This window comes from Pinus tabuliformis, chromosome 2_1 (genome assembly GCF_031772625.1).
Source record: "Pinus tabuliformis cultivar Carrire ecotype Pingquan chromosome 2_1, CPIR1, whole genome shotgun sequence".
Classification (NCBI taxonomy): domain Eukaryota; kingdom Viridiplantae; phylum Streptophyta; class Pinopsida; order Pinales; family Pinaceae; genus Pinus; species Pinus tabuliformis.
The window spans coordinates 475,912,755-475,984,843 of NC_142299.1; the positions used below are offsets into that span (position 1 = coordinate 475,912,755).

The 72,089-nt window shown below is 39.7% G+C and overlaps 1 protein-coding gene across 1 annotated transcript; it reads left to right on the forward strand.

Annotated features, from left to right (window-relative positions):
- Positions 1–16,047: 16,047 nt before the first annotated feature.
- Positions 16,048–21,221, forward strand: LOC149200979 (uncharacterized). Its single transcript, XM_089402836.1, has 4 exons — positions 16,048–16,692; positions 16,797–17,898; positions 18,000–18,311; positions 18,505–21,221. Exons 1-4 carry the CDS (start codon positions 16,202–16,204, stop codon positions 21,055–21,057), a joined length of 4,458 nt encoding a protein of 1,485 aa, XP_089258962.1. The 5' UTR covers positions 16,048–16,201; the 3' UTR covers positions 21,058–21,221.
- The last annotated feature ends 50,868 nt before the right edge of the window (positions 21,222–72,089 follow it).

Here is a 72,089-nt window from a genome sequence, read left to right on the forward strand (position 1 = left end):
TTCTCTGAATGGTGTTCTTGATGAAACGTGCAATATTATTATGTGCCCAACTTCTCAATGTCCCACACAACATTGGAGCTTTGCGCAGACTTTGAAAGATGGTTGTTGCTACTACTAGAAGTTGTAGTCCTTCTAAACAAGTTGAATTTGGGAGGCTTGCTGCTCACAGTGGTCTCACTTGTCCTCTGGTTTAACTCTATCATTTCATTAGAAAGAGACTTGAAAAGATGAGTCAAGCTTTCAAGATCAGATGGTTCTTTCTCTTTAGCCCTGCTCACAGGGGCCTAAGACATCTTACCTGTGTCCTTGGATTCTTTTGTTGGTTCATCATTTGAGATGACTCCGATTGCGTGCAAGTTATTCTCGACAATGATAGCCTCTTCATAATTTTTTATCAATGTTTGTTTCACAGTTTTCTTCACAGACTTCGCAATGCTTGGTGGCAAGGAAGAGGTGTAGTAATCTATGGTGATGGAGTCATGAGGTTTAGTGTTTTCTAGAGATTTGTTCAAGATGCAATTGAACCCCTGGTTAAAATATTTCACCTTTTCATTTTTCTCCATCTTAAGATTATCTAGCCTTTTTAATAACATGGCGGGGGTCTTATCATCAGCAAATTTTTCAAGGAAGACCTTCTTAAATCCCCTCCAATTCTGGATGGAGTTTGGAGGAAGGTTGTGATACCATACAAATACTCTACCATCCAAGGTACATGGGAAAAGTCTACATGCAACATCGTCGTAACGTACCTCAAGTGTTTGCAGATGCAGGTAAAAGTTGTCCAGATGGTCTTCAACCTTCATTGTCTTATCAGGGTCATACTTTGTTAAGAGCTTCTCTGAATGCCTTGGCATCTTGTGTAGAACACCTAGAATTGCGAGTGGGCCCTGAGTCATCCAGTCCAGATTTTGGTCTGCCATGTCTCCTTCTTCATTGTCCTCCTCTTCTTTATCATATTCTGATGGTTCTTCTTCCTCTTCTTCTTATCCGCTTGTCCTGCCAAAAGTTGTGTCTGAGAGTGGAATGTTGTCTCTGTCACCACTGTGAAAGAGTAGGGGTTCTTCTTATTTTTCCATAGAGTCTGATAATTCTTTAAGAGTGGCAAGAACCAAGTCTTCAAGAGTCGAAAATACTATCCGTGTGGAGGTGCTCTTGTTTTTCTTTGAAGAATATGGAAGATTGATTACTCCTGGGATCAATCCAACAAAATTTTCAAATTGATGGGTTATAGGGCGGATGGCCTGAATCTGATCATACAAAATTTCATGTCCAGGCCTAGGCTAAGAAGATTCACCAACTTCAGAAGCACGAGTAGGGGGGTGTAATGAATGTTGCTACCTTGACCAGGAGATGGAATGATGGAGTCAGTGCATTTATCATCCATAAAATACTGACTGCCCTCATTCTAGTGCCAGAAATGTTGACGGTGATGGACCCACCAATATTCAGGGGATCTCCCCAATATGAAGTCCCAATTAGACCTCACACTATTTGGTGTAGGATTTCCATCTGGTATAAAGGCCTAGTTGCCAAATCCTTAAAGATTTTCCTTGAATCTAGCTGTCAACATGAGAGAGGGATGTAGTGGTGTCTTCGAAAGGCAAGGGGGTGTGGATGGTGAGTGTTTAGTTGCAACTGTGTCAAGGTTCTTCTACTGCAGAGCGGGGAGAAAAGTGAGCCTCTAAGTGAGAGGTAATAGTACCACCCAAGAAGAGACACACATGAACCAAATGGATTCATTTAACATCCAATGGAATAGTCCACAACAGATGTGACAGTCGTTACAAGCAATAAGTGAGGAAGGATATGTCTAGTATCCCGCGGAATATTCCACAAGGATGGGACAACAATAACAACCATTAAAACACATTCTCAATAAGATAAATACTAAAATAACTGAAATAGTTCAATTATCTTAGCACATGTGAATGCAAACATGAAATACAAATGTCCACAGAATAGTCTTACAAACATTCATAGTCCATGCATAAAGAATGTGCTGGCCTTAAAGGCTTCTATTATAAAGTAAAATTTCCAAGACACATGTTTACAATGTACATCACTAAGCCCCAATAGTGGGACATTGGAGCCACTCCTTGCTCCTCAAAGAACTAGCTGATCTCTCTAATGCCTTGTGGGAGGAGCCAAGGTGAAAAGTCTTTTTCTCATATAATGAGGGAGTATATAACCAAGGGTGACTCTTTGACTACCCTCATGACCGTTTAAATTCCTATGACTTTTCAACTTACATGACTCTTTACATTACATGTGTGTCCTTTGGACTTCCACTTTACAATACATTTGAATACAATATACATGGTACACAATAGTCATGTGGCATATGACCACTCATGACATGACATGACATGACACTGTTGACATGGACTGCTTGATGATGTGGCAATGTCAAGCCACTATTGCTGCTAAGTGTTGGATGTCTTATTGGATATGCTTTCTCTTCACCTTCGCATGGCTTGGTGATGCAAAATCTTCAATGATATTTAGTCTTGGAAGGTGGTTGCAAACTTGTGTGTCCCTTCTCTTTCTCTCGATTGATATTCTTGTGAGTTTAGTTACAAGAGAGTCTTTAGGCATGCTTCCCTCCTACTTCTCCTTCTCCATCATCTCGCCATGACATGATAGTGTACCTGTTCTTGCAATTCACTCATGACGAGACGACATCAATCCGAAAATCCCCTAGTCTAAGATGATATATTCTGATCCATCAACTGAGCCCAGGGCATGGTGACAGACTTGGAAGAGGGGCTCAGTGACTGTGAATTGCATAGTTCCAGTAGTCAAGGGGAGAGCTTGGGCTCTGAGATTGCACAATGTGCAGCTGAGGGAGGCTTGAAGGACAGGATTGCAAATTTTCTGGAGGTAGTGGGGTCCAGCTAAGGGAAAGGAAACTTGGAAAGCAAACTGTGCAGTTTTGGATGTCAAGGGAGGCTGGATTTTGTTAAAAATAAAAACAAGAAATGCTAAAAATAGAAATGTTAAAAATAGCATTGCTATAAATAGCATTTCAGGATATACTCCAACTCTATTGGAAATAGCAAAAAATAGAAATGATAAAATTAACATTGCTATAAATAGTATTTTGGGATAGATTCCAATTTTAATTAGTCCCTGCATTAAAATTGAGAATTAAAATTCGAATTTAGTCTCGCTAGCTGTTTGAAAAATAATTAATTAATTCATCTTGAGTTAATTAGTTGGAGAAAATCAAACATGAAGTCTATGTGAAGACATGCAACAGTTATCCCTTTGATTGAGGAAGTTATCCCTTAATTAAGGAGATCAGGATGAGTTTTACTTTGAGTTGTAATTAGTTAGCTCAATTAATTGAGTTAAGTCCAGTTAAATTAGTTCCAAACAGTTGGAGGAACTAATTGTGAGTTCAGTTAGTCAATGCATGCATGCATGCAACTAGTGTACTTTAGATAACTAAATATTCTCTCATAAATAACTCATGCATGTCAGTTCAAACAGAGACCCAGTTGAGATTAAAGACAGGGACATTGTATTATCAGTTGGAGTATTTTTCTCATCCATGCAGAAGGAATTATCTCCTTTAGGATTACGCAGTTATTTCAGAGGTTGGTGAGTTGTGTGAGAGGTGAATTCACACAGGTGGTAGCCAGAGGACCCAGGAGAAACTGCGCAAGGAAATAGGAGGCTTGGAGGGCAGAGGAGAAGGTTTGTGAGAAGCCTTTGACTATCTATGAGCAGCAGTGAGGGATTGTACTGAGAGCTGTATAGCTTGAGAGCTAAAGCTTTATGTAATCTTGAGATATTTCCACTTGTATGATAATACAGATAGCGGGGTTTTTAGCTGAGGCTTTCTCTAGAGTATTCTTCTGTGTTCATGTGTGATTGCTTTCTCATTCTCTGTTATATGTGTTCTATTTGATCTTGCTCATATTCGATTAAGATTCCGCAAGTTTGTTGTAGAAGTAGAGCTTGTATTTTGCTTTAGTATATTGCATTATTTGTTGATCTACAGTGGGAATTTCTACATGGTATCAGAAACAGTGAACAATATATGAAGAAGAAAATTTGAATTTAAAAAAAATAAAAATAAATAAATAAATAAATAAAAAATAAATAAATAAATAAAAATAAAATAAAATAAATAAATAAATTGGGCCGCGAGTTTTCAGAGCAGATTTGAAATTTTTTGTGAAAAATTTTCAGAAACAAATAGCAGATCTGGATTCCTTGGGGAAAAAGACCCAAATTAAAAAAAAAAAAAACGGTTGAATCAGAGTTCGGATGAGGGAGATATCGTTGATTTAAAATCAACTCTTTTTCCAAAAAATTTCGTGACGGCGGGAAAGATGAAACAGATTGGTGTGCTAGTCAAGAACCTATATGCACTTGAGGTACAAGATGCATTCAAAGCCTTGAGGAGCAAGGCAAATGTTGGAGACTTGGTGGTTGAGAGGGAGAGTACATTACCTCTCAACATGCAGCGCCGGAAGAAGTCTCAGACAATTGTGGAGGAGCCATAATTGGTGAAGCAGCTTCAGGAGGTTGTGGAGCAGCCACAACTGGAGAAGCCGAGAGGAGACTGAGTGGAGGCATCCACTCATGCAGAGACCTCCAGTGGGGGAAATTTCAAGCCAAGTGGGTAGAGGGATCACATGCAGCCATACCTCCAGGTGTGAGGTGGGGCGATGTGAAGTGATAATCCCATGAAGGCTGAAATAGAGGCAGGATCTTTGAGGTACCCAACCTCTTTGATTAGACCTTGCTGCGGGAGCCCCGACAAGGAGTATCAGGACTGATTAAGTGGGTAGAGACAGATGCGGATGGAGCAGCAGAGAGAGCTACAATGCAGGAGTCCCAAGACAACGCAGAGCTAGCAGGTTACAACAATGTGAGAGGCACAGGAGTGTTGCGCCAGTGCAGGATGGCACAGAGAGGTGTGCAACAGTGCGAGATGCAAGGAGTTTTTGCAGTAGCACAGAGGTCAGAGAGGGAGCACTTGTCAGTGGCAGAGGGAGCTTCAACATCAGAGGGTGTTTCTAGCCCAACAAGGAGGTCAGATGGAAGATCAGTTACTTACTTCTCAGTAATTGAGTTGTAGTGTAGCATTGGGCAGCACGATGCAACATGATGAGAGGAGGTGCAGTGCGGATGTAGTGCTGGGAGATAGGACCAGCAGCAGCACAGATGCAGCAGGAGGAATCAGTGTGATTGATGCAGTCAGAGATCAAAGTGACAGAGGCTAGAGCAGTCAGATACTGAAGAGCACAGAGGTGCAGAGTTTTCAGTCGACAGAGGCAATAGCAGTCAGAGACTTTGATGACAGAGGCATCATTCTGATTCAGGTTGGATATTTTTTGTGTTCCTAGAGTTGTTGGAGCAACAAAACTTGAGAGAAGTGTTGCATGCAGAACATTCCAAAGGTTCAGGATCGGGTTCGAGTTGAATGCCTTTCTTGTTGAGAGGGAGTGTTGAAAATAGAAACAAGAAATGCTAAAAATAGCATTGCTATAAATAGCATTTCAAGATATACTCCAACTCTATTGGAAATAGCAAAAAATAGAAATGCTAAAAATAACATTGCTATAAATAGCATTTCGAGATAGATTCCAATTTTAATTAGTCCTTGAATTAAAATTCGAATTTAGTCTCACCAATTGTTTGAAAAATAATTAATTAATTAATCTTGAGTTAATTAGTTGGAGAAAATCAAACATGAAGTCTATGTGAAGACATGCAACAGTTATCCCTTTGATTGAGGAAGTTATCCCTTAATTAAGGAGATCAGGATGAGTTGTAATTAGTTAGCTCGGTTAACTGAGATAAGTCCAGTTAAATTAGTTCCAAACAGTTGGAGGAACTAATTGTGAGTTCAGTTAGTTAACGCATGCATGCATGCAACTAGGTGTACTTCAGATAACTGAATATTATCTCATAAATAACTGATGCATGTCAGTTCAGACAAAGACTCAGTTGAGATTATTGACAGGGACATTGTACTATCAGTTGGAGGATTTTTCCTATAAAGGAAACTCATCCATGCAGAAGGAATTATCTCCTTCAGGATTGCGTAGTTATTTCAGAGGTTGGTGAGTTGTGTGAGAGGTGAATTCACACAGGTGGCAACTAGAGGACCCAAGAGAAACTGCGCAAGGAAATAGGAGGCTTGGAGGGCAGAGGAGAAGGTTTGTGAGAAGCCTTTGACTGTGTATGAGCAGTAGTGAGGGATTGTATTGAGAGCCATATAGCTTGAGAGCTAAAGCTTTGTGTAATCTTGAGATATTTCCACTTGTATGATAATACAGATAGTGGGGTTTTTAGATGAGGCTTTCCCCAGAGTATTCTTCTATGTTCATGTGTGATTGCTTTCTCATTCTCTGTTATATGTGTTCTATTTGATCTTGCTCATATTTGATTAAGCTTCCACAAGTTTGTTGTAGAAGTAGATCTTGTATTTTGCTTTAGTATATTGCATAATCTGTTGATCTACAGTGGGAATTTCTACAGATTTTGCACATTGCATATTTCTAGTAGCCAAGGGAAAATTTTGAGGGTTTAAGATGCGAAGTGCGTAGTTCAAGATAGGCTAGGAGACATAATTGCACAATTATGGGGGTCAAGATCGGGAGCTGTGAAAAGGAATTGCTCAGAGAAGCAACCCTCGGGGATGGGGACTGTGCATTGCGCAATTCCAAGTAGAAAGGTCATAGCTTAGAGGGCTGAGACTACGCAATGCACAGTTCAGTTGGGGTCCGGTGAAGCTAAGTTGCTCGATTGGGAAGATTTTTTTGAAAATGGTTGTGTGGGATAAATGATGAACTGAGATGAACCTTGACTGTGATCACACACTTAGCATACTTTGATGACACGACAACATAGATCATCATAACACATGAAAAAACTATTTCCCTCTCTTTGATTGCCTCATGACAAGATACAACAAGTGTGACACTTAAGATAGGCTTTAGGATGACCATGATGACACTTGTGCGACAGTGCTCAAGACTTTGTGTATGGATGCAACAAATGTTTACATGGTTAGGAGAACTAATATACACAAAGACTAACTTTCGAAACCATCAGAATAGGCTTGCAAACATTGCATGACAGCCAAACGTGCCAAAAGATGATAGATAACCCGACATGCACAAGGGACAAAAGCACTGCAATAAAACTCATGAAATGAGCTCTAGTGTTTGCAAAAACAATGTAAAACACTAAGGAAGGCTCTAAAATTGAGTGTAAGCCAAAATTTTGGAGGGTATTGCAGCAACTACAACATATACTAAACAATTTCCCAAGAAGAATGTTGCTCAACTTGTGATTTTCTTATTATTAACACTACTTGCCCAATCTGCATCTATGTATGTTGTTTGAGTGAAATATTTGCTCCTTGAGTACCATAAGCCAAAACCAATAGTTCCTTGGAAATATTTAAAAATACTCTTAACAACCTACATATAAGTTTCCTTTGGGTTTGACTGAAATCTTACCACCAAACCTACTACTTGCATGGTGTTTGGTATTGAAGTTGTGAGACAAAGTAGGTTTCCAATCATAGACTGATACATACTTTGATTTACCTTTGTATATTAATTATCCTTACTGAGTTTATAACTTGTTGCCATGGGTGTACTTATATGTTTACATTCCTCCATAGCACATTTCCTCATTATTTCTTTGAGGTATTTATTTTGAGAGATAAAAATCCCTTTCTCTATTTGCTAGATACACAATCCACGGAAGAATCATAGTTCCACAAGCATGAGCATTTCAAATTCTTTTTTCACATCCAACATTTACAACAAGTATTGGAGATGTTAAACACGCAAAATTTTACAATTAAAGACGGAATAAATGTACCATCATGGAACAAGAGTTGGTGTAATTAGGGTTTATGGTTTGCTAATAATGATTCATGATGGATAGAGGAAATTTAAGAGTAAGAGTTGAATGGGTTGTTTTTAAAATCACTTTTTATGATAGATGTTTCAGACTACAGGAAGTTCATTTGAGATATTAGTGGTATATATGTGCATCATTCACTAAATGTATGAAGAAATGAAGCTTTCAGTGGACACCAATTACAAAAAGTAACTTTGACATCTTGAAGAAGAAATTTACTAAATAACCAATATTAGCATTTATACTTCAACAAAATTTTCTAAGTTGATTGAGATATTAGTGAGTAATTGGAACAAAATTGAGTCAAGAAGGTAAGATTATTGCTTTCTTTATTGAAAAGTTAAATGAAACCCAAATAAAGTGCTATGTTTATGGTCAAGAATTTTATCCATAATTCAAGTAGAAAAGAAGTGTAGACACTATATTTTACCTAAGGAATATGTGTTATATGGTGACCACCACACATTTCAATATTTTAACATTTCGAGAAAGTTGAATTAGAGACATATGAAATGGGTTGAATTATTGCAAACTTCCTGATTGGTTTTGAAGCATAGATTGAGGAATATTAATAAGGTTGGTGATGCATTATGTACAACATTATTGTTACTAAGTACTAAGTTTGTTAAGATTGTGAGTCTAGATAATATGAAAGCCTTATATGAGGATGCTGTAGAGTTTCTAGATATTTGGAAAGCTTGCAAAAAGCCATAGTCCATAGAGCATGGGGAACAATCCATATTTGGTTTTTTTTTGTGTTCAAGAAGGATTTTAATTCAAGAATCAAAAGTTGTGCATACCAAAAATCTCCATGAGAGAAAATCTCTTTGGGGAATTACATAGTGGAGGTTTGGGTGGTCATTTTGGCAATGACAGGAATAAACCTTTGATTGAAGAAAGATAAATCATCTATAGAGATGGGAGGGGATTGGTTGAAGGTTTTAAAATATATTAGCATGCAAAAGGAAGTGGTAAAAATATAAGTTTTTATACACCTTTATACACCTTTACTTTTACTAGAGAAACCTTAGGGAGATCTACACATGGATTTTGTTTTGGTATTACTAAGGAACTCAAAGAGGTAATAATTAAATGTTGATGGTTGTGGAAATATTTTAAAAAATGTCACATTTTATTACATGAGAAGACAAGTGATGCTATAAATATTGTTATCTTTAAAAAACAAGTTCAGTTGGATGGATTACCCAAGAGTATCACTTCAAATAGGGATACTAGATTCTTAAGACATTTTTTGAAGACCTTGAGGAAAAGGTTGGGATCTAGGTTGTAGTTTAGTCTACATATTATCCTTAAATGGATGGAATGATGTAGGTTATAATTCTATGTCTTCGTAATTTGATAAGATATTTGGTAGGAGATAAACTAAGGTAATGGGCTATGATTTTAAAGTAGAAGTTCTTATAAAAATTTAGTAAATAGATCCATATGGAAGACTACCTTTTTAGAGTGTGCATGGGAGATCACCAAAGGAAGTGATAGATTTGGTGATATTTCTAATTGTGGGGCATGCAAATAGTGAATATGTAGTGATGTTTGTAGAGTACATGGGAGATGTACACGAGCAAGTAAATAATAAGTTGCTCCAAAGTAATGGGGAGTACAAAGAGAAAGACGATTAGAAAATGGAAGTGAAGACAATTTTAGAAGGAGACCTAGTAATGTATCATCTAAGGAAGGAAAATTTTCCTAAGGGAACTTATATCAACTAAAGTATAAGAAGATAAGACCATGTGAAATCCTTGAAAAAATTTCTAATAATGCACGTATAAGTTGGATATATTTGATGATTTGGACATTTCACTAGTTTTTAATGTTGTGAATATTATGAGCACGATGAAGACATTAAAGAAAAAAAGGTAGCTGAGAAAGAACTAGTGGTAGATTGTTAAAAACATATTCCATTAAAGAAGCTAGTGCAAGTTGAGGAGGTGTCAGTAGAAAGAATTTGTCCGAAGACAAGGAGTAAGGAGTATAAATAATACCTAATTAAGATAAGTTTTTGAGGTTCAAAAGACTAAGCATCATGTGTTTTTGAAGAAGAAATTGGTTGATTTGGGTGACCACTGCCATTTGGTAAATTTGCAATCCATCCCTCATGAATTGGATGCTCGCGAAAATTTTCAACCACAAGACTCTTAAGTGGGACACTCCCTAGATAAGTAAGTTATATTACATCCATTTTGAAATCATAGGTAGGTACAAAAGTATTAAAAGAATTTCCAATTAAAGTTTAAGGCCCTAGATAAGCCTACTTTTACCTTAACATTCATTCCAGTGCTTTAGGTGGGCATTTCCTAAGTGGTTGGAATTAGGGTAAATTTCTTTCAAATATACTAGGAATTAAGAATGGAATTAGGATAGGAAATGAAATGGTTTTGTAGTGAATTAAATGACGATTACCCTCAACATTTTACAAAACTTGACTTGAGTCATTAGCCTTCCTTTAGTGCAGATTTAAGTGTTGATTACATGCACTTGGCTAACTAAGGAAAATCAAATATCGCAACATTTTTGCAGACTTATATCTATGGAATAGCGATCATTTGGGAAATTTTGTTGGGCCAAAGTTTTGTTAAGAACCTAATTGAGCTTACCTACATTTTGTTTTACAAAATGATTTATGTTGAAAAAGATTAAATACATTTTACTAAAGCTTCATAGGCATTTGGGATAGGTATAGTGTAATGCATTATTAAATAATAATATAAATAAATAAATATTTATAATTATTTGTTAGTTGATCTATTTATTAATGATTTATTCTCACTTTTACTTATCTTCTATTATTACTATTAAAGAAAAATGTCTTTCAAGATGAATAATCTTTTTTGGCGTTGACTTAGAACCTATACTTACATTTTTGTGAAAAGTAAAAATAAAAAAATTGATACAAGAACCCACCTTTAAAGAAGCACCCAATTCAAATTAATGAAAGAAGGGTAAGTTGAAAATTCCAAAATATAGGTTTTGTAGAGGACACGGAGTACTAAAGATCTTAGAATCATGGTACTTGCATACAATTTTTTTTTTAGCACATACTTACAATTTTTTTTAGCACAAAAGAAGTTATGATGAATGAAAGATTTGGAACTTGAACTACATGAGGACATCATCTCCATGAACATTTAACCTTCGAACTAAATATGAACCATTGAAGGAAGTTGGACTAGGTGATGAAACCACCAGTAATTAAAATTCCAAATATATCAAACTTCTTGTCTTTCCACATATAATGTCTATTTTGTAACAAAGAAGATCATATTTGGCTCTTTGAGGATTGAAGTTTTGGCCTTTGTATCTTAATCTTGTTCAAGATGGTTTAATCCAAGTTGATTTCTCATTTTTATATATTGCTTGATATAGTTTTTCATATTAATTGGATAAAAGATCAAATCTGTTAATTTTTTTTGTGTAGTTGAATTTATTTTGCTATATATGTTAATTTGTTTCTATTCAGTATTTTGATTTTTAGTGGTTACCAAATCTCTATGTCACACCATTATTCTATTGTAATCTTTTATACTAGGTCTTGAATCTCTAATAGCTTGTTTAAAATCTTTTTTTCAATTCCTCAATTTTAATCCATTTCATCATGACAATGTATAGACCATTATCTTGAATGACAGTCTTTGCTCTTAGTGTGTCTATATGATTTATATCAAAAATTGGCAAAATGCTTCTTCTTCTAATAATAGAATCTTCCGCTTTAGCTGAGCATGCAGAAAAAACCAATCATCATGTTTGTATTGAGGAGGCTAGTGTCATTGGTAGAGTTTCGCAGTCCCATCATCGGAAATTCAGAGAAACTCTTGAGATTGAAAAGAGATCGAGCAATCTCAATAGAGAGGATGGCTGGAAAATTAGTAGGTGTTGGGTCCAGCTATCTCTTCCTAGTAGCTTTCTTCCCGATCTTTTAGATTTTTAGAATATATTCAATTATTTCCGATTAGTTAAATTATATATATATATATATATATATTTATTTATTTATTTATTTATTTATTTATTTTTCTCTAATATTTTTATTTTTTGTTTTTGATTTTAAGTATTTTCCATTTTAATTATTATTATTATTTCTAATTAATATATATATATATATATATATATATATATATTGGTTGTAAGTATTATTTTCTATGGGAACTTTGTTTTTAATTCTAATATATATATATATATATATATATATATATTAGAATTAAAAATAAAGTTCCCATAGAAAATAATACTTACAACCAAAAGAACTTAATATTTGATAAAAATAAAAAGGACCTCTTTCTAAATGAATTAAAAACTAATTTGCCTCCTTTATCTAGTATAGACAACATAGAAGACCTATATCATAATTTTACTACAACCCTCTTATATTCTATTAAAAAGTTCTCAATTGAAGTCTCAAATAATAAAAGAAATAGCAAAACCAATCCTTGGTATGACAAAGATTGTAAGAATGCGAGGAGAGCAATTAAGGAAGCTGTTGATGATTCTCTTAAAATGGACAAGATAAGAATATACAAAGCCCTAATTAAAAGGAAAAAGAGGCAGTACATTCGTCAAAGACAGGAGAATCTCTTACACCTCTCCAAGGTAGCTCCTAAGAAATTTTGGAGGCAGATTCTGACTAGGAAGACTAAGGATAATAATAAAATTGCTCTTCACGATTGGAATTCTTATCTTAAAAAGCTTTATGAATCTCCTAATGTCATGGATAATTTGGAAACCCTGCTCACAACGAAAGAAGTCTTCTCTTTAGAAGACATTAAGTTTGGGGTTAATCGCCTCGCGAATGGGAAAGCTAAGGACATTGAAGGTTACCAGGCAGAAATCTTAAAAATTGGAGGCCCTGTCCTCATCCCCCACATCCACAAGCTTTTCAATCAAGCTGTTAAGCAAGGGTTCCCTAAACCTTGGACTGAGAGCCTCATTATCCCTATTTTTAAAAGTGGAGATACAAATAACCCCTCTAATTATCGGACAATTATGATCAACCCTCTCTTAGCCAAGTTGTATGGTAGTATTCTGGAAAAAAAGTTAAGCATATGGCTTGAAAGTGAAGGTAAGCGGGCTAAAGGCCAAGCAGGTTTCAGAAGGCATCACTCAACAACAGACCACCTTGTTACGCTTAGGATCATTGCGGAGGAATGTCGTAATGACAAATCCAATTTATTTTGCTGCTTTGTAGAATTTAGAAAGGCTTTCGATACGGTTCCTAGATACAACCTTTGGAATAGGTTAGAAGAGCTAAAGGTTCCTCTTGAGTTGAGAGCTGCTGCTATAAGGCTATACGAGAATGTAATTGCCAAGCTAAAGAACAATGAGGGGTGGTCAAAAGATATTAAGTGTAACATCGGAGTTAAACAAGGTTTCCCCCTCTCCCCTACCCTTTTTGGCATTTACATCGATAAGCTCGAAGGTTATTTAGAAGAAGCAGGATGTGGTGGCACAATCTTAGCTGGGATAGTCGTTATCCTTCTTCTCTATGCTGACGATATTGTTCTTTTGGCAAGGTGCCCTTCTGATCTTGATAAGCAACTCAAGCTTCTTAAGGATTTCTGCTCTACCATGGGTATGACTGTTAACACTGACAAAACAAAAGTTATGATTATCAAACCCAAGAAGGACACTTGCGCTAATTTTATGTATGACAATAATAACTTGGAGGAAGTGTATTCTTACAAGTACCTAGGAATTGATATCCATCACAAGCTCAACTGGAACCATAGCATTGAGAAAAGGATCAATGGGGGATGGAAAGCTTATTTTGGTCTTGAAAATAATTGTAAAACAGCAAACCTCGTAATGTGGGATAAAAAGAAGTTCCTCTTTGAAACTTTAGTCACTCCTGTTATCTTATATGGCTGTTAAGTTTGGGGCTGCAACATCTCCAGAGAATCATGGAGAAAGATTGAGCAAATCCAGAAACGTTTTATAATTTATAACCTGAAAATTAAAAGTAATACACCCTATCCTATTCTCCTTATAGAAGCAGGTCTTTCTCTTATTGAGAGCCTAGCTATGCTCAGGTTTTTGTTGTACAAGCACAAGCTCAATAACATAGACAATCATAGACTTCCTAAGCTAGCTTTAAATTCCATCCAAAACCACCTAAGGCTTAACCGAGGATGGCATAAGGACACAAGGGCCTGGTTAAACTATTGGGAGATCAATGAGAATGATGCTTTGCAAAACATAAATAACATTAAAGATATTGTTACTTCTAAGTTCAAAGAAAAATTGTCGTGTGAGAAAGATTTAGCGTCTAAAAGAAAATTAAGTTATTATAAGAAGGTCATCAACCCCACCCTTGAAGATCAAAAGTATCTCTCTATTTTAACTAGCTCAAAGAAGAAAATTAATATAGCAAAGATTAGAATGAATTCTCATGAGCTCCATAGTGAAACTGGCCGTTGGGCAGTTCCTAAAACGCCATGGATGGAAAGGATCTGCCATATTTGTGAGAATAGGAGCATCGAGGATGAAAACCACTTCCTCTTAGAGTGCCCTGCATACAACCACATTAGATCTCAATTTCACAACCTTTGTTACAATACTGACCTTCTTAGCCTTTTACAATGCCAAAATTATAGTGAACTCGGGAGGCTTCTCTCCAAGCTTTTTGAGCATAGGAATAAAATCTTAAATCAAAATAAATAATTTGTCTTTTTAGGTCCGATAGATCATTATTTGGTCTCAGCGGACGTTAACCATCATCATCATCATCATCATATATATTTATATATTTATTTATTTTTAATATTAATATTAATATTTTTATTTTTATTTTATTTTATTTTTATTTTTATTTTTATTCAACTAACTTAACCTCTCATTTAAAAATTATATATATATATATATATATATATATATATATATATATATATATATATATATATATATATATATATATATATATATATATATATATACATATAATTTATATATAGTTTTAATTAGTTAGTTATTCCTTTATATATTTTTAGTTATACGATCTTTTCTAATATTTATAACTTCCATTTATCTATAAAATAGTTAATACTTTTAATTGTTTATTAACTCATAACCAATTTAATTAAAATTAATTTATACTTATAAATTATATTTAGGTAAAGGTAAGGTCCCTTATTTTTTACTGGTTTGACCTGGGCCTTAGTCACCGTTACCCTTGTTAGCCGTTGGAGGCTCTGCTCATACTATTTAAAAAGCAAAGATGGATCTGATTTTTCAACTTGTCCTCACGATGAACCACACTCGTTGGTTCGAAATGCGTTGACAAATGATATATCTTGTGATTTACTCCGAAAAATTTCTCTTAAACTTGATATAGATCACAAAAGCCTCAATTCAACAATAAATAAATATTTTAATATTAACATAGTTAAACTATAGTATTGATATAATCTTGAAATACGAATTTGAAATTATGTAGTTTTATCCTGACTTGTTAATGTTTTTGATTTTTTAATGATAATTTTTTCCCCGAAATTTAGTAAAGAATTTTTTGAAATGATAACTTTGATTTGTGAACTTTTGGAATGATAATTCTGAGTTCTATAATCTAGAGCTTGAAATTATGTAGTTTTATTCTGAATGGTTAATGTTTTTGATTTTTTAGTGATATTTTTTTTTTCCGAAATTTTCTAAAATGATAATTTTTATTTGTGAACTTTTGGAATGATAATTCTGAGTTCTATAATCTACGGTGTAAATGCTTTCAAAATTTACGGAAACGCTCCATTCATTTGTATATTCAACCTCACATTTTAAAATTCACAATCTTGTCAAAATTTTGGACAGTTAGTTGAGCATCTTTTCTTTTTAAATGTATACGCGTTTAATTAATGCTGTCATGACGTGCAGCACCTTGTGGGGCCTATGTGTTACCTCCAATTGCGTGTGGGGCCTGTTTGCGTATTACTTTTAGTTGAATGCGCGTGGGATTTAAAAAATGCGTTGAAATTTGATGCTCGATGTCGGTTACTATGCTCTGTATTTTATAAAATAACTACGTATAAACCACAGGTGCATAAAATAACCTTGCATAAACCGCAGGTGAAGGTTTAATATCTATAGCCAGTGTTTCCCACGATCTCTCTGCGCTTTACAAACCCTAACTTGGCTACCCCTCTGCAAATAACCTTGCATAAACAGTAGGTGAAGATTTAATATTTACAGCCAGTGTTTCCCTCGATCTCTCTGCGCTTTACAAGCCCTCACTTGTCTACACCTCTGCAAATTGCGTCCATAGTATCGAACCTTACTACCTTTCATTTTTGTTTTCCAGTTCGCAATGGCTACATCCTCATCCTCCACCTCTGCCGTGGCTAATCCCAGCTACAAATCCTACAAATTTTTCATAAACCATCGCGGGGTTGACGTGAAGAAAACCTTCGCCAGATCTCTGTATCTTCGCCTCCGAGAGAAAGGATTGACGGCTTTTCTCGATGAAGAGGAGATGCAAGTGGGATACGAAATTTCTTCTCAATTAGAGCACGTTATTAGAACCGCCTCTGTTCATGTGGCGATCCTTTCTCCTAGATATGCTGAGTCATCTTGGTGCCTGAACGAGCTCGTAATGATGTTACAGTCAAAAGCTCCTATAGTTCCCGTGTTTTATCGTGTCACTCCCGCTAAAGTTCGGTGGATACAGGACTCTTATGGTGAAGCCCTGCAATCACATGAAACGAAGGGGCGATATGATACCAACACTGTTAAAGAATGGAGAAATGCACTTCAGCAAGTGGCAAATAATAGCGGTTTCGAGCTGGAGACGTGCAATGGGTGAGAACTCAACCTTCCGTATTGATATAGTTGTGTTTTATACTGATAAATAGACATAGGCGTTTGTTTCTCACTAGGTCTACTTATTGTTTCTGAATAATTAGTGAGGAGTTGGTGCTGGAGCTGCTAGATAAGTTGGTTAAACGTCTGTCAGAAATGGTGCCAGAGCCAGGCTTGCACGTGGCTGATTATCCAACAGGGTTGGATTTAAAGCTCAAAGATTTCGAAGATAGAGTGCTGTTGCAGAAAGAGGAAAGCGGGAAACCTCAGATCTTGGGGATTGTAGGGTTAGGTGGCGTAGGAAAAACAACGTTAGCAAAATTTTTCTTCAATAGGAAGAGATCAGGTTATAGCAAATCCTGCTTTTTAGCTGACGTCAGAGATCATGCAAGTAAGGGGTCTTTACATTTGTTACAGAGTCAACTCCTTAAGACCTTGAATGGAAGGGATGAGCAGGTAAACAATGTTCATGTAGGTAAAGAGATGCTGGGAGAGCCTCTCAAATGTTTTGACACTTTAATAGTGTTTGATGATGTTGATAATGTTGACCAGGTGAATGCATTTTTGCCTGTCCAAACTGATAATCTCAATTCACGGAGTTTAATATTGATTACATCTAGAGATAGGGGTGTTCTCAGAAACTCAAGAGTTGAAGATTCATCTATTTATAAGCTATCTGGGCTTAATGAAGAGCACTCCCAAGAGCTCTTCTGTTCCTATGCCTTCAGCCAAGCTGATCCGCTTCCAGCGTTTCAGCATCTAGTAGATAAGTTTTTAGGATGTTGCCATGGATTGCCCTTATCTCTGAAAATAGTTGGGGCATTACTCTATAATAAAGAAATATCCCAGTGGGAAGACGAATTGGAGGATCTTAAAGAAATACTTCCCAGTGACATACAGAAGACACTTTTTAGAAGTTATTGCTCACTCGATAAACAGGAAAAAGAGATATTCCTAGATATCGCGTGTTTTTTCATAGGTGAAAACAGGGATTCGGCCATAAGCATATGGAACGGATCAGATTGGAGAGGAAAGCGAGGGTTTCTAAATCTGCGGGACAAGTCTCTTGTAGAAGTGGACGACAGGAATTGTATACGTATGCACGACCACGTAAGAGACCTGGGAAGAGAGGTTGCTGCTACTTCGTCGCCACATCGTCTTTGGCAGACAAAAAGGGTTATTGATTATTTGTCACAACAATCATTTGTAAGTGTTTAGTCATTCTCTTTTTTAAGATTATTCACTAAAAGCGTGGTACGAATTTTTGAACGAACGAGCCATAACATTCGTTTTTCAACTATGGACAGGAAACCACCGTGCGGGGAATTCGGCTGGTTGAAGGCGAATTTGGTGGCGATGATCTATGTGACATTATTGAGACTGAAAATGATGGCTGGAACCGCATTTTGAGGAGGTTGCAAATTCTTCATATTGAAGGTTCTCTGTTGGAACGCATCCTGACGAGGTTGAAGTTACCAAATCTATTGTGGCTCAGCTGGAAAGGATGTCCCTACTCTTCCCTGCCTTCGTTGGTTACAATGAAGAAATTAAGGGTTCTACGAGTCGATAGAAGCCCATTAAAAACATTGTTGGACTGGGACAGTGAATGCGAATCATCAGTAAGTAGAAATTTGTTATGTTGACGTTTGTATGTTTAGAAATTTGTTAGGTTGACGTTTGTATGTTTAGTAGCTATTACTGTCCCACAACATTTTCGTTTGAAAAGAATTCGTAAGGTTATGATAATGTGAATTATGATATTACTTGTGGTGGTAACGAGTGAACATTTTGCTTTTGCACGCACCTCTGCAGTTGCCAGCATCTTTGGAGGAGTTGCATGCAAGCCGATGTTATGGGCTGAAAAGCATACCGGTCCCGGCGCAGGCGACGAAGCTCAGATTCCTAAATGTTTCTAAGTGCTACCAGCTAGAAGAGCTGCCAAGTATGGAAACGTTTTTATGTTTGGAGAAGTTGCTGGCAGAAGGATGTAGGAGGCTGAAGAGCATACGGGGATTGACGCAGGCTACAGAACTTAAATCCCTCGTTGTTTCTCAGTGCTCTGAGTTAGAAGAACTCCCAAGTCTGGAAACAATGGTATCTTTGCAGGAGCTGCGGGCAGAGGGATGTAGGAAGCTGAAGAGCATACACGGGTTGGCTCAGGCTACAAAGCTTATACGCTTAAATGTTTCTCGGTGCTCAGAGTTAGAAGAACTGCCCAGCATGGAAAAGTTGGTATCTTTGGTAGAGTTGCGGGTGGGTGGATGTCTGAAGCTGAAGAGCATACGGGGATTGACGCAGGCTACAGAACTTAAATCCCTCGTTGTTTCTGAGTGCTCTGAGTTAGAAGAACTCCCAAGTCTGGAAACAATGGTATCTTTGCAGGAGCTGTGGGCAGAGGGATGTATGAAGCTGAAGAGCATACACGGGTTGGCTCAGGCTACAAAGCTTATACGCTTAAATGTTTCTCGGTGTTCAGAGTTAGAAGAACTGCCCAGCATGGAAAAGTTGGTATCTTTGGTAGAGTTGTGGGTAGGTGGATGCCTGAAGCTGAAGAGCATACGGGGATTGACACAGGCTACAGAACTTAAATCCTTCGTTGTTTCTGAGTGCTCTGAGTTAGAAGAACTCCCAAGCCTGGAAACAATGGTATCTTTGCAGGCGCTGCGGGCAGAGGGATGTATGAAGCTGAAGAGCATACACGGGTTGGCTCAGGCTACAAAGCTTATACACTTAAATGTTTTTGGGTGCTCAGAGTTAGAAGAACTGACCAGCATGGAAAAGTTGGTATCTTTGGTAGAGTTGAGGGTAGGTGGATGTCTGAAGCTGAAGAGCATACGGGGATTGACACAGGCTACAGAACTTAAATCCCTCGTTGTTTCTCAGTGCTCTGAGTTAGAAGAACTCCCAAGTCTGGAAACAATGGTATCTTTGCAGGAGCTGCGGGCAGAGGGATGTAGGAAGCTGAAGAGCATACACGGGTTGGCTCAGGCTACAAAGCTTATACGCTTAAATGTTTCTCGGTGCTCAGAGTTAGAAGAACTGCCCAGCATGGAAAAGTTGGTATCTTTGGTAGAGTTGCGGGTAGGTGGATGTCTGAAGCTGAAGAGCATACGGGGATTGACGCAGGCTACAGAACTTAAATCCCTCGTTGTTTCTAAGTGCTCTGAGTTAGAAGAACTCCCAAGTCTGGAAGCAATGGTATCTTTGCAGGAGCTGCGGGCAGAGGGATGTAGGAAGCTGAAGAGCATACGGGGATTGACGCAGGCTACAGAACTTAAATCCCTCGTTGTTTCTGAGTGCTCTGAGTTAGAAGAACTCCCAAGTCTGGAAACAATGGTATCTTTGCAGGAGCTGTCGGCAGAGGGATGTATGAAGGTGAAGAGCATACACGGGTTGGCTCAGGCTACAAAGCTTATACGCTTAAATGTTTCTCGGTGCTCAGAGTTAGAAGAACTGCCCAGCATGGAAAAGTTGGTATCTTTGGTAGAGTTGCGGGTAGGCGGATGTCTGAAGCTGAAGAGCATACGGGGATTGACGCAGGCTACAGAACTTAAATCCCTCGTTGTTTCTGAGTGCTCTGAGTTAGAAGAACTCCCAAGTCTGGAAACAATGGTATCTTTGCAGTCGCTGCTGGCAAAGGGATGTATGAAGCTGAAGAGCATACACGGGTTGGCTCAGGCTACAAAGCTTATATTGTTAAATGTTTCCGGATGGTCAGAGTTAGAAGAATTGCCGGGCATCGAAATGTTGGTATCCTTGGTGTGGTTGTGGGCAGACGGATGTAAGAAGCTTAAGAGCATAAGGGGATTGACCCAGACTACAGAACTTAAATCCTTCGTTGTTTCTGAGTGCTCTGAGTTAGAAGAACTCCCAAGTCTGGAAACAATGGTATCTTTGCAGGGGCTGCGGGCAGAGGGATGTATGAAGCTGAAGAGCATACACGGGTTGGCTCAGGCTACAAAGCTTATAAGGTTAAATGTTTCTGGATGCTCAGAGTTAGAAGAATTGCCGGGCATCGAAAGGTTGGTATCCTTGGAGGGGTTGTGGGCAGCCAGATGTAAGAAGCTTAAGACTATACAGGGGTTGGGGCAGACGACAAATCTTAGAATCCTAGATGTTTCTGGGTGCTCAGAGTTAGAAGAACTGCCCAGCATGGAAAAGTTGGTATCCTTGGAGGGGTTTTACGCAGATGGATGTGTGAAGCTGAGGAGGATCCGGGGGTTGGAGCACGCGACAGAGCTTCAGGAAATGAATGTTAGAGGGTGCCTTGAGTTAGAAGAAGTGGAAGGCGTTGAAGATTTTACGTGGTTGGAAAGGCTAGATGTCTCAAAATGTCCTAAATTACAATGCCCTGTGTGGGAGTAGGGGACCCGCTGAGTGGAGGATTGAAGTGATAATAATTAGATCACTGTAACAGACGGTCATAACGCTTAGAAATATGTTTTTATTTATGTTTTGCTTTTTTTAATAATAGACACCCACCGCTGTGCGAGTGTATTCAGTGTTAGACAATTATATTCACATCATGGTCCTCGTGCTTATTATAACAGGCATATTTGTTTTATGCGAGTACATGGTTTTAATAGTAATTTAATTGATACTGTAAAGAAAATTAATTTAATTTAATTAATGTGTGAGTACAGGGTCTTAAAAGTAATTTAATTTGATTGATTATTGTTAAAACTGAAAAGTAATTTAATTTAGATAAAAATTTAAAGAAATTCAATTAATTAGGTTAAAGAGGAGGTAGTTTAAATTTTATTGTTGTGTTTTATGGAAAATAATTTTTAATATGCTCTATTTTTGACTGAACATTCAGATTAGTAAATGATAAAAATAAAATTTTAAAATAATTATATTTTAATTAAAAATATATTTAATATATTATTTAGGTTATGACACTAATTTAAAGAGATAATTAATGGTTAGTTTCCAGGGTGTTACTCTTTTTTATAATGGTTAAATTCAAGCTAGTGTAAATTACTTTTTAACAAAATATAACACTTTTATAATTTCGTTAACAAATTAATTTTGGAAGTAACATTTATTTTGAAAATTGTCAAAAAAAATAAAAAGTTAAATGTAATAAATTCATAAATGTAAAAGTAAATTTTACAAATAAATAAATTATAACAAAATTTAAAACTCATAATGAATCAATTAAATTTATTAAATTTAATATTAAATATTAAATATTAATTAATCATTTTATCATTAATAATATATTATATACTAATTATAATATAATTAAACATCCTCTATTTTGTTTTATAAAACAATTTTATATTTCTATTGTGTCTAAATAAAGGATTCCAATTTGTTTGCTATGATTTCATATAGCTATTTTTTATAATGGTGATAACCTAAAGAAATTTATTATACTTAATATCACCATCAAAGTGATTTAATTTTCAATTATATTTTATAATTATTTTTAAAAAGAACAGGACATGTTCTCAAGAGTGAAGGAATCTAAATAGAAAGAAATATAATTATATTTTATATATTTATTGGCTTGCTTTTTGTTTTTTTGAAGTGTTGAAAGATAAAAGACAAGTTAACGAGAATTAAAACATAAATTATATATTGAGACAACTTATTTCATAAAAGTAAAGAGATTGGACAAAATAATTGAATATAAAGATAGGTTGATTATAGTAAGTGAAGTTTTAAGGACTATAAATATAGTATATTAAGCAAAATTACAAAGCATAAAAGAGGCCAAAATATTTATAAAGAAAATACTTCATTCCAAAAGACCAAATAGAATTAACTAAGTAAATCGAAAAGATTAAAGAAACTAAAAAGGAAGGAAAACAAACAATAATTAAGAACTAAAAAGTAATTATTGGAGATACAAATACTAAAGGTAAAAAATAAATAGGAATTTGGTATACTTCAGATCCTCTTCATGGTCTTCCATGGAACAAATGGCATATATTAATTTATATTTTGAGTGAAATTGGTATTGTATTATTGGTTGAAGCTTGTAAGCATGAAGAATCTAAGGTTCTTAACATTGAAGGATTTGTATTGTGATTGATATGGAATATCAAATCCTTCATAAAGGGATTGGAGGCAAATGCTTGTTACATAAAATGAACATTTCTTCTCACATTTGACTTATAATAAATACATTCTCAATCAATACATTTGGAGGGAGATTTCAGATTTTAATGCCAACAATATTTATATAACAATCTATTACTTCGTGCCCATCAAATTCTACTTCTATAAGAAAAAAAACCTAGATAAAAATTGTCCTTACAAACATAGAACAAGGTATTTACAATATGAGAATTAAAGATACTATCCCATTGCTAAGAGGCTTTAATGTTGTAACTGAGTTAATTAAGTTATTTTTCTAAACAATAATTCCAATCCTAATCCTCTTTAGCTAGATGAGGACCTTGCTTTAGCTAATAGGTGCAAAAAACTATGAAGACCTGATTGAGAATTTATTTGGTACTTAAGTAATTGAGCTTTATAGTTCTCAATATCTAATAATTTGCAATGGTCTAATGAGATGGTAAATTTCTAACTAGATGATTTGTATCCATGAACTAGGTAGTAGTGTCATAGACTATGTGATATCCCCATCCATATACAAATAAATAGTAAATTTTAACCTTTTAAATGAGCATGAGTCTAACTTCAACCATCGACCTTTGGCTTCAACTTTGAATTTGATCCTGTACAAAATCTCCATCGAAGAAAACTATGATAACTAAAGTACTTGCCTTTTAAACAAAAAATAATGTTAAATTTTCTTGAAACACTTAAATAATAAATTAAAACCTCTATCATAATTTTATGACAACCCTCTCTACTTCCATTAACAAATTATCTATTGAGATGTTATGTAAAAAGAAAAATAGAATAGCCAATCATTGGTATGTCAATGAGTGTAAAAGTGCTAGAGAAGCTATTAGGGATGTCTTTAATGGTTCGCTAAAATCGGATGAGATAAAAAGATACAAAGCCTTAATTAAAAAGAAAAAAAAGGCACTACATAAACATAAAACAATAGAAGTTTTTGCACTTATCAAAGTTAGATCTTAAACGATTATAAAGGTAAATTTTGACTTTTAAAATTAAAGAGAATAGTATGATTCCTTTGAATGACTTGAACTCTTACCTAAAAAATCTTTCTAAATCCCATTTGGTTGTGGAAAACATTCTAAATGTTTCTGTTAGGATGAAGTTTTGTCATAAAATATATAAAGTTTGGGGTTAAGCACTTGCAAAAGGAAAGATAAGATTCACATTAAAAGTTACCAAGCCAAGATCTTAAAAATTGGAGGGCCCTGTCCTTATTCGTCACATACAAAATCCATTCAATTTGGTAGTCAAGTAGGGTTTTCCTAAACCTAGAACTCAAAACCTCATTGTTCCTAATTTTAAAAGTGGAGATAAAAGTAATCCCTCTAAATACATGATCATTATGATTAGCCCCAAATTCATTCATATTTAACATTGTTTGGTTTTATCAAGCTCCTCATTCGGTGAATAAGCTCTGGGAAGTACTTTTTGACAATTTTAGTGGCATTCATCAATTCCTTTGGCATCTTAGCCGTATTGGTCTTGTTTTCTTATGCACAAATTATCGTATCAATGTTTAGTTCCTTATTATAGTGGTGGAGTCTTTGCTTAAGCATTTTGAAATTAGGGTCTCATAGAGGGTGTGGAAGGCTTCAATTTTGAAACTCCATTTTTCCACTCAGTTGTCTTAGCCTTTGAAACTTCTTCATAGAAAAGTAATCCATGGTTTGAACTTTCATTATATCTCATCTATCTTGGCATTCCTCTTTGGTGCTTTTGGTTCTCAATTTGGGGCTATACTTGTAGCAAGTTTAAGCTTCTTTGGTCATGTCTTTGTCTTAGTGTTGGGATATCTCTTTTGTGTTATCTAGGATTATCTTTTTCTTTTGTGGATTATAGTCACCCCTGTCTCATATCTTTTCTTTGATTCTTGTGTTACACAGTGACCTCGCCTCCCACATTGTTCTAGATGATTATGAAAGGGTGGGGATATGCTTCAAACTCATCCCTACAAAAGTTTGGTCCTTAGTTTTCTCTCTTTGAGTCTTGGGTTGACATTTGTTTGAAGGTGAGCGGTCTTTGTGCTATCTTGGGTGGACTGGCTAAATGTTCTCTTTCTTATGTTTGTGTTGTCCACTGTTCTTTTTTGTGTAGTATGTCATCCTCCTTTCTTTGAGCCTCGGTCCTATACTCATTCTTGTTGGAGAATTATGCCTTAGTGAGGAGGTTCAAGTGGTAGGAGGGGTTGTAGTAATGCTAGAATTCCATCTACCTCTCAAGCCCATATGATAGTGTATCATGTTATTGATATTTACTACGAAAATACCCCACCAACGATCCAAAGTGAAATTGAGGAAATTGAGAGTAGATCAAGGATTGAATGATGGTTCATAGCAGATGCAGAAGAAGAGAAATATGGTGGCAGATGAGTTTTCAACACGAGCAACACGAGAATGAAGATTACAATATATATGCTACCAATAAACCTTTGTTGGAAACTCAGGAACATTATGGGAAAAGTATTAGTTGAGAAATCAGAAGAGAAATGGGAAATATTGTTAAATATGGATGAAGTGCAAAAACAAATTAGAAGGTTAGTAAACAAAGTCACAATGATGGCAAAGATTCTAACCAACATGGAATTCATGGAATTCACAGAATTTGAAGAGGAGATAGGACCACTGGATAGGATCCAGGTGAACTCTCCTATTACATAGAAGTTATCCATGATATTTGTTGTTATGTATGTTAGTCATATTTTTTTAAAATCAATGATCAAGAAGGTTATCAAGTCTTTAGAGTAGGATGTAGAATGTTTAGAAGATAATATTTGTTAGGATTTATAATAAGTTTTAAACATTTTACGTGGAAAAAAGCAGTAATGCTATGATATTGGTCTAGTTTCCCCTATGCTAGAGTAGTCAACATGACAAGACTATCATTAGGGGAATTTTGAGGTCTAAAATTGGCTTCGTAAGGAAAATAATAAATAATAGTTAAAATAGTGATATAAGAGATGTATTTTTAAAGAAAAAGAAATAAAATTGTTTTTTTATTTGTATTTTCAACTTATCTCCTTACAAGTTTACTCAAATATCGAGTATAGGTACCCATTGGATGTGTAGTTTTAATTCCGCATCCAATAGGTACCTACAGTTGATCTTTGAGTAAACCTATAAAAAAATGAGCCAAAAACACAAATTAAAAAAAAATAATTGCCTTCTTTTCCCTCCCAAATATTTTACAGTAGGGACAACATCATTGTCTTAATTTTTATCGATTTTTTTTAAATTAAATTTTTTTAATCATTTTTTATTCAAATGCTCATTTTTACCTTAAAATTTCACCAATAATTATTTAATATTTTTTTATATGATTTAATATCATCTATCCAATTTATATAAATTAACAATACCATAAATTACAATTTTTACACATTAAGATATTAAAAAATGTAAATACAATTTTTTTTTTACCTACAGTATAAAAATATCAATATTTATATTTTAGGCCTTTTTAATGCCATAAGGTAAGAAGAAAAAAATCAAAATCTTTCATTTCATATCATTGTCATTTGGTAGAAAAATACTTATAATCAAAAGTTAATTAAAGGATATTAAAAAATGTAAATACAATTTTTTTTTTTTTTACCTACAATATCAAAATGTCAATATTTATATTTTAGGCCTTTTTAATGCCGTAAGGTAAGAAGAAAAAAACTTTCATTTCATATCTTTGTAATTTGGTAGAAAAAATACTTATAATCAAAACTTAATTAAAGGTGGATTACAAATAAATTTTTAAAAATTATCACTGACAAACGTAACTTCAAAGATTAACTAAACTATTTTCTAATGTTTCCTCTAACATTGAAAAAGGTTCCAAAAAAAAATTAAGAGAACTTCATTTTTAAAGAAATATCTTGATTTGGGAAGTTTGATAAGTATGTAATTTATATAACATGGATTCAAGCTTTGCATGTTAATAAGTTTTAAGGAAATGATGATGAAATTTTAATATATAGAAATAATTTATTTATTTATTAAAGTATAGATAGAAATAATTTATTTATTTATTAAAGTTTTTATTTGGAAGATAAAAAAAAATCAATAAAATATCTATTATTATTATATAAATTTTCTTTATAATGGGATTTAGATGAATATAATTATTGCAAAGATTTTGGTTGATGATAACATTGTGACATAGTTAGATATTAGAAACCAATAAGGGGTGGGGATATAGTATTTTTCTATGATACCACACAACTTTACTTATTGATAATATTAGGGAGATTATGCTTATTGATGTCTCTAGTCTCCCCGATTTGGAAAAGGTGGAGATTGGAAAATAAAATATTGAATCGACCCAAGGGGCTTCTCCTCGGTCCTCCTTGGAAGTGTCACCCTTGGACCGTGTCAAGTCTTGAGTCAACTTGCCAATGAATTGTCCAACTTCTCTCCACATCTTAACAAGTGTCTTGTACCCCATTTACATCTTGGCAACCATTGTCCAAAAGCTCCACTAGCTCACGAGACCACTCACCTTGTATGTCCTTGGGTCATTCCTAATAATGCTATGATTCTAGGTTTTCCCTAGTATCATCAACCTTTAGGAATCAAGAAATTCAATTTTCCATGGCATGGCCCCTTCATGGTGTGCCATATGGTACCTCCACTCCTCCATGAGTTAATGTATGGAAATTCTTGGCCTGTGCCCGACAATGGGCACACCTTGACGTGACCTATCAGACTGAGTTACGCTTGTACATATTGTACATAGGAGCGTGTGATGATTTATCTCTTTCTTGGTTTGGTGTGTGATGCAAGCTCTTCTTTAGTACATCATATATGCAAAAAAAAAAAAATATGAAAATACTATATATATATATATGGTCATGTTTTTACCTCATCCATGTTTTATCTCTTTCATTATGTGATTTAACCATGGTTCTACACATTCTAGATGGTTTTTATAGGACAGGGTAGCTTTTTATTGTGACATATGTTGGACCTTAGGTGTGTTTTTCTAAACTGGAATATAGGGGTAATTCACATATTGCCATCTCCAATGCATGATTAACCGTGAGTGCCATCATTATGCCTTAGATCTGAACCCGTCAAAATGTGACAGTAGCCACTTTCTCTTCTATGCATGTTGTAGTTTGACAGTAGAGCCTTCTTATACATGGATATCCTAGTTTAGCACCTTCTTTCCCTCTTGGTGTTCACGTAGTGTCATTTTTATTCTCTTTTGGAATCCCTCCTTTTTATTTGCTATGGCTTAGAATCTAGGCCCCATGTCCTCTTCTTTGTCCTATTTCTGGCCTTACCCCGAGAGGATTCCATGCTTTATCCCTCATGATTGCCACATTATATCATCCTATTTATGCATGATGAGGCTTGGTTTCGTAATTCCGTCATCATCATCTGCTTTTCCTATTATTCACTTTCACTTGGTGTTTTACCCTTTCTTGGAGGAACCATTATGATGAGTGGTTTTATTAAGCCAGTCTCTTTGTCTCCTTATGGTTTGCATGGTTCCATCATAGCGACACTAGCTACTAACTTTTATACCACTTGTTCCTCTAGGATGAGCTTCCTTAGTGTCCTTCTTATGATTGTTAAATATTGAATGACACCGAGTTCCTTTTTGCCTTGTTTTTATCCTCATTAATTAATGAAAACACTAAGCTAATTTTGGTCTCTTTTCATTACTCGTTAAACTTATGAAAATCCTGAGCTTATTTTTCCATCATTTCATGCTCGTAAAATATAAAAGAAAATTTCGAGTTCTTTCTATCCTTTCCTATATTTTAAGTAAATTGAAAGTCAACGAGTGATCTCTTTAACATTCTCTTTTTCGACGTTGTTAAAACTTACGAAAAAAGGAACCTACTAAACATACTTATCTTCTCTTTCGTGCTCATTAAACCATGAAGGAGACTAAAAGGAGAAAATGGGAAGGGAACATTCATTTATGTTAGTTATAAAAATGGCAGTGTCAATCACGTCGCCCTCGAACATGCCACCTTTCTACATCATTATATTACAGTTGGGTTTTAGCTTGCCTAAGAGTCATACCATACATATGATTCTGTATACTCCTCTGTCTAGTTACTTTCCAGTAACTATGGAGCGCGCTTCAATGCCTCTTGTGTTGTTTCATGATATTATGTGGTGATCAATAGTCATGCTTCTAAGTCACTCTTTTTTCATGCTGGTACATGTTCAAGGGAAGTCTCAGCCTGTGTCGACCATTTGCAGTTGCTTGTTGACCTTTTTGTGTTATCCATCCTCATTTCAATTGTACTTCATCACTTCATGAATTCATCCATTTACTACATCTCTCAGTGTGTTCCATTTTGATTGATGGGGGATACATCAAGCCCCTCCTTCGACGAATCTTCTCTTGTCGACTTCAACTCATTATCCAAGAGCTTGATATAGTAACTAGTAGTACCTTGGAGCTTGTAGACCTCAATGGTAGGTTCCCTTGAAATTGAAAATGGGTTTACATCATTAACTCTAGATCGTTGAGTTCGTGAGTGTTTGGCGTCAATTAATCTATTCACACTTAGTGGATTGTACTAAGTACCTTGGGGTCCATTTTCATCATTGGTGGGTCTCCTCTTGTCTGTCAACGATACACATCATTGACAAATAATCAAACTATTTCTACCATGCTAGACATCAACACATCTATTTACATGTTGTTGATTCATACCATTAGGGTTATGTAGAAGACCCTTGGTTAGGGACATCTCACTCTTATATGTCATCCTTCCCAGGTTGCGTTGGAGTTATGTATTCATTATGTACTTTGAGGACTACCCTGGGACACCTCTTATCTATTATGTGTCCATAGTCCTACTGATGTATATTGTGACACAGATGTATTTGTTGGTGGCTATGATTTTTCTGATGTTTCACACGAATCCACTATGTATTGTCCATGGCCATGTCTTATCATTTCATGTTAAGTATTTAGTATCTCTTTATGAGTGAGCATGGGTATGCCTACCTTGGGGGTCTTATCAGCATATTTGAGACTTCACCACTTGATTTCCTTCTATCTAACTTCACATTTTTTGCTCATCCAACTTCACATTCTTGGTTCCTTCCTCCCATTTTGAGCTTTAAGTTTTGTTGTAATGCATTTTTGCCATCGATTTCTCTTCCGAACTCATGCATTAGGGGGCATATGTTATAACCCTATTTTCCACTCCATTGTAGTGAGAGAAACCCAATTTCAACTTACCTTGGTTTCTGGCTACAATTCATCCTCTTTCACCTTTTATTTTACTTATGTGAGATTTATTCCATGTTAAAAGAGTGAAATTACATGATTGAGTTATTTATCATAATTATTTTGTCATAATTTTATAATTATGAGATTATAATTATTTCATAATTGAGACAATTGAGAAAAAACTCATAATTGTGAAAAACGTTTCTAGAGTTTTGTGGAGGTGGGCATTTGCATGCCTAAGTCAACAAAGGAGATGTAGCATGTATTGGGGCTCTTTAATAGCCCAAGATGTTTGGGATAGCTACCCTCGACGAGTTTAACGACTCCATTAGCAATGGATCCTTTCTTCCGAAGAAGGATTGAATCCAAAAAAGAAGACTAATACTAATCCTATTCTATAGTAAAATTATCCTACACTAACCTAAATTATATATATCGTAAATTATATTACGATAGTTAAATCAAATTTCAATAAGTGAAATGTAACAACCTTGATTCAATATAAACAAACAACAAGAGATATCACTTCAGTGTAAGTAAATAAGGATAAAGAAATACTAATTTATATATTGTATTTATAAACTAGGATTAGAATAATTAATTCAATCATTAATGTTACAAGGTTAGAATATCATACAATATTTACAACATTATGATACTGTAATAAAACAAGGCTAGAGCGTACTAGAACTAGCTCTAAAAGAAAGAATAATAATATTCTAAACTAGTTGCAAAGTACATTCCAAAATGAAAGCTAAAATATGTTCCTAATTTAAAAATAAAATTCACTTCTTAATGTGACTAATATCAGAACAAGTAACAGTGACAATCCAAGAAACTTATTCTAGAAGATAAACACAATATTACTATGTTTTCTTTCAGGTTTTTTCATTAAGGAAGGATATAAAAACAATTATCTAATCTAATTTTTTCTAATTCTTGATTGTCCAAGACTCAAACAAAATGTCCTTGTATCATTGATGCTTCCAACAAACAGAAAATTACAATATGCAGAGGAAATTGTAGGTTTTAACCCTATACAGAAATTACCTGCATACGAATTCTAAAACACAAAAAATAAACAATGCGAGATCATAACACATAAAACACATATACACAGAGATTTTCCCCTGGATCCCAAAACCAGGACTACCAGCTTGATTTTTCACTATGTTCCTTTCAATGTTACAATACATATTTATACATGCCGAAGCATCCAATACCATGGACTAAAAAACCATCGCGTCTAAAACCATGGACCGAAAACCATCGTGTCCAAAACCATGTGCGAAAAACATGCAAAAAACCATAGGTAGGTCCATCCAACCTAATATAGAGTCCAAAACCAAAATTTTCCGGGGTGCTGCCTCTGACCCCATAGAGTGGGGTTACCTGCACCCCTCAAAACCCCTGTGACTCCCCCCCGCTACGCAATCGGTGCAACGAAGGGGGGCTTCGCCCCCCTTCTAACCCCCCAGTTATCTACGTGGGCTAGTAGTGGAAAGAATATAACACAACCCAACATTCTCCCACTTGTTGTTTTCTTTCCCCAGGGGGCCACAAGAGAGCTTAGTCATTTATCCAGCTCTACAACGCCCATTGTTTCTCTACACCAAGAGAACTTCTCAGAGCTCACAGATTTTGTCAATGCATCTATACTATTCTTCAAAGTGTCCACCCTTACCAGCAACACCTTTTTGTCTTCTATCATATCCCTCACAAAGTGATACTGAACATAAATGTGCTTTGTCTTTGAATGATATGCAGGGTTCTTTGCCAAGAAAATTGCACTTTGGCTCTCATAGTCTATTCTTATAGCTCCTTGTACTAACCCGATACTTGAACACAATATCTGCAACCCAACTGCTTCCTTGCTTGCATGCGTGGCTACCATGTATTTTGCCTCTGTAGTTGATATTGCCACTACATATTGTTTCTTACTCATCCAACTGATTGCACCTAAAATAGGTTAAACACATACCCACTTGTAGATCTTCTCTGATCCAAATCTCCAGCCCAGTCTGCATCAACAAAGCCACGAATATCCAACACTCTATCCAATCCTGGTCTTCCTTGGTAGCACAAACCATAATCACCAGTCCCACGCAAATACCTGAAAACTCGCTTCACTCCTCTCTAGTGCTCCTTCCCTAGTTTTGACATAAACCTGCTCAATACTCCCACTGCATGTGCAATGTTTGGTCTAGTACAGACCATTGCATACATCAGGCTACCGACTACACTTGCATATGGAACACAGGACATGTCCTCTTCCTCTTCTTGTGTCTTGGGATACTGTTTAGCAGATAACTTCACACCTACAGGAATAGGAACCTTCACCGGTTTACTATCCTGCATATTAAACCTCTGTAGTATTGTCTCGACAAACTTCCTTTGGTTTAACCAGAGCTTCCTCTTTGCCCGATCTCATTTAATTTCCATGCTCAAAATATAGTTTGCAGCACCAATATCTTTCATGTCGAATTTGGAGGACAATTGGGTCTTCAAATCCTGGATAATTTCTTTGTCATTTCCAACCAGCAACATATCATCCACATACAAGACTAGATAAATAACATGGTCACCAATTAATTTAAAATACACACAGTGATCTGCTTTGCTTATGGTGAAGCCAAGTCCCCGTATAAATGTATCAAATTTCTGATACCACATGCTTGGTGACTGTTTTAACCCATACAAAGACTTCTTTAACTTGCATACTAGTTCTTTCTTACCCTTCAGCTCAAAGCCTTCAGGTTGCTTCATGTAGATTTCCTCTTCCAGGTCCTCGTGAAGAAATGTTGTCTTCACATCCATCCATTGTACCTCAAAATCAAAAGCAGCAGCAACAGATAAAAGTAATCTAATAGAAGTTACCTTGGCAATAGGAGAAAAAATATCACCAAAATCAATTCCCGGCACCAGGGAATAACCTTTTGCTACCAACCGAGCTTTGTATTTCTTCACCTTTCCTTCTACATTTGTCTTTTTCTTGAACACCCATTTGCTGCCAATGGGTTTCCTTCCAGCTGATCTGAATTTGAAACTACTTGAAATTTGTTTGCAAGGTATTCAATTCAGAATTAAACATGTTTAAAAGATTTCCATGTCTTGCAGAAGAAAACACATGAAATTTTCAGCTGTTCATGACCCATTTAAGCATAACAGAGTTATTTCCTTTTACTGTTTAACACATTAAAACGAATTTGATCTGCAAAATAAATCAACCACAAATGCAAAAGAAGTTGATAAAGCAGTTCACCCCCTCCAGGGCTACGTCTGCTGGGTCCAAAGCTCCCAACCGGGCTTGTCCTTGTTTTTATTAAATGCTCAAATTGAAAATACAGCTGAACAGAAGCATCTACAGGAGAAATAGATGGTAAAAATGGATTCAAAACACTTGAATCCTTCAGGATTGACTATTGGATCACCTCCAATGGATACCTGCAACCCTATACAGTCTTCACAAAACTGGGTCCTGGTGGCTCCTAGAACTTTCACGGCTCCAAAACCTCTACAAATGAGCTCAGATGGATGTAAGACCTGTACCAATGGCTTCAGAAGGTCGAAAATACCCAAAATCAAAAACAAATTCGTCCAAAACCACCTTTCCTAGCCAACGTTATGGCCATTTAAAGTTTCTCCAGTTTTTCCCTAGAAAAACTCCAGCTAACTTTAGTTAACTCCAGATAGCTCCGCCAATTATGGCGGGTCCGCCAAATTTGGCGCTCCTGCCAAAATTAAGCCAACTTAACTGCAGTTACATTTAATGTTTGGGTGGTTGCCTCGGATTTCGTGCAGGCGGAATATTCCTTTTTTTTTTTTTTGAAAAATTACAATTTCTAATGTTATGGACAAATTCTTCTTTTTGCCATAACTTCCTCATACGGCGACCGTTTTTTGAACCGTTTGTGGTGCCAGAATTGGGAAGACGAGCACTTTCTATTCATTCAACTTTGAACCAGTTCTAAGCACTTTAAATTTTGAGCATTTTACGACACTTAGGACATGAGCACCTGATCACGCCTCCCCATTGGGAAGCTTTTGGACCCTAAAAGCCTTCAACTACCTGTTAAAGAGGTGAGGGTACATCTCCCTCACTCTGTCCACCTCCATCCACTTTGCCTTGTTCAGTTTGCTGCCTTTGAAACCAATCCGAACATAATCTACACTGCCCCTCCTTGAAGTGCGTGTCCTTCTGTCAAGGATTGTATCTTCTTTCAGCTCATCTAAGAATTCTGGCGAGAAATATTCTATAGATGGAAGCTGAACAACGTTTTCATTATCAGCAATCAAAGGAGGTTCATACAAACGTAAGTTCTCCACATTGACAACAGAATACATTTGCATGTAGGAAGGCAAATCTAATTGAAAAGCATTATTTCCAATCTTCTTGAGGATTTTGAATGGACCATAACGAATAGGCTTCAACTTTTTACCTTCTCCTTGCATCCTTTCCTTACTAATGTATAGCCATACCTCATCTCCTTCTTGAAACTTGTGATCGACTCTATGCTTGTCGTGTCTTTCCTTGTACTTGCCTTGACTCTTCTCACGCTGTTCTTGAATTTGCTGATGTATTTGTTGAATTCTTTCAATGAATGAACGAGCTTTGTCAATGTCACTATGTCCCTCAATGGAAACATCTTTCTCAAGAATGAAATCAAGAGGTGATTTTGGCAAGTAACCAAAACAAGCTTCAAACGGTGAGGTGTTTGTGGAAGAGTGATTGGCACGATTGTAAGCATGTTGTATGTAGTGCGAATGTTCATCCCAAAGCTTGGGATGCTTGCTGCAATAACCTCTCAAGAGGTGCACAATGCTTCTGTTCACAACTTCGGTTTGTCCATCTGTTTGCGGATGGAAAGCAGTACTTTTCTTCAACTTTGTGTCCATCATCTCCCATAGGCTGGACCAAAAATTCCCCACAAATCTGGAATCCCTGTCACTAATAATGGAAGTAGGCAAACCAAAGTGAATCCATACATGATGAAAAAATAATTCAGCAATTTGTTCAACAGTTATAGTTTTCTTACAAGGCATAAGTATACACATTTTGCTGAAACGATCAACTACTACATATAAATAATCATGCTGCTTTCGAGATTTTGGCAAACCTCCTACAAAATCCATAGAGATGCTCTCCCATGGTCTAGAAGGTACCGGCAAAGGAGTATACAAACCAAGCTTCCTGTTGCTAGGCTTTCTTGTAGCACATAATGAACAACCTCTTATGAACCTTGAAACAGAATCTACCATGCGAGGCCAATAGCAATACCTCTGTAGATGTGCAACTGTTTTGCTCACACCAAAATGGCCAACAATAAGAGAAGAATGAGCTTCTCTTATGACATTTATCCTCTCCCCCTGTGGTATACACAACTTGCCCAAATGAAACAACAAATTGTTATGCATGTGATAGTCATTTTCCTCTACATGATTTCCTTTACTCAAGTTAGCATACACATCTTTAAAGTCATCATCAGATGCATATTGTTCTATGTAACTATCATGTACATTGGAATCATTCTTAAGTAAAGTAACAACACCAATAATAGGCCTTGAAAGCATATCAGCAACCTTATTCAAAGTACCTTTCTTATACCTTATTACCAAATGGAACTGTTGCAAGAAGCCCATCCATCTGAAGTGTCGTGACTGTTGTAACTTGCTTTGTGATTGCAAGTATTGTAAGGGCTGATGGTCGGTATGTATAACAGTTTCTTTGCCCATCAAGTAGTGTTTCCACTTTTTGACGCTTTGTACCAAAGCATATAACTCCTTATCATATGTAGGATAATTTACAACAGCACCATTAAAAGTTTCAGAATGAAAAGCAATAGGCTTACCATGTTGTAGAAGAACTGCACCCATAGCATAATCACTAGCATCAGTTTGTATCTCAAATGGCTGTCTCAAATCCGGTAATGCAAGGACTGGAGCTGAACTAATCTTCTCTTTCAATGATTCGAAAGCCTTTTGCTGCTTGCCTCCCCATTGGAAAACATGCTTCACACTTGTCACTACATGCATAGGAGCTGCTATAGAAGAGAAGTTAGAGATAAACTTCCTCCAATATTGAGCTGCACCCAAAAAACTTCTTACCTCTGTTATGGATTTGGGAGTAGGCCACTTCACAATAGCCTCAATCTTAGCAGGATCAATTCTCAAAGCACCTCCTCCTACTATGTGTCCCAAATAAACCAAAGAAGTCATTCCAAATTCACACTTTGACATTTTAAGAAATAACTGATTCTTCTTCAAAACATCAAGTACTTTTCTAACATGCATGACATGATCTTCTCTAGACTCGCTGAAAATTAAGATGTCATCTAAGTAGACAATAACGAAATCATCAAGAAAAGGACGCAAGACATCATCCATTACCCGCATGAAAGTTGCAGGTGCATTGCACAAACCAAACGGCATCACAAGCCACTCAAAGAGTCCTTGTTTGGTTTTAAAGGTTGTCTTCCAAATGTCACTTTCTTCAATTCTTACTTGATGATATCCACTGCGCAAGTCTAGCTTAGTGAAATATCGAGCATCTTTCAGCTGGTCTAGCAAATCATCTATCCTTGGGAGTGGGTAACGATTCTTTACCGTTATCTTGTTCAAGGCCCTGAAATCAACACACATACGCCAAGTGCCATCTTTCTTTGGAATCAATACAATCGGTGACCCACATGGCGAAGTACTTGGCCTTATGAAACCCTTGTCCAACAAGTCCTTGATTTGCTTCTTTATTTCAACATTCTCCATAATAGACATGCGGTACATGCCTATGTTTGGAAGAGAACAATCTGGATGCAAATGGATTTCATGCTGAATCTCCCTCTTAGGAGGCAAACCTGTAGGCTCCTGAAACATCTCATGATATGCATCAACTACATCATACAGATCTGATTTAAGTTTTGGATCACAATTGTCAAATGACTCATGATTCACATCAACCTTGGGCTTAATCATAAGAAGAACAAAATTCTTACTTGAATTGACCAGCCTTTTTACCTGTCCTGCATTCACCATCGCTATATTTGTCTTCTTGCGATGAGCTCTAACAATGAACTCCTTGCCATCTTTGAATAGATGATATTTGTTTTCATGGCGATGAAAGATAGCTTTCCTGTCAAACAAGTAAGGACTTCCCAAAACAATTCCTACTATATCAAAAGGTACCACATCAAGTTCAACTGTGTCAATAAAATGTGCAGTAATTGCAAAGCGCAATGTGCACTTTCTTGAAACTTGTAAATTTGCATCCTTGCAAATCCATCCAAGTGGATATGGCTTCGGATGTGGAACGGTCTCAAGTTTAAGCTGCTTGACCAAGTCCTCTGATATAAGGTTTGCTTGTGACCCACTATCAAAAAGTGTGTCAATTTTAGTATGTTTTGAAATCACCCTCACATGAAACAGTTCAATTCTTTCTTCCTCATTAGGAGCTTGTACATGGCAGTTTGAGGTACTAGTGCTGGCTTGACTTTCAATTTCTTTTCCCTTCAAGTTTTTCAAACCCATGGCTGCAATTTTGGTTTCATCACCTGAATCTTCCCCTAAATCTTATGGTGTAGATGTAGTAGCAGCAGTTTTCTGTTTCCCTTTGGATTTGTTAAATTGAGGTCTTTTTTCAGGATATAATTTCCAACAGTTTTTCTCCTCATGACCTGGTTTAGAACAGTGTTTATAGATCACTTTCTCACTCTCCTGTTTGACAGATGCATTCTTTTTGCCCTTTCCCTTGGAGGTTTTCTCTTTGTTTTTCCCCTTGGGGGGCTTGTTTCTACCCTCTTCAAATGTGTTTTTTCCCCTTGCCTCTAAATGGGTAGCTTAGACACAAACCTCGTCCAGGCTAGTAGGGTTAAACATCAAGATGGTGTGTCTAAGGTAGCTATGCAAGCCACCAATGTATTTCAGCAAGGTTTCCTGGGTCTGCAAATCTACCCCTAACAAGAGAGCTCTTCTCCTGAATTCTTGGGTGTAGTCTTGGACACTCTGACCCTTAAGTTGTCTGAAATTTTGCCAATTCATAATGGCCTTCTGCATGTGAGCAAGAGGATAAAACTGTTTTTTAATGGCTAACAGAAATTAAGGCCATGTTAAGGTAACCTTACCAAATTTCTTGATCTCCTCTTTAGTCTTGGCCTCCCACCAGACCAATGCTGCTCCATCCATTCTCAAAGAAGCCAACTGAATCTTTGTGGCATCATCATGCATATTGATGAGCCCCAAATTTGGTAACATTTTGGGCTCATTTGGCCTAACTACCCTTGCTCAATCCTTCATTTTTCATAACTTATGCATCATTTTTTAGTATGTTTATGTCATTTGTACGAATAAGGGTAGTCACTATTCCTAGGTGGCTAACACGTGCTCATTTCAAGATTTTTTGACACATGTTGGAGCAAAACCGAGCAGAAAAGGGCTAGGAGACAGCCAAGTTGGGGTTGAGGATTCGTAGGGGGGTTGTCCACGGCATTAAATAGCCTTCCTCGGGATCTTCACCCCCAACTCCGAGCTCCAAAAGCCACCAAAACCGGATCTAGAAGGCAACCAAATAGATTTTGTGGAAGCAGCTGTTCACTCCCAGTTTGGTCAGCCAAGTCCCATAGATTTAGGAGGCCAGCTTGGGCCTCGTGATGTATAAATGATAAGGCTTCAGCCTTCGAAGAGGACTTTTGAAAAACTTTTGCACATTCTGCACTACGAGCTGCCAGCTCTGTTTTGTTCTTTTGTAGCCATTATTGGCATAACTCTTGACTTATGATTATTATTTTTTAATGGGAAGCAGTCAGATTTGATCTCAGCTCTGAGTTTCTAGAGGAGCCATAGCTCTCGGGGTTGGGCCCAACCTGAGAGCCTAGGGCCTCCTTCTTTGTATTGATATCTTTCCTTTCAGCATTATGATTTTCCTTGTATGCATTTGAAACACAGTTTGTTGAGTTAGATTTCGTTGTGTGGTTAAGTAGGTCATTGTTGAAGAATAGGGTTGCTTCAGATGTTTAGAATAGAGTAATGAGATAAGAGTTGATAAAAGCTCCAGAAAAGGGTTGCCTGCACTCTCATTTTCACCTCTTCCTAGGGGCTGGAATTGCCGACAGTGCTGCCCAACAAAAACACTAGTTTGCTTACCCATGCAATCTTTGGTGCAATGTTTTCATTTGTAGGAGTTATTCATGCGTTCAGACCTCTTGGAATGTTTCTTTGCTTCAGTACTATACATGGTTCTCTTTAGAAATAACGCTGCTGTTCAGTGGTTTCATTAACAGTTAGGATAGATTAGTTAATATTTTGATTGTGTGCAGGACGTGGTTGATTTGGTTAAGTATACACTGTGCGGTGCATCTCCATCACTCTCTCGTCCATCTAAGCTTCGTCCAGGCCAACTGCTCCATCTCCAAGTTAGGTCCCTCGTCTCACAACTCCCCTTTTGCCCACGTCACCCTACCTTCTTGCCCTTCCATTGCCTCAGCCCTCTTTAAGACAGGCTAGCTTTCCACATCCTCTCATCACTTCATCCCTCTGTCACTAAGTCATTGCAGACCCCTATCCTACCTCCCTATACATTCATGCATCCTCCTTCACTCACCCATCATCCAAAATCCAATCGTAGAACATCCTGTAGAAATTTCTAAACATCCTATAGAAATTCTGAAACATCCTGTAGAACCCCTACAGACTTCCTGTAGAAGATCATAAACGCGGTTTCTTGGCAGCCAAACTTTGTGAAACTCTCTGGAAGGGTGTTAGGGACCCCTTAGACCCTCTCTGAACCTTCTCAACCTTTCCCAAGCATTTCTCCCCTTGATCTACCCCTGCACAGTGAAAAGCCAGTTAAAAGCACATGCATGATAATTCTAATAACTTAGTCAAAAGTACAAAAAGATGTTTTCTTCAGATAGAGGTAGTCTAGACACATGTATTTTACCTTCATATAAGTAATGGCATCTCTTTCAGTAGTTTGCATGCTCTCCTTTGTGTCAGTAGGACTAGCTGGTAGAATTAGGGTTTGCTAGGGTTTGCATTTCTTTTTTACTTTCAGTTTCCTTTTTGAAATTAGATTAGCTTCCTTCGAGTTAGCTTTCATCCATCAATTAAAAAGCTTCTTCTAAGAGCTCATAGAAGTTGGCTTAAGCTCCTAGCGGACTTGTGCCAGCTGACCAAGTGACAGCTGCGGCAAGAGCTAGTACTTGTGCATACAACACCGTCGCTTCCAAGTTTGTTACGAACTACCGGGTTGATAAAATTAAAGAAGGGAGTTCCAGGAGTTGTAGCATTATTGCTACAATACTGGAGCCCACCATCTTTTTGGCGCCGTTGCCGGGGAAGCATCAGAGTATTGGTGATTGTTGCTTTTCTTCTATTTTCCACTACAACCTTCTGCTAAGTAGTTTATTTCATTTCCATTCTGCAATTTCATTTCCGCAAAAGTAGCGTAGACATTTCCTGCTTTCGTAGATTAGCATTTCAATTCCGCAATTTCATTTCCTGTTTTCATAGATTAGCATTTCAATTCCGCAATTTCATTTCTGCAAGTGTAGATTAGCATTTCAATTCCGCAAGCGTAGCCTAGCATTTCATTCCTGCAATTTCATTTGAGCAAAATAGATTAGTCCTTTCATGCTTTCATTTCAATTCCGCATTTCCATTTCAGCAAGATAGTTAGTTTCAGTTCAATCTATTTTAGTTTTGCAGGTACCAGAGATGAAAAAACAAAAGCAATCAAAAGTCTTCCCATTTCATGCCTCGTAGAAATCGAGATAAAACAGGCAAATTCTTACCCAACACCCCCACCACTTCACTGAGTCACCCTTCTCTCTTCTTTGGTGACAGTGATCCAGAAGAACCTATAGGCGAGCCTCCTGAGATATACGAAGATCCTATAACAGAAGAAGAGTTAGAAAACACTCCATCTGAAGCCATGGCTGACAATAAAAGAGAAGATGAGAGAATAGAAGGTGCCTTTCCCATCCGAGAGACCAATGGAGACATGAAAATGAAAAACATAAGCCCCTCCGCTTTACCTCACTTCCATGGACTGACTACTGAAGACCCTGATACCTTCCTGTTTGAGTTTTCTGTCCTTTGTCGAACCTATGACTATACCGAAGATGAGCAACAACTGAAACTCTTCCCCTCTACCCTTAAGGATGCAGCATTACGCTGGTTCATGGGCTTACCTGGGAACAGTATCACCACTTGGGCTCAGATGCAGCAAGCTTTCAATACCAAATACCGGGACTACTATAGGTCCAAGGAAGCCAAGGGAGAAATCTTTCGGATGACCATGGGAAATGATGAGTCTTTAGAAGATTACGAGGAAAGGTTCCAACTTAGCTATAAACGTGCCAGGTGCACACTTGACCCTGAATCTCTCAAGTTGGTCCTGCTCCGAGGAGTCCCTGAAGACCTTCTAGATACCCTTCACATGCTAGCTGGAGGAGATATTTACCAACTACCTTATGAGGATATAAAGACTGTGTCTAGAAACCACTCTAAGGCAGCCCAGAAAAGAGGTAGAGGAAACTCCCTCTCAGCTAGTATTCCTTTCTCCAAACATGAGTTTGCAAATCAGTTAGAGGACCTCAAGAGTGAGGTGAGACAAACCATTGCCATGCAACTTGATACATTCCGAATCCAGCAGAAGAAAGAGGAAGTTGAGAGGGCTTTGGCTATCTTCTGCCCTAGGTGTACAAGGAAGCACCCTAAGAACGAGTGCCCATTACATTTGGTAGAGGTATTTTTTGTTTGTGAGGAGGACCACCCCACAAACCAATGCCCAACCTTACTTGGGCTTAAAGACATGTACCAAGGAATGGAGGCACCCACTGAACCTCTCTATTTCCTCAACCAAAGGAGGCCACATGGACCTAGACCTTACCAGCATGGGATGCAAGGGACATCCCAAGCTTATTATAGCCCCAACCAATCTGCTCCTATGCCTTCCTGGGGTCCCCCTGCTCATCCTTCCTGGTCTGTACCTCCCCCATGGTCTTACCCACCTCAATACCATACTCAGCCCACTACTCATTCGTTTCACTCACATGCCCAGCCACAGCCTCAGTGGAATGCACCTCAACCGGGGTGGAGGCCCCAGTACAATACTCCTCCCGCCATTTTGCCTCCACCACCAGCTCAACTAGAACCATTACCTCCTGCTCCTCCAAGACAACCCCAAATGCCTGCTCAACCGAACCCGAATCCCAACAACCGACAGGCCCAGCAGGTATATACTGGGGAAACAACATGCCCTACCTATGCTGTGGAGATCCAGGAGATCAACCTGCGATCTGGAAAGACTCTTCCGGATCGCCAACCTCCTCCCCCAGAGGACGAGGAAGATAAACAGGAAAGTGAACCAAAAGCCATTCCACCCTTTCCTGAGAGACTAACAGCAACCACACAACCCAACCCAGAGGAGGATGAGCTTCTGGGAGAACTCAAACAGTTGTGTGTGAAAATACCACTTCTCCAAGCCATCAAAGATGTACCGATATACAACAAACTGGTTAAGGAAAAGTGTTTCAGACACCCAGGCAGGCGAAAAAGAGATGCCTCAACCATCAACGTCATAAGACAACTGTCTGATCTTATGTTGGGGCAAGTAATCTGCCCAAAGTATTTGGATCCTAGGAGTCCTGTAGTTGATGTCCACATTAATGGCACCATCATACCCCACACTTTGATTGATCTAGGGGCTGCCATTAATGTGATGACCAGAGATACCATGCTCAAACTCAACCTTCAGGGTTCCTTAAAAAAGACCTCGACAGTCCTGTAGCTAGCAGATCGCTCCACCGTGACTCCCGAAGGGATTGTGGAGGATGTCTTGGTCTCTGTTGACTCTTGGGAGTACCCTGCGGACTTCTTGGTTCTTCAACCAAAGGAAAAGCTTACTGGATACCCCCTTATTTTGGGAAGGCCTTGGTTAGCCACTGCGGATGCTTACATAAGCTGCCGTGCAGGAAACATGACCATCAAAAATGGTCCTATGTCCAAGCAGCTAGTCCTATATCCTCCTGCCCGACCTCTATTAGAGCATGACTTACCACTTTGGTTGGAAGAAGGAGAAGAGGATGAGGTGTACTCTGCACCCTTGTGCACCTTAGAAACCACCAGGGGAGGTCCTCAAACCGAGGATGATTTGATTGAGACCTTGATTCAGAATCCACCTCCCAGTGCATTGTCCTTAGAGAAATTGGTGGGGGATACCCAAGCCAGCACCTTAGTGGACCTTTGTGTGACCAATCCAATCACTCCCAGAGTAAAAAATGTGGAGTTTGGCCTCGAGAGAACGTTAAAGATCAGCTCCTCCCTATCTCCTTCCCAGGAAAAGGAGCTGTGTAGTCTGTTGGCCAGTCATCTAGATGCTTTTGCTTGGAGCTATAAGGAGATGAAAGGAGTCCATCCTTCGGTCTGTACCCATCACATCTACATCAAAGAAGATTGTAAACTGGTCAGGCAACCCCAAAGGAGAATGAATCCATCCCTTAAGGACATCGTCAATGAAGAATTGCAAAAACTGTTGGATGCAGGATTCATTTACCCCATCTCGGATAGCGAGTGGGTGTCCCCTCTGGTGTTGGTTCCCAAGAAAAACGGGAAGTGGAGAATCTGTGTGGACTACCGAGAACTGAACAAAGCCACCAAGAAAGACCACTTTCCTCTACCCTTCATAGATCAAGTGTTGGATGGACTGGCGGGAAAGAAGTTTTTCTCTTTCCTAGATGGGTTTAGCGGGTATAATTAGATCCAAATCAGCCCGGAAGACCAAGATAAGACCACCTTCACTTGTCCTTGGGGTACCTTTGCTTACCGAGTTCTTCCCTTTGGGCTATGTGTTAACACCCAGGTTGTTCCCTATGACTCCCAAGGGAATACGGCCGGGGTAACCACTAACCAATCTTTGGACGACAGTTTCTAGCCAAACTGTAGTCAGAGAGGGCTCTCTCTTTATAATTTATCTCTGTTTGTAATGATTTTAGCTAGCTATAAGTTCAGGTCTGTTTTAAGTTTTTTGCTTGGATGATAATTTCAGTCAAGGTGCTTCTGTATTTTCCAAAGAGTTCTAGTCCATTGGGCTATGGAGTCAGTGGTCCGTTAGTTTGGTGTGCTGATTTACCAAAGTAATGAAATTGCAGAGCTGGGTAACCGTCTGAGAAACGATGCTATGAATTTGTGGTTTAGTGTGATATGCTCAGAATATGAAAGGCACTTAAGGATCTTTCATTAAACTGAAATACTGAAATAGTGATAAAGAGATAATGTTACCTAGAAGCAGTGAAGGATTTCTAAATAGCATTTACAATAAAGATTTAAACAAAACATGAGCATTTAAGAATTCATGTCCATTTAATTCTGAAGAAAACATTTACAGCAAAACAAGATTGAGCACAGGGTGTGAAGGAAACATATCCTGCACTATTCTTTTTCTTTATTGCTAGATTTGATGAAAACATGAGCATGTAACAATATAGGAAAACAAAACAGAGATTTAAGAAAACATATCATTCCACCAGACGGCACAAGAATTCTGCAACAGCACTTAGATCATCAGCAAAACAACATACTTCCAGAAAATCACTGAGCTGAGCTTGCTCTTTGTATTAAACTCTTCTGAAAATATACAGTATGCATGCCTTAGAGTGAAAATTCTCAACCCTTATGCGTTACCAAGGGGAGTATATATAGAAAGTTTACACAAGAAAATATCTAAAATGAAGAGTACATGCTGCATTAATATCCTGCCAACTGCTGGAGTGTAGTAGTTGAGAAAGTTAATGCTGTAATAACTTCCTGTCTTTTAGCTGTCAAAATTGGTCAGAGCCTGTTGATCCGATGGCAGTTGGAGTCGGCTGAGGGTACGCTGTCCAAATTTGCACAACTCTTTATCTTTTGGCTGGCCGTTGGAGTCTATATGCTGAGTCATCACTCAGCTGCTTTCAATGCTGACTTTATCATGCTGTCTGTCTTTAAAGTGACTTTGAGCTGGCAGTGACCAAACAGCTGGAATTACCGTGGCAAAATCTGAAGCATAAACTGCCACCAATCCTCCTTAGGCATTTGATGCCTGCGTATTTTTATCAATGTTTCCTCTTCCTCTGTATGTTTGTAAAGATTGGGAGGGGTCTCAAACAAGTGATTCACCTCATTCTCAATGAAGAACATGCCTTCAAGTTTTTCATATAAACTCTGTCCTGCAGGAGGCCCTGCTGGTTCAGATGTACTGCCAGATGAAATAATCTGATTTTCAATAATGGTTGCCATTCTGTTGGCCATTTGATCTAGGGAGATCAGCTTTCCTGCACCACTTAGCAAGCTGGGCAGGCCTTTTGCTTGCAGCACTCCCATTTTGGCCTTGTATTCTTCCACATCTGCTTGCATTTCAAAAAATTTCCTCTCTACTGTTTGTATATAGTTTCTTAGAGTTAGTGCCTTCTTGGTAGAGAGGACAGCTTCTGTTCTGTTGGGAATGCCTATGGCTGCCAATTCTTCCCTTTCCTGTCTATTCAGGAAGTCTATCATCCTGTTTGCCTGTTCTGTTTTGTTTCCTAGTACTGTCTTGGCCTTCTGAATTTCCGCTTGTGCTTGGCCCATCAAATCAATCCGCTCATGCATTATTTTTATTGACCTCCACTGCTGTTTGATGGATTGGCCAATTTTAGCCCATAGGATTCTCTTTATGTCAGCCATAGCTGTCTCTAGATTCAGCTCCTTTTCTAAGGCCTTTATCTTGTCTCTTTGGGCCTTTATTTCTCTGCCCTGTTCTGCTACAGTCATTTTGGAGTTGGTATACTTGGAGTCCAGTTCTACCAATTTTTCCTTGGCCTTCTTTATTTCGTCTGCTTGGAGCTCCATTGCTTTGACGGCCTTGGTCAATTCTTCTATACTTGGACTGGCATCTGGGGCTGCTGCTGTTCCTGCTGCTTCTGCTGTAGGGGGCACTGCTGCCCCTGAAGTTGCTGCTGTTGTTGATGTAGTTGGCGGAGCTTGGAAAGTGGAATCTGCTTGTTTTTCCTGTAATATTCCTTCCAGCTCTTTCTCCAGTTCCCTAATCCTTTGGTCTTGCTGCATTAGGAGGTCTAGCTGGTCCTCAGCGCGTTTTTGCTTTTGAAGTTCTGCTGTTTGAGGGTGCTCTGTGGGCTGCAGCTTCAACCTCTTCTTTAATGCGTTCAAGTCATCATCTTTTTTCTTCATGAGGGCCTTTACACCCGTTGGATCACTAGGATCATGTCCTAGATCGATGATGATCTCCTCCAGGGACTTTATTCTGTTGTCTTTGGCTTGGGATGACAATCTCTCAAAATCCAACTAGGTGTTGGTGTTTTTTAGGGACTCCTTCAGCTCATGGGCCAAGGTGGCCTTCTCTATTAGGGTTGCATAGACCATCTCTCCAGTTTGCTTGTGGAGTTCAATCTGGTCCATGGGATGTATATCCCTAGCTAGGACCTCCACCCTTGTCTTTATGAAATCTGCAGGTGTCTTAGGCTCCGGCCCCATTGGCTTGAAGTAGCTCAGGATCAATTTCTCCTGCTGAATGTCATATACCGACAATAGTCTCTCTTGCTGGGCTAGTGTTGCATCTACGAATTGCTTGTAGACCTCGGCCCTTAGCAGCTCATTCTGAGCTTTTATCTGTTTGAAAGAAGCTTTGGTGCTTTTGGGCTTCTTGGTCAGCTGGGAAGAGGAGGACACCTCTAAGCCGAGTTGTAAAGTTTGCTCCTACTGAAAGGAGCTTGTACCTGTGTGTTGACTGCCCTCCTTGTCTTTTCTTTCACTCTCCAAGACATCATCAGTAATGTCTTCTACCTCTGGGGAGTCTGCTCTTTGCCTTTTGGCTTCTGGCTGGTGGGAGGATCCACTGAGAGGAGTGGACTCTTCTCTATCTCTTTTAGTTCCCCTTTCCTCATGTGCTAGGGTCTGTAAGATTGGGGCAGTTACTGGCTCTTTTTGTGGAGGTGGAATTTGCAGTGTTGGAGCTGCTGGTAGCTGAGTCTGTGGAGGGACATTTTTCCCTTGCTGCTGTTCTTGTTGCTGCCCTGTTTGCTGCTCTGCTTCAGGGGCAGGCTTTTCTTTTGTTACCTCCTCTTCTGTACCCATTATACCCTTGCCTTTATCTAACACTGGTGCTGATGTAGAAGGTGCCTATGGTGCAATCTTTGTAGCCGAGGTCCCTTCTCCTATTGAATAAGGCGGTCTTAAAGGTACCTGCTGCACATAGTCTAGGTCAATAGTCTTTTCAAGCTCCCTCCTACTCTTTAGCATTCTCTCTTCCTCAGTTAGATTTTCAACTAGAGTGTCCATCTGCCATTCTTGCAGGTTGGCATATTTTTCAATGTGAGAGTACTGGCAATGTTTAATGCCTATAAGCCTATACTTGTTTCTTCTAGCAGTGATGAAACCTTGAGGGTCATAATGGACCCACCAAAAACTATAGGATAACTTGTATTTATCCTTGAGGATTAGGTCTGCCTCTTCCCACCCTTCTTTTTTGTTCATGATGAAGGGGCCCAACTCGTGTTTGAACTTGAGGTGGGCCTTCTTTTTGGCGCTGTGGAAATGGGTGAGGTCTGACTGAATCAACTGCCTGTAATACTCCAAGGCAAATAACATCATAGGTACATATTTTGGGAGCCTGTATGGACAGAGCTCACAGCCATAGATCCTAATGACAGTATGGTTCTCATATAGGTACCAGTCACCTATTTTATATTTTCTAGAAAGCTGCAGGGCTTTCTTTATCTCATTTGATATTCTGGGAGGAGGGGACCTCATCAACAGGCAAGAGACTGGGTATACAAATTGGTCAACAAATTCACAGTAGGTATAGGGTGAATTTGTGACCTTATGAAAGACAGAGGTCCAGAAGATAACAGATCTTCTTTCCCCTTTGTGATCCAGCCTTCTGATGTAGCATGGGAAGGCTTCAGAGTGATAGTACATGAACAGGTGGTAAATATAGGCTGAGTACCTGAAGACCCCCTGCCTGTCCACCTTGCTCAGCTGATCATGAATCTTATTGGCAATGAATTTAGCAAAGTTATATTTCTTGGCAGGGGGTTGGCGTGGGCTATAAGTAGATAGCAATACCAACATGGTTTTGTCCACATTTTCACTGTTTTTGTATCCCAACACATAGGCAATCATGTCCAGTAAAAGCCTGCCTATATCATTGAAATGGATACCCAGGTAGGGAGGTGGCTCTGTAGGCTGGCACTCAGGTCTCATGAAATCTCTGGTGACCTTTTGAATCTCCTCACTGGTCATCTTTTCACCAGTCTCTAGCAAATAGCTCATGGAAAACGGGATTAGCAATTCTGTCTGATCAAAATGTAACATTTTGTTGATAGACTCAGCATTAACGTAGAAAAGGATCCTCCCAGATGGAGTGCTAACAGTTCTGTGCTGCACATTATAGTTTTCAGCACATAGGTGAATGATTTCAGGGAAGACATTTACAGCTGGGAGACAATAGTATGGTAGGTTTGACTCCCATATCCCATGTGTACCATGACCCTCCTTATAGTCCTCTCTCAACTGACTGAAGGTCTGCAAGAAGTCCCTGTTGCCCTCAAAGTCTTCAATAAGAGAGTCCTTGTCAACAAATGGCAAGGCCTCCAGCTCTCTATTTGTTGGATTCAATGGAGCTACACTGAGGGATGAGGATGCAGAAGCAGCCATTGTAAAACTTGATTTGAAATAAGGTGATGGCAATTGTTTACAAAGTCTTTTTTTAAAAGCTTGAGTAATAGGACCAATACAGACCAAGTCTGAAGTGTTTTTCTCAGTGAAAATGCAAGCTGGTTTCTGCAGTTTGCTGCAACCTCTCAGGGACGTGAACTGCCAAGGGTAAGTTGCAGAGGTAATGAGGTTTCTTTTGGTAAAAATGCAGCTGGCCTGTACTCGGCAAAAGGGAACAATGCCGAGCACCTCGAGGACAATTTTATGGTTTCAGCCCGTGGAATGACCGCTCCAATGTCGAATTATAGTTCAGGGGTGGTGCAGGTTGCTTGGGCTTACTTTAGGTAACAAGGAGAGTTGAATTTAGGATTTTTACCAGTTTTTTAATGGTGAATTTACAGAGAATTGGAATGCATGGGCAAAAGTGGGGAAAACTGGTGAAATACCTGGAAAAACTAGCTTGGAAGCTTGCGGGCCGGGCTGTGGAGGTTTAATGCCGTCGAATTCTGGACTTGTAGTGGTCGAAATGTTGAATTTGATGGCTGGGGACAAATTTCGCGGCAGCTGGTTGACAACGGCTACTTCTTTTGCGCGTGAAAATGACCAAAAACGGCTCATTTGGTCGTTTATAACGTTAAATTTGGAAAAAGTATGCATTTGGCGCTTTTCCGCCGATGACGTCAGCATGAAGTCATGGCGGGGCCCGGGTACGGAGGTGACGTGGCTGCTGAGGTGTGAGCCAGGGTGGCAAGACACGGTGGCGGGTGAATAAGGTGGCAGTGCTACGTGGAGGGCCACGGGATGCGGGGGCGGGCGGAAGTGACATGACGTCAGGCAGACGTGAGTGATGACGTGCGGGGAGGGCGGTATCGGTATAGTGGTAAGCGGGTTCCCCGCACCGCTTTTGCTGATGAGTGGTATTGGGGAGGGGGGCTCCGAACAACCCCAGCGTTTGACACGCGTCCCTGTACGGGGCGGAAAACCATTTTCCCCGGACGCTAAAGGTCGGCAGGTCGGGGAACAGAAATGACCGCCCACCGTAGGATCATGGGTGGCGAAAGATCGACGGCTGGCGGGCCCTTCGACGGATCGTGCAGGTTTGGGGGGGGGGCCCGTTGGCCTATTATAATATTCAATTTAATATTTCGGGCGGGGAACCTTGGGATAGTGGGTTTTTCATGTGTTTTGGGGATTTTTCGGGTTTTTCAAGGGTTTTTTAAGGGTTTTAAAAGAGAAAAGGGGTTTATAGGAGTGATTTTAGCAAGGGAAAAGGGGTTTTTTGTGTTTTTGAGCAGAGGGACGGTGAGGGCTGAGGGAAGAGGTTGCTGCTCATAACCAGAGGTTAGAGCAGCTCCAAGATAGGGTTGACCACAGTCCCAGATGGACTAAAGTCTCCCTTGACCATTTATTTGGCTATAGTGCCAAGAGGAGGATATGTACATAGTGCTGGGATTTATACACCATAGTGTTATTATAGTAGGGAAAGGGGGACATAGGGGATTTAGATAGTAGAGTTAGGGGTTAAGATGTATGAAAGGGTAAATGAAGGGGAAACCACTAAGTTTGTTTGAAACTCACTTAGTTTAGGGAGTAGATCAAAATGAAAAGAACTTTAGACAAGAAATGTGGCTTCTTAAAAGATTACGAACCACCATGAAACCATAATTCTTCCATGAATCTCAACTGATGAGGGAATGTTAGTAAATGACATGAAAAAGGGGAAAAAGGGAGGTTAGACATGCTCCTTTGCTTGCTGCAACTTGATGAAGAAGAACACCTTCTCAATTCATTGACTTTGCTTTGGTAAACAAAGTTAACACACATGCAATGGTAAAGATAACCTTTCTGCAACCCCAACTACTTACCCAGCTACTTGCCTAGCATTTTTTATTTCTTCTTGGAGGGTGCACTTGGACTTGCAGACCCTTACCTGCCTTTTCTTTTCTTTGGCCTTTTCTTTTGTTTTTCTATCTACTTCTACCCTTATTTCTTCCAAGGTCCCAGATTAAGCTGTTGGGAGCCTTTTCTTCTCTACCTGAACTACTTGTCTGCCAAGATTAAATAGTTTGGACAGACTTCTTTCTCTAATCTACAACTGCAAATTTAAACCATGGAATGATCTAGATTAGACTGTTGGACCATCCATCAAAATTGGGACGCATTAAGCTATTTACACACCTTGTACTCCTTTGGAAATATGTGATCTTTGCATGATCAAAGCAGAGCATATTTGGAACTTCTATAGCCAATCATGAAATATGAAACCTATTGGTATAGGTGGCTAACAGTGGCTCCACATGGGGATGGTTTTTCATTTGAAAGACCAAGAACAGTAGGTCAGATTGCCTTGGCCCTTGACATGTTTTACCCAAAACTTGAAGTGTGCTGCTTTGAAATGCCAAAATTGTGTGCTTCTCTTCTTAGTAGATCTCTGAATCTATGTGCCTTTTGCTGACAGTCAATAAACTTGGAAAACTGCATTTTTACAATCTAAACAGAAAATAATATATACATCTGCATATATACAAGGGAACCTCAGGCTGCACTCATGGGTAATAGTCAAAATAATGCTTCAACATCCTGCCATTCACAGGACCTTCATCCAAGTCAGTTTCATTAAGACTTTTTAGGAAGTAAGTGTTGTTACCTTGCACTGCTTGGACAGCAAATGGTCCTCTCCAAAGGGAATCAAATTTTCCATGCTTTCCTTTGTCTTCTCTTCTTGCATCCCACTTGAGGACTTTGTCTCCAATGTTGAAATCTTCTGCCTTAGTTCTTCTATCAAAGGCCTTCTTTAATTTTTCTTGTAGAACTTGTACTCTGCTGAAAACTTGGTCTCTAGTCTGCTGTAAACATATGATTTGATTGATTCTTCTTTGCATATCATTTGGTTCAGCTTGGCTTTCTTGAAGAAGCTTCATAACAGGCACTCCTAGTGATGAGGGGAATTTGGCCTCTAATCCATAAACCAACTCATATGGGCTGGTCCCAATTGATCTTTTGGTTGTTAGTCTATCTGCCCATAGGGCATTCACAAGCTTCTTATGCCAATTCTTTTTGTTCTCTTCAAGTACTTTCTTTATGATATTTACCAGACTTTTATTTGATGACTCAGCAAGGCCATTTCCTTGGGGATAGTATGCAGTAGAATGGCCCAAAGTGATGTGAAATTTATGGCAGAAGTTCACCATTTTCTTGGATCTGAAAGCAGCAGCATTGTCTGTTATTATCTTGTCAGGACAGCCAAATCTAGCCAATATGTTGCTCTCCAAGAACTGAATGATAGTGGAATCATTTGCTTGTCTGCATGGAACAGCTTCAATCCACTTGGTGAAGTAGTCTGTGGCTGTCAAGATCCATCTATGTTGGCCTGAGGATGAGGGGTGAATTTCCCCAATGAAATCCAAGCCCCACTGTTGAAAAGGTCTCTCTGTTGCAATAGGTATTAAGGGAAGTGGTAGTAACTGTCTTTTTCCCTCAAACACTTGACATTTATGACATGAGGTGGTGAATTTCTTGACATCAGAGAACATGGTGGACTAGTAGTATCCAGCCCTTAGTATCTTGTCCACAGTGGACTTCTAGTACAAGTGTCCACCACAGTCACCTGCATGAAATTCCTTTATGATTTTGTCAGTTTCATTCTCAATTAGGCAGTTTAGCAATATTCCTTCATGGTTTTTCCACAATAAGTTTCCATCCATAACACAAAATTTAGAAGCTTTCATTTTTAAAAACCTACATTTAGTTCTGGACAATCCTGGGGGAGCACACAGGTTTTGTAACACATAACAGATATCAGAATACCAGGGGGATTGTTCAAAGGCTACATTGATCTTTGGAGTCGCCAGCTCCGGTTCACTGTCCAGCTGGTTAATGTCTAAGGCTTGGAAATTTGTTTCTGTCATTAATTTGGCCAAGCCTTGCCCTTTTATTAGTTTTGTAGGTTTTATCTCAATGTCAAATTCCAAGATGTTGGCAATCCATTTTCCTCTTCTGCCCTCTAAATTTTCTTGAGTGAGAATGTCTTTGACAATAGGACTTGGCACATATGCTATAACATGGGAATAAAGGATATAAATCCTAAAGTCTTTAATGGCTTTGACTAAAGCATAAGCTTGCTTTTCCATGATTTGATACTTTAAAGGTGCATCTCTAAGAGCTTTGCTAAAGAAAGCAATTGGCTTCTCATTTCCTTGGTAATCTTTTTGCAATAAAACAACAGCAATAGTATGCTGGGAGGCAAAAGAGAAAATGATAAATTCTCTGTCAAACTAAGGATTGGTCAACACTGGGGTTTGGGTAAGGGCCAATTTTATACCTTCAAAGGCTTGATTGGCTTCAACAGTCCATTTGACTTTTGAATCTTTCTTTAGCATGTTATTTAATAATCTGATTAGTTCTGCTAAGTTTGGGATAAACCTTCTCAAGAAATTGATTTTTCCCAAGAATCCTTGCAACTCTTTGACATTTCTTGGGTGGGGCATTTGTAGGATAGCCTGTATCCTATCTGGGTCAATTCTAATGCCATCTTTAGAAATGATGTGGCCCAATATCTTACCTTCCTCTAAACCAAACAAGGATTTCTTTGGATTCAAGGAAATTCCATATTTTCTGCATTTTAGGAAGATCTGTCTCAGATGTTTTATATGTTCTTGGTCTGATTTTGAGAAAGGTGTAAGGTCATCTAGGTAAATGACTAAAAAGTCATGAATCTCCTTGGCAAAGGCAATATCCATGGCTCTTTGAAAAGTTGCCCCTGCATTTTTCAATCCAAAAGGCATCTTTACATATTTGAAAGTTCCCCATGGGGTTGTAAATGCAGTTTTGTCTTGGTCATCAGGGTGCACCAAGATTTGATTGAAGCCTGAAAATCCATCCAGTAATGAGATCCTTGAGGCCCCTACCACTCTTTGGAGAATGTGATCCATCTTGGGTAAGGGATAGTTGTCTTTGAGGGATACTTGATTCAGATTTCTTAGGTCCACACACAGCCTGATTTCCCCAGTCTTATTTCTTGTAGGGACTAAGTTGGAGATCCATTCAGAGAATCTGATTGGTGCTATGATGCCTGCCTTAAACATTTTCTGTACTTCTTGTTCCATTGCTGGGAGAAGCATAGGATTGATTCTCCTCAATTTTTGTTTAAAGGGCTTTTGATCAGGCTTGAGAGGGATAGTGCGCTGGATTACAGAGGTGTCATAGGACTTTAGGTCCTCATAGCTCCATGCAAAAACATCCTGGAACTCTTTAAAGAGGTCAATGTATTTTGGCTTTTGATCAGGAGGTAAAGATGCAGACAATTTAATTATTTTGGGTTTGTCAATTGTACCTATATTGCATTCTTCAATGGCTGCATTTAAGGGCTGCATTTTTGGTTTTCTGGGGATGTCATTTGAGTCAAAAATGTCTTCTAGTGGAGTTAGTCCTGTTGGTAGAAAATTGTCTTTCAGCTCTATGATTTCAGTTTCAGCATTGGCCACTTCCTCACAATTGATTGATTGAATTTGCTGAATGTTCTCCTTGTTGAAAATAGTTGGGTTTAGCATTTGCTTTGCTGTTCTAGGTGATATTGGGTGAGTAATCTGTTGAAACTGTATTTGTGATTGACTTTCTGTACTAAGTATTTGTGATTGACTTGCTGTATTAGTGTCAATATTTAATCCTGCAAATTCTTGTTGTAGAGTTAAAAAATGGTTTATTTGCTTGTCATCCTCAAATACTTGCCAATCATTAACATTGTTTGGAATGGAGGGTCTGTATTTTACCTCAGTTGTAAAACAATGATGGGGCTCAAAAGGCAGCTTGTAGGTACTTGCAAAGGTGGCTAAACTATGAGCATGTAGATTGTGGGTTCTAGGAATTTTAGTGATTTGGAATTCAGAGAAAAAGTTTAGTACCTCAGCAACAACAAACCTATAAGTCCTTAGTCTTTTGTCATTGGTGACAAAGTTTCCCTTCACTTGTTGAATAACCAAATCTGAATCACCCATGATTGAAACCCTGGCAGCTTGTAAGAACTTTACTAGCTTGAGGCCTAGTAAAAGAGCTTCATATTCTGCCATGTTATTAGTACATCTGAAGTTCAATCTATAGGCTCTGCCTTCTACATGACTATTTTCTTTATTGTGTACTCAAACTCCAGCTCCTGCCCCTAACTTGTTGACTGAGCCATCAAATTCAAGGAACCATAGAATATCCTGTCGGGAAGGAGATCTAATGATCTGTTCATGGGCTGGGAATGTGAGTAGCAGTTGTGGTTTTTCATCCAGCTTGTGTTTTAGGACAGTTTCATCATTTGATTGGGTATGCTTGATATTTAGAACAGCAGCAGTATCTAGTGTTTGATTGACTGTTGTTTCATGGGTATTAATTCTTTCATTTGAGTCTTCCTCCTGTATGAGTATCTTGGTTTCAACCTCACCTTTTGAGGGAGTTGTGCTGTCATTGAAGAGAATGTATGAGTCTATGTCTGAATGGACAGCATATATGGGGAAGTTTTGAGGCTTTTCTTCACTGCTGACCATATATTTCATGAGTGTTTCTCTGTACAGTCTTTTTGGTTGCCCAAAAACAGAGATGATGGCATATGACATGTCTAATTGTAGGGAACCTTGGAGTTTAGCTCCCCATGATCTTGATAACAGCATCCCATACTTAGGTGGGATATCAGCAACTACCACATCCATTAGGATTGTCTTGTTTGGGTATTGAACCAGAGACACACATAAGTCTTTTATGAGACCTAAACACTTGACTTGGCTGGAGTCAAAGGAAAACAGGTCCTTGTATGGTCTTGTTATGTCTAGATTCAATCTCTCCATGACCGCTTTTGGCATGAGATTGTGAGAGGCACCTGAGTCAAACATTGCATTATGTAATATTTTATCATGAATATGTAAACTGACATAAAAAGGTAGTATCCCTGTGACTACTGTTTTTCCATCCACTTCTGGGCCAAACAGGAGTTCTGGGGTGTCATCCAGCACATTGACATCATCTTTGTTGCTAGTGAGTTGAAGGGACTTCTTGATCTGTAGTTTATAGATGTCATGCTTGGCTAGTTCTAAAAGAGGAATAGCTATCTTTAGTTTGCCAATTTCAGTTTCTAGGTCAAAAGGTTTTTCAGATTGGGTTTTGGGGTTATAGATAACAGTCCTTTCCTTGTTCATTAAATCTTCTTCTTGATTTTTATCTTGACTTTGGGACTTGCCTCTTTTACTCATCTCTTGGGGAGTAACATTTAAATTAGGATGAGAAGATGAAGTGGCCAGAGGCTGCTGTCTTAAGGACAGTGGTTCAATGATCTCTTCAATAATCACTTCTTCTGCAGGTGAATTTGTTTTGTCATTAGGCTCTGTGACTATGACTCTTTCAGGCTGCTGATTGTCCTTTATCTTTTCAGGCTGGTTTACATTCACAGTTCTGCTCCTTAGCTTGTATTGTTTATGGACCTCATAAACAGCAGTGTCATAGCCTTGCTTAAAGTCAAAGGATTCACCTGATTTAGTTTGGAACAGTTTGGTTTCATCATCCTCATGATCTTCTTGTGTTAAGAAAACCTGACTTTCACCATCTAGACCCATTAAATTAATCTCAGGATCTTCATTGGGCTCTGTTGATGTGGAAGTTTCTGCATAATTTTCTTGGAAAGGGGGTCTTATGTCTTGTTCAGCACTGGTTTTGCCAATGCCTGGGTTTTGAGTTCTCCTAAAATTTGGATTCCTAGGGGGGTTGTTTTGTGGTGCTTCCCATGATGATTTTCTCTCAACCGATTCCACTCTATCACCCAATCTTTTCATTCCATTGAGTATCGCATCTAGCTTTTGATCAAAGGTGGAGGTTTCTTCTTTGAAAACAATCCTCTTTTCCAACCTTGCCCTGTTTCTTTTGGCAATTAGGTTGGCTTCCACTGTAACTGCAACCCTTTGGGCCTCTGCAAGGGATTGAGGATCTCTTTCCTTCAACTGATAGGCCATGTCAGGGTCAAAACCATCAGGGAATTTGTACAAATCTAGATCAGGAGGAGGTCTTAAATTTTGTGGGATCGCGTTATATACATTGTTAAATCTTGCACAATACTCCAAAACAGTATCTTGAGGACCTCTTTTGATAGTGTCATATTCCCCAAGTATGTGCAGAGGATCTTTCTTCTTTTCCCATCTACTGGTAAAGGCTTGATACAATTCATCAGGAGTTGTAATGGAGTTTGCATTCAGGGATCTAAACCAAGTTCTTACATCCCCAGTTAGGCTTTGAACAAACATCCTCATTCTGACACTGTCATCATCTATTTCATAGGTCTCAAAATGGTCTTGCATCCTCTTAGCATGCTGGACAGCTGTCAGAGGGCCATTGGAGTCAAAATATGAGATTTTGGTTTGGTAATCTTGGGGTAGAGCTGCAGCATTAGCTGGTATCTGCAAGGGTACATATCTGTTAGCCATATTTACAGGATTTAGAGGATTAACAAGGGCAGCTGGGATAATAGGAACAGTGGGTACCACAGGGGTAACAAGTAGGGGTGAACCTAGAGTGTTGGTCAAGGGGATATGTGCAGTGGATGAAGATGTGAGAGGAGGGCTTTGAGATGTGGATGGTGAACTAGGGGAATTAGGGGTAGACCGTAAGAGGACCTTGCATGGGGTAGAGATAAGGCTGGGATGATCTGACTCTGAAGTTAGATCAGCAGGCTGCTCATGCCTTTGCTGCCTCCTAATGCTTCTAGGGATGATATTTGGATTATCAACAATGATGGGTGGATTAGGGTCAGGATTTGCCCTAGTGTGCCATATATTTTGCTTGGGAGCCAGCTTCTAACTGTTTTTTGGGATTTTGTAGGAATTTTTATATTTGTAAGGACTAGATAAAGATTTTGGAATGGCTATATATACTTCAAAGCTGAGATGGAGATTCACTGAAAGAGCTCTTCCCTAAAACTGTCAAAGTTACACAGAAACAGTTTTGAAGGCCTCCTGACTTGTTTCAGGCTTGATTTCAGGCTTTGAGGAATGTATAGAAATTGGAAAATCCTAAGAAGTCCCCAGCGGAGTCGCCAATTATGTTAACACCCAAGTTGTTCCCTATGACTCCCAAGGGAATACGGCCGGGGTAACCACTAACCAATCTTTGGACGACAATTTCTAGCCAAACTGTAGTCAGAGAGGGCTCTCTCTTTATAATTTATCTCTGTTTGTAATGATTTTAGGCTAGCTATAAGTTCAGGTCTGTTTTAAGTTTTTTGCTTGGATGATAATTTCAGTCAAGGTGCTTCTGTATTTTAGAAAGAGTTCTAGTCCATTGGGCTATGGAGTCAGTGGTCCGTTAGTTTGGTGTGCTGATTTACCAAAGTAATGAAATTGCAGAGCTGGGTAACCGTCTGAGAAACGATGCTATGAATTTGTGGTTTAGTGTGATATGCTCAGAATATGAAAGGCACTTAAGGATCTTTCATTAAACTGAAATACTGAAATAGTGATAAAGAGATAATGTTACCTAGAAGCAGTGAAGGATTTCTAAATAGCATTTACAATAAAGATTTAAACAAAACATGAGCATTTAAGAATTCATGTCCATTTAATTCTGAAGAAAACATTTACAGCAAAACAAGATTGAGCACAGGGTGTGAAGGAAACATATCCTGCACTATTCTTTTTCTTTATTGCTAGATTTGATGAAAACATGAGCATGTAACAATATAGGAAAACAAAACAGAGATTTAAGAAAACATATCATTCCACCAGACAGCACAAGAATTCTGCAACAACACTTAGATTATCAGCAAAACGCCATACTTCCAGAAAATCACTGAGCTGAGCTTGCTCTTTGTATTAAACTCTTCTGAAAATATACAGTATACATGTCTTAGAGTGAAAATTCTCAACCCTTATGCGTTACCAAGGGGAGTATATATAGAAAGTTTACACAAGATAATATCTAAAATGAAGAGTACATGCTGCATTAATATCCTGCCAACTGCTGGAGTGTAGTAGTTGAGAAAGTTAATGCTGTAATAACTTCCTGTCTTTTAGCTGTCAAAATTGGTCAGAGCCTGTTGATCCGGTGGCAGTTGGAGTCGGCTGAGCGTACGCTGTCCAAATTTGCGCAACTCTTTATCTTTTGGCTGGCCTTTGGAGTCTATATGCTGAGTCATCACTCAGCTACTTTCAATGCTGACTTTATCATGCTGTCTGTCTTTAAAGTGACTTTGAGTTGGTAGTGACCAAACAGCTGGAATTACCGTGGCAAAATCTGAAGCATAAACTGCCACCAATCCTCCTTAGGCATTTGATGCCTGCGTATTTTTATCAATGTTTCCTCTGCCTCTGTATGTTTGTAAAGATTGGGAGGGGTCTCAAACAGGTGATTCACCTCATTCTCAATGAAGAACATGCCTTCAAATTTTTCATATAAACTCTGTCCTGTAGGAGGCCCTGCTGGTTCAGATGTACTGCCAGATGCAATAATCTGATTTTCAATAGTGGTTGCCATTCTGTTGGCCATTTTATCTAGGGAGATCAGCTTTCCTGCACCACTTAGCAAGCTGGGCAGGCCTTTTGCTTGCAGCACTCCCATTTTGGCCTTGTATTCCTCCACATCTGCTTGCATTTCAAAAAAATTCCTCTCTACTGTTTGTATATAGTTTCTTAGAGTTAGTGCCTTCTTGGCAGAGAGGACAGCTTCTGTTCTGTTGGGAATGCCTATGGCTGCCAATTCTTCCCTTTCCTGTCTATTCAGGAAGTCTATCATCCTGTTTTCCTGTTTTGTTTTGTTTCCTAGTACTGTCTTGGCCTTCTGAATTTCTGCTTGTGCTTGGCCCATCAAATCAATCTGCTCATGCATTATTTTTATTGACCTCCACTGCTGTTTGATGGATTGGCCAATTTTAGCCCATAGGATTCTCTTTATGTCAGCCATAGCTGTCTCTAGATTCAGCTCCTTTTCTAAAGCCTTTATCTTGTCTCTTTGGGCCTTTATTTCTCTGCCCTGTTCTGCTACAGTCATTTTGGAGTTGGTATACTTGGATTCCAGTTCTGCCAATTTTTCCTTGGCCTTCTTTATTTCATCTGCTTGGAGCTCCATTGCTTTGACGGCCTTGGTCAATTCTTCTATACTTGGACTGGCATCTGGGGCTGCTGCTGTTCCTACTGCTTCTGCTGTAGGGGGCACTGCTGCCCCTGAAGTTGCTGCTGTTGTTGATGTAGTTGGCGGAGCTTGGGAAGTGGAATCTGCTTGTTTTTCCTGTAATATTCCTTCCAGCTCTTTCTCCAGTTCCCTAATCCTTTGGTCTTGCTGCATTAGGAGGTCTAGCTGGTCCTCAGCCCGTTTTTGCTTTTGAAGTTCTGCTGTTTGAGGGTGCTCTGTGGGCTGCAGCTTCAACCTCTTCTTTAATGCGTTCAAGTCATCATCTTTTTTCTTCATGAGGGCCTTTACACCCGTTGGATCACTAGGATCATGTCCTAGATCGATGATGATCTCCTCCAGGGACTTTATTCTTTTGTCTTTGGCTTGGGATGACAATCTCTCAAAATCCAACTGGGTGTTGGTGTTTTTTAGGGACTCCTTCAGCTCATGGGCCAAGGTGGCCTTCTCTATTAGGGTTGCATAGACCATCTCTCCAATTTGCTTGTGGAGTTCAATCTGGTCCATGGGATGTATATCCCTGGCTAGGACCTCCACCCTTGTCTTTATGAAATCTGCAGGTGTCTTAGGCTCTGGCCCCATTGGCTTGAAGTGGCTCAGGAGCAATTTCTCCTGCTGAATGTCATATACCGACAATAGTCTCTCTTGCTAGGCTGGTGTTGCATCTACGAATTGCTTGTAGACCTCGGCCCTTAGCAGCTCATTCTGAGCTTTTATCTGTTTGAAAGAAGCTTTGGTGCTTTTGGGCTTCTTGGTCAGCTGGGAAGAGGAGGACACCTCTAAGCCGAGTTGTAAAGTTTGCTCCTGCTGAAAGGAGCTTGTACCTGTGTGTTGACTGCCCTCCTTGTCTTTTCTTTCACTCTCCAAGACATCATCAGTAATGTCTTCTACCTCTGGGAGTCTGCTCTTTGCCTTTTGGCTTCTGGCTGGTGGGAGGATCCACTGAGAGGAGTGGACTCTTCTCTATCTCTTTTAGTTCCCCTTTCCTCATGTGCTGGGGTCTGTAAGATTGGGGCAGTTACTGGCTCTTTTTGTGGAGGTGGAATTTGTAGTGTTGGAGCTGCTGGTAGCTGAGTCTGTGGAGGGACATTTTGCCCTTGCTGCTGTTCTTGTTGCTACCCTGTTTGCTGCTCTGCTTCAGGGGCAGGCTTTTCTTTTGTTACCTCCTCTTCTGTACCCATTATACCCTTGCCTTTATCTAACACTGGTGCTGATGTAGAAGGTGCCTGTGGTGCAGTCTTTGTAGACGAGGTCCCTTCTCCTATTGAATAAGGCGGTCTGAAAGGTACCTGATGCACATAGTCTAGGTCAATAGTCTTTTCAAGCTCCCTCCTACTCTTTAGCATTCTCTCTTCCTCAGTTATATTTTCAACTAGAGTGTCCATCTGCCATTCTTGCAGGTTGGCATATTTTTCAATGTGAGAGTGCTGGCAATGTTTAATGCCTATAAGCCTATACTTGTTTCTTCTAGCAGTGATGAAACCTTGAGGGTCATAATGGACCCACCGAAAACTATAGGATAACTTGTATTTATCCTTGAGGATTAGGTCTGCCTCTTCCCACCCTTCTTTTTTGTTCATGATGAAGGGGCCCAACTCGTGTTTGAACTTGAGGTGGGCCTTCTTTTTGGCGCTGTGGAAATGGGTGAGGTCTGACTGAATCAACTGCCTGTAATACTCCAAGGCAAATAACCTCATAGGTACATATTTTGGGAGCCTGTATGGACAGAGCTCACAGCCATAGATCCTAATGACAGTATGGTTCTCATATAGGTACCAGTCACCTATTTTATATTTTCTAGAAAGCTGCAGGGATTTCTTTATCTCATTTGATATTCTGGGAGGAGGGGACCTCATCAACAGGCAAGAGACTGGGTATACAAATTGGTCAACAAATTCACAGTAGGTATAGGGTGAATTTGTGACCTTATGAAAGACGGAGGTCTAGAAGATAACAGATCTTCTTTCCCCTTTGTGATCCAGCCTTCTGATGTAGCATGGGAAGGTTTCAGAGTGATAGTACATGAACAGGTGGTAAATATAGGTTGAGTACCTGAAGACCCCCTGCCTGTCCACCTTGCTCAGCTGATCATGAATCTTATTGGCAATGAATTTAGCAAAGTTATATTTCCTGGCAGGGGGTTGGCGTGGGCTATAAGTAGATAGCAATACCAGCATTGTTTTGTCCACATGCTCACTGTTTTTGTATCCCAGAACATAGGCAATCATGTCCAGTAAAAGCCTGCCTATATCATTGAAATGGATACCCAGGTAGGGAGGTGGCTCTGTAGGCTGGCACTCAGGTCTCATGAAATCTCTGGTGACCTTTTGAATCTCCTCACTGGTCATCTTTTCACCAGTCTCTAGCAAATAGCTCATGGAAAACGGGATTAACAATTCTGTCTGATCAAAATGTAACATTTTGTTGATAGACTCAGCATTAACGTAGAAAAGGATCCTCCCAGATGGAGTGCTAACAGTTCTGTGCTGCACATTATAGTTTTCAGCACATAGGTGAATGATTTCAGGGAAGACATTTACAGCTGGGAGACAATAGTATGGTAGGTTTGACTCCCATATCCCATGTGTACCATGACCATCCTTATAGTCCTCTCTCAACTGACTGAAGGTCTTCAAGAAGTCCCTGTTGCCCTCAAAGTCTTCAATAAGAGAGTCCTTGTCAACAAATGGCAAGGCCTCCAGCTCTCTATTTGTTGGATTCAATGGAGCTACACTGAGGGATGAGGATGCAGAAGCAGCCATTGTAAAACTTGATTTGAAATAAGGTGATGGCAATTGTTTACAAAGTCTTTTTTTAAAAGCTTGAGTAATAGGACCAATACAGACCAAGTCTGAAGTGTTTTTCTCAGTGAAAATGCAAGCTGGTTTCTGCAGTTTGCTGCAACCTCTCAGGGACGTGAACTGCCAAGGGTAAGTTGCAGAGGTAATGAGGTTTCTTTTGGTAAAAATGCAGCTGGCCTGTACTCGGCAAAAGGGAACAATGCTGAGCACCTCGAGGACAATTTTATGGTTTCAGCCCGTGGAATGACCGCTCCAATGTCGAATTATAGTTCAGGGGTGGTGCAGGTTGCTTGGGCTTACTTTAGGTAACAAGGAGAGTTGAATTTAGGATTTTTACCAGTTTTTTAATGGTGAATTTACAGAGAATTGGAATGCATGGGAAAAAGTGGGGAAAACTGGTGAAATACCTGGAAAAACTAGCTTGGAAGCTTGCGGGCCGGGCTGTGGAGGTTTAATGCCGTCGAATTCTGGACTTGTAGCGGTCGAAATGTTGAATTTGATGGCTGGGGACAAATTTCGCGGCAGCTGGTTGACAACGGCTACTTCTTTTGTGCGTGAAAATGACCAAAAACGGCTCATTTGGTCGTTTATAACGTTAAATTTGGAAAAAGTATGCATTTGGCGCTTTTCCGCCGATGACGTCAGCATGACGTCATGGCGGGGCCCGGGTACGGAGGTGACGTGGCTGCTGAGGTGTGAGCCAGGGTGGCAAGACACGGTGGCGGGTGAATAAGGTGGCAGGGCTACGTGGAGGGCCACGGGATGCGGGGGCGGGCGGAAGCGACATGACGTCAGGCAGACGTGAGTGATGACGTGCGGGGAGGGCGGTATCGGTATAGTGGTAAGCCGGTTCCCCGCACCGCTTTTGCTGATGAGTGGTATTGGGGAGGGGGGCTCCGAACAACCCCAGCGTTTGACACGCGTCCCTGTACGGGGCGGAAAACCATTTTCCCCGGACGCTAAAGGTCGGCAGGTCGGGGAACAGAAATGACCGCCCACCGTAGGATCATGGGTGGCGGAAGATCGACGGTTGGCGGGCCCTCCGACGGATCGTGCAGGTTTGGGGGGGGGGGGCCGCTGGCCTATTATAATATTCAATTTAATATTTCGGGCGGGGAACCTTGGGATAGTGGGTTTTTCATGTGTTTTGGGGATTTTTCGGGTTTTTCAAGGGTTTTTTAAGGGTTTTATAAGAGAAAAGGGGTTTATAGGAGTGATTTTAGCAAGGGAAAAGGGGTTTTTTGTGTTTTTGAGCAGAGGGACGGTGAGGGCTGAGGGAAGAGGTTGCTGCTCATAACCAGAGGTTAGAGCAGCTCCAAGATAGGGTTGACCATAGTCCCAGATGGACTAAAGTCTCCCTTGACCATTTATTTGGCTATAGTGCCAAGAGGAGGATATGTACATAGTGCTGGGATTTATACACCATAGTGTTATTATAGTAGGGAAAGGGGGACATAGGGGATTTAGATAGTAGAGTTAGGGGTTAAGATGTATGAAAGGGTAAATGAAGGGGAAACCACTAAGTTTGTTTGAAACTCACTTAGTTTAGGGAGTAGATCAAAATGAAAAGAACTTTAGACAAGAAATGTGGTTTCTTAAAAGATTACGAACCACCATGAAACCATAATTCTTCCATGAATCTCAACTGATGAGGGAATGTTAGTAAATGACATGAAAAAGGGGAAAAAGGGAGGTTAGACATGCTCCTTTGCTTGCTGCAACTTGATGAAGAAGAACACCTTCTCAATTCATTGACTTTGCTTTGGTAAACAAAGTTAACACACATGCAATGGTAAAGATAACCTTTCTGCAACCCCAACTACTTACCCAGCTACTTGCCTAGCATTTTTTATTTCTTCTTGGAGGGTGCACTTGGACTTGCAGACCCTTACCTGCCTTTTCTTTTCTTTGGCCTTTTCTTTTGTTTTTCTATCTACTTCTACCCTTATTTCTTCCAAGGTCCCAGATTAAGCTGTTGGGAGCCTTTTCTTCTCTACCTGAACTACTTGTCTGCCAAGATTAAACAGTTTGGATAGACTTCTTTCTCTAATCTACAACTGCAAATTTAAACCATGGAATGATCCAGATTAGACTGTTGGACCATCCATCAAAATTGGGACGCATTAAGCTATTTACACACCTTGTACTCCTTTGGAAATATGTGATCTTTGCATGATCAAAGCAGAGCATATTTGGAACTTCTATAGCCAATCATGAAATATGAAACCTATTGGTATAGGTGGCTAACACTATGCAACGCTCCTGCCACCTTCCAGAGAGCCGTCTTGAGCATCTTTTCTGAGCTGGTCCATGACTCGGTGGAAATCTATATGGATGACTTCACTCCTTATGGGTCCAACTTCCAGGAAGCATTGTCCAATCTGGGAAAAGTCCTAACCAAGTGCATTGAGATGAACCTGTCCCTTAGTCCTGAAAAATGTGAGTTCTTGATGACTGAAGGGACCGTGCTAGGACATACCATTTCTCGCCAAGGGTTACAGGTGGATCTTAACAAAATTGCTCTCATAAAAAAGGTTCCACCTCCTCAGAAGGTAAGAGATGTTCGAAGTTTCTTAGGTTTAGCAGGGTATTATAGGAGATTCATTAAAGACTTCAGTAAGCTAGCCTTGCCATTGTTTGGCCTCTTAGCAAAAGATGTCGAGTTTAAATGGACTGACGATTGTCAGAGGGCTCTGAATGAATTAAAGGATAAGTTGGTGTCTGCCCCAATCTTGAGAGGTCCAAATTGGGCCCTACCTTTCCACATCCACACTGATGCCTCGAACAAAGCCATAGGGGCAGCCTTAGGACAAGTTGAACAAAAACTTCCATACGCCATATACTTTGTCAGCAAAAACTTATCCAAGGCAGAACTGAATTATACTGTAACCGAGAAAGAATTCTTGGTCGTGTTCCATGCACTGAACAAGTTCCGACATTACATCACTGGCTATCAAACATTTGTACATACTGATCATGCTGCAATTAGATATTTAATGAATAAACCGGATGTGAATGCTCGTATTATTAGATGGCTAATTTTGTTGCAGCAGTTTGATTTGACTATCATTGACAAACCAGGTAAAGAAAATGTTGTTGCTGACTTCTTGTCTAGATTGGATTTACCTGCAGGTGAGGATGGAACAGTGGATGACCAGATGCTAGATGAACATCTGTTTGCTATCTCAGTACTCTCTCCATGGTTTGCTGATATAGCAAATTACCCTGTCTCAGCACAGTTCCCTCCGCACCTATCCTCAAAAGAGAAGAGCAGAATTGTAAAGAAGAGTGCCTCATTCACTTGGATCAGGGGCAACCTGTTCAAGCTTGGCCCCGATCAGATCTTAAGGCGTGTGTAAGGGAGGAGGAAGTCTTTGACATCCTCCTAACCTATCATGACGGGCCTTGTGGAGGACATTTTGCAACCAAAAGAACTGCCTTCAAAATTCTACATGCAGGCTACTATTGGCCCATGCTGCATCAAGATGTCAGAAGATATATCAGCCAATGTGACCGATGCCAAAGGATGGGGAAACCGACTCCAAGGGACAAAATGCCTCTCCAACCTCAAGTGACTCTTGAGCCATTTGAGAAGTGGGGTATGGATTTTGTGGGTCCGATCAATCCTCCTTCAAGGCAAAGGTCTTACATCATTGTGTGCACAGACTACCTGACAAAGTGGGCAGAAACCAAGGCAATCAAAGCAGCGACAGAAGAAAAGGTGGCTGAGTTTTTAAGAGAAAACATCTTCTACAAATTTGGCTACCCAAGAGAGCTAGTCACCGATCAAGGAAGCCAATTCACCTCCAACTTAATCGAAGACCTACTCGCTCATCACAAAATCAAGCATAGGACTTCCACACCCTATCATCCTCAAGCAAATGGGCAGGTGGAAGTCACCAATAGAGCATTAGAAGGGATCTTGACTAAGGTGGTGAGCAGCAGTAGAAAAGATTGGGCAGATCGCCTGGTTGAGGCCACTTGGGCTTACAACACCACTTGGAAGACCACAACCGGCTTCACACCTTATGAGCTGGTCTATGGGAAGAGAGCTTTGCTGTCAATTGAGTTCGAGTACAACACCTTGAGGATGGCAGCTCAGCTGGACCTAGATCTCAGCCATGCCCAACAAGAAAGGTTATTGCAGCTGAATGGGCTGGATGAACACCGAATGCAGGCCCTTCTCCACTCAGAGGTGGTTCAACTTCATAGGAAGGTATGGCATGACTGACACCTCAATGAAAAGCAATTCCAGCCGGGAGATTGGGCGTTGTTGTACGATTCCAGACATAAGGATTTTAAGGGGAAGCTGAGAACAAGATGGCTAGGACCATATGCAGTGGAGAAGTGTAATGACAATGGGTCTGTTCTTGTTCAGACCATTGATGAAGAAGCCATCCCCATGCTCGTCAATGGGCATCGACTAAAGATCTACAGGAAACCTCTTTCGAGGCAATAATTCATCAAAACTGTGGAAAAATCAGTGCTGGTCATAGAGAAGGGTTCTACCTCTGTTTTGGGCATACCCTGAACATCAAAAAAAAAAAAAGAGAAAAAAAAAAGAAAAAAAGAAGAAAAAAAAGAAGAAAAAAATAAATATCCTTGGGTGAAAACCTTTCTAAGACTCCCAAGGCAGATGGTAGGGGTGAAAACCTCATTGAGGCGCCCCTGTTGTCTTTCTGAAAATTTTTGAATAAAAAAGACCCTTGGGTGAAAACCTCTCTGAGGCGCTCAAGGCAGATGGTAGGGGTGAAAACCTCACTGAGGCGCCCCTGCTGTCTTTCAAAAAAAAAAAAAAAAAAAGAAGAAAGAAAAAAACAAACAAAGAAAAAGAAAACAGAAAAGAAGGAAGCAGAAACAGGAAAACAGGCTCAAGATTTGACAATTCATGCAGGTTGCAGGTATTCCATGCAGAAAAGGAGGTCTCTCAACTCAAGGACAAGGGTCCCTACTATGCTACCAGGTGACCTCACCAGCACTCCCTCCAGAAACACTCATCTCTTCCAAGGTCTGGGCACGATTTGATCACAGTTTAGCCTTCTACAGGAAGCTATAGGACTTTCTACAGGAAGTTCTGTATTTCTACAGGAAACTTCCTGTAGAATCTTTGGACAGCTCAGGACCGACTGTGTGGAAGAATTTGAAGCCCGAAGTCCAATAAGGAGGCATGCAACCAATGTTTTTCTCCATCACCCACTACTGTCGCCTCCTTCTACCACCCCTACTGCCATACAATGGAAATACCTGCACAGTCAAATCAGAACGTTGGATTCTCAGAAGAAACAATTCTCAAATGGAATAAAATATGTAGAGGCCCAATGCGCTACTTATCAAAGCAATCTGAGGACCTTGCAACTGTGACTGTGATTCCACCGTTTCGGCATGCACCCTAGGAGGAGAAATGGCTACAGGATATCCTACAGGAATCCTGTAGTAGTCGATCCGGCTAGAGCATACACCATGAAGGCACCTGCAACTCATAAAGCTGGCGTATGCACCATCCGCAGACAGGCAACCGGTCTCGTAACCAGCAGCAGTCGGCAAGAAGGAACTCCCATGCCTGTGCATGAAGCAGTAGCAAGTGGATCCGTCACCCTCATCCTGAAGCATGAAAATAACGTCGCGGCCGCACAGGTAAGTGCCTCACCCTGTTTCGTCAAATTACATGAACAATGCTCTAAAATGTGTGCGAGTATGGAAATGAATGGGTTGAGCAATTCGGGTAGCCATTCAACTGGCCACCACGACCAGTCCGATGGTCTCGTCCGATCCAGAAAGCGTTGGTTGTGTCAAACAAGACAGGAAATGGACACGTGGGAAGCGTCTATTCGGGGAGAAGCGACGATCTAATAGAAGTGGCGGTGGTAGATATGCAGGGAATGATTCGGCGGTCAGGCAGACTTACAATGGAATGATAACAGGTGACGTCGTCCAACGGTCCGGCAGGGACAACTCACCCCCGCGCCACGAGTTCCGCAGGGATTCAAATCCATCGGCTAGATCACGTATGGCACTCCACTCATTTATCCTCAACTGCTTTGCAGTCGAGTAAGCATCCGAAATTTCCTGAAGACTGTTACTCCGAGTCCTCGGCCTGTTCAAACGTCTGGTGGTTGCACAGAAGGCCCAGAACCACTGACGTGCTCTCCAGAACCCGTGCACGACTTCTACAAGAAGCTGCGCTATAGGAAGCTCACCGCTACGGAGGAAATCAATCTATTCACGTCAAAGGTGGCAAGTTGGAACGAGGTAAGCCTGAACCTTGTCCTCCCATGCAATTGGTTCGAAGGGTGGCGAAGTCGACGTCCTAAAAGAGTAGAATGATAGTCTGTGCATGAATTTGCAAGCGTCGTCTTACTTCTGCATGAGAATTGTCGTCGTAGTGTGTATGCGGGGTTTTCTACAAGGTTTGGTTCATAATTGAGCCACTGTCAAGGCTCACCTATAGACAATCGTGAATTTACAAACTGTGTGCATGACAGAGGCGTAATTCTGTACTCTGTCTAAGGAAATCCGAAAGGTCCATCTTTTTATACGCGCCAGCCAGCTCCGACTAACACAGCAAGCTTTCACCATGCCGGGTGGGTTCATTAGGAAAGAGCCGACAGACTCAAAGAAGCTACGGGGAAACCCTGAGATGGTAGACCTATTTTCTCGTGCACGGTGGATGTCGTTCTGCGACAAGCTTCAAGGTTACGATGACGAGGTGGCAGAAGAATTCCTGCGAGCTTTGAAGCCAAAATCAAAAACGCTGGCCGTTGTCAATTTCAGAGGTTTGAACCTCAGACTCACCCCACAGTTCATCAGCAGAGTCACTGATCTCCCGATGGGGGTACCGTGGGATAAGGAGGAGAGAAAACTGGGCCAGAAGGCTAAGAAGGAGTTCTTTCTGCCGGAGGAGCAATTCTCAGAGGACAAGAACGGAGTTCGAAGAGCCAGCCTACAGCTGCTCTGGAGTGAGGTCAGCCTCCAAATTATGAAGTATATCACGTGCGAGGGGCGATTCAGCATCGTGTATGGATACCATTTCCGGCTGCTCACAGAACTTAGGCACCAAATGGACCTACCCTCAGAAAACAAGTTGAGTATTCCTTACTTCCTCCTGCAGTCCATGACTGAATGTGCCACCAAATTACGAGAGGGAACGCCAGACCAGGTAGCCCATCATGGGCTCATTAAGCTCCTCGTGGAGGATGCACTCCACACATACACCGTCCCTCTCTCGTGGGAAGCCTTTCGAAACCTGACTAAGGATGATGACATCAAAATTTTGGCTGAGGAGCTCACCTCCTCCAGCAGCGAGGAGAAGGAACCAATTCAAGCGGAGAAGAAAGGAAAAGGCCAAGAAACCATGGCCAAAGCACCAAAGAAAGAGCACAAGGGGAAACAAGAGAAACACCAGGCTGCCAAAACAGAGGATGACAAACCCACATTAACAACCAGGGAGAAAAGGTTACAGAGCAGGGTGGGAAGGACTGAACAAGTCCACGTCAGTGATGGCACCTCTAAGGCAGCCTCAGCAAAGTCAAAAGACAAAGCACCCTCAGCCAAGCAGGCTAAAACGGTGCCACCTTTTTCTACAGGAAAATAAAAAATGGCTTCTACAGGAAGCCAGAAATCAGCCGCTACAAGGCTTTCTACAGGAAGTCCTGAGAAAGGAACACAGAAGGGGAAGACGACCGAAATCCTTGCTAGGGAGGCAGCAGTTGTGCTGGCCACCCTAAGTACCCCTCCCAAGCCAAAGGAAAAATGAAAGAGGGAGACCCTCTGTATTTCAAAGCAAGGAGAAGTGTAAGAATCAAAACAGGCAGGCCCCAACCTCCATCCAGCGACCCAATTACCATAGAAGACACCCCTACCTCGCCAAGGGAGAGGTCCCCCTCAAAAATATCAGTCACTTATGAGTGGGGGAGCCCGAAGACAACTGCCTGGAAGGAGAGAATGGAAAGGTTGGCTTCAAAAACCCCGCTACAGGATGCTGAGGCCGTTTTACAGGAAACATTGGCTAGGCTCAAGGAGACCGAAAGAATGGAGGGAGAGGCAGCCACATCACCACCAAGGGAAGACGGAGGAGAGCCACGGAGGGAAGAAGAGGTAGAGCACATTCCAGAACCTAGTCCCCAGCCAAGCTTGAGCTCGTATTATAACTTTTTGGAGGCCGAAAAAATTATTCCACAGAAATTCACAGTGCCGCTTTTCTTTGCGTTGGAGGAAGAAAGAGTGAGAACCCACACGTGGATGAGGATAGATAAATCTAAAGGAGTAGCAGATATAGGCCCCTTGGAGGAACAACTCAAGGAGGCACGAAGAGAATTAGCTATGGCCAAACACGTGGGAAACTGCCAGCAGGTATTCCTACAGGAAGAGAATGAGAAACTGAAACTGCAGCTACATGAATAGAGGAAAGAAAGGGGCACAACATCAGAGGACACTATAGCAGAACCTCAAGGCAAAGAAGGACTGCAAGCTGGTCTTGGGGAACTAAACCAGCATCTACAGGAAAGGGAATTGCAAGTACAAATCGAGATACAAGCTCTCAAACAGCAGTTGCAACAAAAAGAGGCACAACTGGCCTGCATGGCCAGTTGGGCCATGGATGCTCTACAATGTAGACAATTAGCCAAATCTTATGGCCTATACCTACGGGACCAGTGGCTGCAATTCCAAATTAATGCATTAGCACAGAGGGGTATCTCCCAAATCCAAGACCCCCAGCAGTTCACAGAGTTATGCAATAGCAGTTCAACAGAGGACAAGGCCAAGCTATCGGAGTTCTATCTCCATAATTTGGCCCTTCTTAATGTGACTTCATGGGATCCCAACACAGTCATGGGAGATATGCAGTTGATGGCATTTGCCTCATGGTTGAGCCATGAAGAAAAGAGAGTAGCAAAGGTCAAAGAGGTCATGAACCGAGAGTTACATGAGCCACTGCTGATTAGAGCAGAGCCAGGGGACCCCACTGCATTGATATCAGCCCACCAACACTTAGCAACCGACTCTCAAGCTTTATTGAAATACATGGATCAGCAGGCTCAGGCTATAGCACATTTCGAGGATATGGAGCGATTATTAGGGGACAATTGTGTTCATGCTTGCACCCGCCGGTGGAACACATTGTCCCACAACCTCAAAATCAGGGAATATCACACTCCAACTCGAATGAGGGAAGCTCTAGTACGGGTGCCCCTCTACAAGAAGTCCATACAGAACCTCCAAGCCAGCTGGATTGGCCTCAAGCTAAGCCCACCTTTGCTTTTAGGATTGATGGAAGGCAGCACAGAGAAAGAAGAGCATAAGCAGTGGGAAGAGGTGGAAAGGAAGGCTGGGTTCCATGTCAGTGAGGAGGATACTACTTCAGAAGCCTGGGATGTGAGAGTGGCGGTGAAAGCAATGAAGGACGAGGAGCTGGATTAGTTGCTCAGGGATGAGCAATCATTTTAGCTGGGGGGTGATGATGAGCCCCAAATTTGGTAACAT

Coding starts and splice junctions, on each gene's coding strand:
- LOC149200979 (XM_089402836.1), top strand. CDS start 16,202: ATGGCTACATCCTCATCCTCCACCTCTGCCGTGGCTAATCCCAGCTAC. Junction 17,899..17,999: donor ATTTGTCACAACAATCATTT/GTAAGTGTTTAG, acceptor AACTATGGACAG/GAAACCACCGTGCGGGGAAT. Junction 18,312..18,504: donor ACAGTGAATGCGAATCATCA/GTAAGTAGAAAT, acceptor GCACCTCTGCAG/TTGCCAGCATCTTTGGAGGA.